At 44.2% G+C, this 72089-nt stretch overlaps 2 protein-coding genes and 1 non-coding gene across 3 annotated transcripts; 1 reads left to right on the top strand and 2 right to left on the bottom strand.

Annotated features, from left to right (window-relative positions):
* ZNF23 (zinc finger protein 23) lies at window positions 18344-32663 on the bottom strand. Its single transcript, XM_005692224.3, has 6 exons — window positions 32387-32663; window positions 32177-32293; window positions 27225-27289; window positions 23351-23477; window positions 22577-22690; window positions 18344-20633 (listed from the first exon to the last, which is right to left on the bottom strand). Exons 3-6 carry the CDS (start codon window positions 27255-27257, stop codon window positions 18838-18840), a joined length of 2070 nt encoding a protein of 689 aa, XP_005692281.1. The 5' UTR covers window positions 27258-27289; window positions 32177-32293; window positions 32387-32663; the 3' UTR covers window positions 18344-18837.
* On the bottom strand, window positions 47797-58255 carry ZNF19 (zinc finger protein 19). Its single transcript, XM_005692223.3, has 5 exons — window positions 58223-58255; window positions 55829-55892; window positions 53093-53219; window positions 52424-52537; window positions 47797-51316 (listed from the first exon to the last, which is right to left on the bottom strand). Exons 2-5 carry the CDS (start codon window positions 55859-55861, stop codon window positions 50229-50231), a joined length of 1362 nt encoding a protein of 453 aa, XP_005692280.2. The 5' UTR covers window positions 55862-55892; window positions 58223-58255; the 3' UTR covers window positions 47797-50228.
* On the top strand, window positions 64908-64980 carry TRNAG-CCC. Its single transcript has one exon. It is a non-coding gene; the product is annotated as a tRNA-Gly (tRNA).

Here is a 72089-nt window from a genome sequence, read left to right as displayed (position 1 = left end):
CTTTAGCATTTTAAAAAGCTACCAAACTGTTTTTCAAAGTGGCTGCAATGAGTTCTATTAATACAGTCCCACCAGCAAGTTATGGGGATTCCAGTTTCTCCATAACCCCAGCAAATTTGTTACTGTCTGTCCTCTTTATTCTAGCCATCCTGTTCTTGCAACTTTCCTTTGCACTGTGGGTTTGGTTTGTGTTTCTGTGATAACGTTGAACTTATTCCTTTGCTTATTGCCATCTGTGTACCTTCTTTATAAAAACAGCTATTCAAATCTTCTGCCCTTTTTAAAATCGTTTTTTCTTTTGTTGTTGAGTTTTAAGAATTCTTTACATATTTTGGATATAAATCCCATACCAGAAATATCTTCGCAAAGGTTTTTACCCCTTCTGTAGGCTGTCTTCACTTTGTTAATGGTTTTTCTTGAAGCCAACTCCTTTTTGACAAACATTACCCTTATGGCAGAAGGTGAAGAGGAACTAAAAAGCCTCTTGATGAAAGTGAAAGAGGAGAGTGAAAAAGTTGGCTTAAAGCTCAACATTCAGAAAACCAAGATCATGGCATCCGGTCCCATCACTTCATGGCAAATAGATGGGGGAACAGTGGAAACAGTGTCAGACTTTATGTTTTGGGGCTCCAAAATCACTGCAGATGGTGATTGTAGCCATGAAATTAAAAGACACTTACTCCTTGGAAGAAAAGTTATGACCAACCTAGATAGCATATTAAAAAGCAGAGACATTACTTTGCCAACAAAGGTCCATCTAGTCAAGGCTACGGTTTTTCCAGTAGTCATGTATGGACATGAGAGTTGGACTGTGAAGAAAGCCGAGCACCGAAGAATTGATGCTTTTGAACTGTAGTGTTGGAGAAGACTCTTGAGAGTCCCTTGGACTGTAAGGAGATCCAACCAATCCATTCTAAAGGAGATCAGTCCTGGGTGTTCTTTGGAAGGAATGATCCTAAAGCTGAAACTCCAGTACTTTGGCCACCTCATGCGAAGAGCTGACTCACTGGAAAAGACTCTGATGCTGGGAGGGATTGGGGGCAGGAGGAGAAGGGGATGACAGAGGATGAGATGGCTGGATGGCATCACCGACTCGATGGATGTGAGTTGGTTATGGACAGGGAGGCCTGGTGTGCTGCAATTCATGGGGTCACAGAGTCAGACACGACTGAACAACTGAACTGAACTGAACTGACCTGACCTTGAAGAAATAAACAATGCATATAGAGTTGAATCTGTCCTTTTTATCCTTTTATGATCCAGTTTCTCTACTTTAGTCTCCAGAAATTACCCACCTTGTGAATTTGATCTTTAGAATTCCCTAACTTTTAAAAATACTGTGTAAAAAATATATAGACACTTGGAGTCTAATTGTTACTATAGCCCAGGACAGGACTACTGTTGGACCCTACTCTGTATATTTTTCCATGGAAGCTAAATAAATATATTATTGAGAGGCACAATGGCTATAGCAGGAGTCAGCAAACTACAGCCAGCAGACCAAATGTGACCCACTGCTTATTTTTAAAAACAAAGTTTTATTGGCACACAGTCACATTCACATATGTGAATGCTACAGCAGAGCTGAGCAATTGCAAAAAGGCCTAAAATATTTACTATCTGGCCCTTTAAGTAAAAGTTTGTTATTTTCAGAGTTATAGTGACAAATTCATAACATGTATAACAATTCAAATACAAGTTTATTTTTCTCCCCTGAAATATTCCAAAGGGGGAAGCTCTTCTCCATGTTTGATTTGGGGACACAGGATGCTTTCATCTCATTGTTTGGTAATCCCCTTGGACTTTCACGTCACTTGCCTGGAGCTGGTAGAAGGAGACAGAGAGCCTGGAGGGGACATCCCCCTACTCCTTAGGTCTTGGCCCAGAAAGGAGGCACATTCTTCACTCGTTATCTGTCAGCACGAACCAGTACTGGACAGTATCTCAATGCAAAGGATGGTACAATTGGTCCCAGGCTTTGTGCCTCTTCCAGGTGAATTTTAACCTACAAACTTTAGTAGGCTACTACCTGTCTCAGCCCAGAGAAGGCAATGGCACCCCACTCCGGTACTCTTGCCTGGAAAATCCCATGGACGGAGGAGCCTGGTGGGCTGCAGTCCATGGGGTCGCTAAAGAGTCAGACACGACTGAGCGACTTCACTTTCACTTCTCACTTTCGTGCATTGGAGAAGGAAATGGCAACCCACTCCAGTGTTCTTGCCTGGAGAATCCCAGGGACGGGGGAGCCTGGTGGGCTCCCGTCTATGGGGTCGCACAGAGTTGGACACGACTGAAGCGACTTAGCAGCAGCAGCTCTCTCAGCCATGTCAACTCCAAGCAGAGGCTGGAGTAAAGCAGGCCTATATGGCTTGATTCAGGGAGCTGGGTCTTTTTCAGTTTGGTGAAGGCCACCCAAAATATCACATCCACCAACATGAGAAGATGCCCTGAAACAGACAGGCAGCTTCTGACTGGCACCAGATGCCAGATTGAGAATCAAGACCTTGGCTATGGTTAGATCAGCTCCTGGAGTTTTAACCTGCATCAAGAGTTGAGCTTTGTCGGTCTACCAGCATCCTGATACAAACTGAAAGTTTGTACGTGGACATACGTTGCTTCCTGAGCTTTCTTAAGAGTCCAAGAATTCCCTGATACCCCTAAAAAGAGTTATAAACAAAACTAAGTATGGTCTAAAATGTTTCACCCACTCAGGAATTTGCTGAAAGGGGGTATAAGCAATCCATCATGATGAGTTTGTTGTTTAAACAACTGACCATACACCCAAGCCACTTTGGTTTTTGCTTTTCTATTTTATTAATTACAAAGTCCAGAAATCAGTGCTAGAAAAATAACAAAGGAAAAACCCTTAAGCTGTATAATAAAAACCTGGAGGGCAGGCTAGGAATGTGCTGGGCAAGAGGGGAATGGACAGATAACCAACACATGAGGAGAAGGAGGGGGAGTGGCAGGTGTCAGAGTGGCCCAGCGCCCCAAGGTCACCCTCCCAGCATGCTGGCCTTCGTTGGGTCTTCACCAGCGGGAGCTTTAATACAAGAGCTGGTAAACTGTGGCACTATTCTTGGAGCCTGTGACCACATACTGGTTGTCAGAAGATACGTCACAACACAGGATGTGTGCGGACTCCTCTACCTGGAGGGAAAGAGAGGCCACAGAGGAACAACATGCGGGGTGTTTCAGGCGTCATACAGGGCTCTTTTCAAGGCTCCATGTAGACCTGAGGCTTGGTCCAGAGGCCAGGCTAGATTCGGGGCTCAAGGTGGAGCCCAGGAGTTCCCAGGGCCTTGAGCCCTCATCCCCCTTGATGTACTCAATGGCCCTGGGTGCCATCTCAGAGGTCTCTCCAGCACTATCTCTGGGGCCCCACCATCTGGGGTCTGGGGTTTGTGAGCTCCAAGTGCCTGGGTTTGTACACCCCTCCACCCAGTACCTGAAACAATCTATGCAGAGAAGGTGCAGCTATGCAGCGGATCGTCTCATTCATTGTGGCCACAAAATAGCTCCCTGGCAGAGAAAAGACAGATGGAGGGGGCAGAGACCACGCCTGCCTTCCAGCCCCAGCTCTGCTCCCAACGAGACCAGGGAAGGAACCACTCGTTCTCTGCCTCAGCTTCCCCCATCTATAAAACTCAGAGACATGACCCAAACCATTCCATCTTCAGCCTGCTCCCTCCTGCCACACCCAGAGTCCCCGGGGGAGAGTCACTGAACAACAGGCCAATCACATGGGGCTTCGTTCCTCTTGTCTTTGGTTGGTGTCTTTGGGCTGTGGTTCCGTGTAGGAAGCTACCATTACAGACAGAGTCAGAGAAGCAGAGGGAACGAGCAGAGGAAGAAGGGAGGAAAGAGACTTCCCTGGTGGTCCAGGGGCTAAGACTCCGCACTCCCAACGCAGGGGGCCCAGATTCAATCCCAGGTCAAGGAACTAGACAGATCCCACATGCTGCAACTAAGAGCTTGCCTGGCGCAACTAAGGCCTGGTACAGCCAAATAAATCAGTGATAAGAAGAAGAAGAAAGAAGAAAACTTAGCCATACCAGCAGGGGAGAAAAACGGGTGGTGGGAGGAAGCAGAGGCGAAGGCAATGGGAAGGTGGCCGGAGACCTTGGTCCGGCCAGTTCTGGGGCCAAAGAGCGGACAACTAAACAGTCTGAAAGGAAGCCGGGCCCAGACTCCCCAGATGAGCAGACAGCTTGTCAGGCGACGGGGCACCCAGAGGTGTCCCCGGCCTGCTCACTCACCACAGGAGGCAAACTTGAGATTGTGATGGTAGACGTATTTCTGTAGGACAGCCTTAAACTTTTCCTTCCGGTTTGTGTGCACGATTACGATGTCACTCATTCTCAAGCCTACTAACAACCACTCCTCACTAGGGTCATGGGTGATGCTGAGGATCTGTCAAGGGAGGAGGTTGGGGGTCAGCACTCAAAGAGGCCATGCCCATCATTCATCCACCCCACTTCTGCAGGCACCCACAGCTCCCGGGCCCCAGGGACCGCACTCAGACCCACGGTAGCCATGCGGGCACCTCATGCCGTAAATCTTGTTGCTGCAGCCTCTGGTAGCTCCTCAGGTCCCAGGAATATAGTTTGGTATCTTCACCTCCTGTCCAGAGTTTATTGCCCGTGATGTCCACACACTGGGATCCGTATATGGGGACTTCATGCTTCCTGGTGGGAAAACAACTCAGAGGTTCGTGCATTGGTTGAACCCTCAGAAGTCTGGGGCCCAGGAAGTCCCTAGGTACGCAGCCCATATGTGTCCTCCACATGGACTCACCTCGTCCTACTGCAGAGGAGGAAGTGAGGTAGGGCAAGCAGCCCAAGCTTCCCAAAAGCCTCACCGTTGCACCTCACCCCCTGGGGTCATACCTGATCAAGATTTGGTTCTGCAAATCCCAAATTTCAACAAATCCTTTGAAACAAGCCACGCAGATCTGGGCGTTGGAAGAGAGAGCCAAGGAATAGCACACAGGGCCGGTGGAGGCCAGCTGTGCCCTGATACGGGGGGTGGGTGCCAAGTCCCAAAGTGTCAGGCTCTGGGACAGACCCCCCGTGATCAGGCTCCGCTCATCGGGGAACAGCTTGCAGGTGAAGACACAGCTGTCACGGTCCTGTTGGAAGGGCCAACATTCTCAAATGGTCTCTAGGTAGCACGGGCTCTCAGTGTCAGGACAGAGGTCATCCCCAAGCTCCCCCGGCCTTCTGGAGGACCCCTCACCTGGAAGTTGAGCTGGGCCCGGGGCGCCTGGTCCCAGGCATGCAGGGCACTCTCATCCCATACTCTGATGTAGCCGTGGCCACACGTGTACACGTGGTGAGTTGAGCCGCTGACAGCCACTGCATAGACTTTCTTCCCGTGGCGGAGTCGGCCAACCTTCCAGGACTTATGTGGGGCCCTCTGCCTAACCACCACATCATCTGGAACAGGAGGCTGGGGTGGCCCCCAAAGGGTCACAGCCTTGACCTGCTCTCATCGATGGGGGCCAGCCTGTTCCTAAGCCTGAATTCACCAGCTCCTCTCTGATCCTCAGGCAGGACCGTGTCCTCAACTGGGGTCCCCAGACCACTGACATCCTTCTGCACCAGGCCAGGGTGGCCTCCCTGACAAACAGGCCATATCTTAGACACTTCTGAGTTCAGCGATGATGGCAGAGCCTGGCTCAGAGTCCCTCTGAGGATGTCACTCTAAATGCGACCCTGACAGCTGAGGCCCTACACACTGGTGACAGAAGGAGGGGAGCCCGGGTCCAAAGAAGCAGGGACTCCATGCACCCACCACCTATGGGGGAGAGAGTAAGGGTACAGACACACCACACGCCCTCACCCTCTTCCTACTAACTTCTTGTTGGGGCAGGAGAGGGGAATAGGAAGGGAAAGATGCCAGGTTGGGAAAAAAAAAAAAAAAAAAGACACGTACAATTGCTCTGAGGAATGACAAGACTTCTTCAGCAGGACCAGGCGAAGGACAAGGCTGACCTACAGGGAGAGACCAGCGGCCACCCGCTCAGAGAGGTAGGGTCTGGCAGCAACAGCATCACAGGACCCAGGGAGAAGGCTGCTCTCACGCCCCAAGGTACCCCCACTCTGAAGCCCAGCTGCCGGCTGCACCCTGCCTGCTCACACCATCCCAGCTGGGACTTACCAAACTCCGTTCCTGGTGGGGGGCTGTGACACAGAGAGGAAAGAGGGAGGAGACGGACGGGAAGTGAGAAGGGTGGAGACTCCCTCTCCAGAGCAAGTTCACCGCCCCAGGCCAGCCTGGTTCAAGGGAGACTTACCTGAAACCGGAAGCTGCATCTTCGGATTCTGCCTTGGAGAGCCAAGTGGCTGGCAGCTCAGATCCGTCCAGGGCCTGGGGGGCCCACTGCTGGGGACTCACACAGGTCATCTCTTGATAAGCTGGGCCGTGCTGCCTCAGGGAGCCCAGGGGCTGCTCCGGGGGACTGCACACCTTGCCCAGCTGAGACCGTGCATGGTGCTCCAGCTGGGAGGAAGCATCAGGGCTCTCTGGCACGTCCCCCATCTTCTCAGGCTCATCATAAATTGGGAGCACACCGAACGAGGCCTCTTCCTTCTCTTCACTCATGGTTTTCGGTCAATGAAGTGCCTGAGCCACCTGGTTCCAGGGCTTGAGAAATGAATGAGTTTGTCACACAGATCCTGAGTCCCCAATTCGTCCCGATCCCCTGCAGCAAAGGAGAGAAGAGATGCTGACGTGTGGATGCGATCTTTGGGGTCTACTGAGAAGACCGTGAGAACACTCCTCTGAGGGAGAGGATTCGCCATTGGTCACAGACTCACTTTTGATACTAAATGTTGGCAGCGATGGTGCTGAGGGTGAAACGTCACTTGGACACTTTGAGATGTTATAACAGTACCAGGTGTGTCTTTTGTTTTTCCTTCTAGACACACAGACTACACTTCTATCCTCTAAAATCAAACTCACCCTTTAATCTGAACGTACAGATCAGGCCATTGGCCTGATCAGTGGCACTGAGTGCACATACACTGTTGAGCAACGATCATGCTTGCGTGCTCAGTACATTCCAACTCTTTGCAACCCCACGGACTGTAGCCCACCAGGCTCCTCTGTCCATGGGATTCTCCAGGCAAGAATGCTGGAGTGGGTTGCCATTTCCCACTCCAGAGGATCTTCCTGACCCAGGGATCGAACCAGCGTCTCCTGCACTGCAGGCAGATTCTTGACCACTGCATAGCGTTTTCAAATGAGGATTCATCCACCGGGTAAAAGAAACATGAGGCCACAGGAAACCATACACACATCACGGGGTCTCTCTCCCCTAGAGAGGACAGCATGGAAGAACTCTGGTCATGCAACAAGCCTCAGGCGAGGCTGCAGAAGGATAAAGAGGCTGGCTGGTGGGGATTTAATCTTTCCCATCCTAGGAGTTAATTCTGAGAACTGAATGCAAACTTGCATGTGGAATACTCAGAATGATACAAGGCCAGTGGCAAACACTTAATACAAGGAAGATAGTGCGTTTATCTGAGGGCTGTGCCAGGGACTAGAGCTTTGAGGATTGATGACAAACCAAATGCTTTCCTTCAGGCTGCCCAAAAGCCAACCCCAGAAGTCCCAGGCGAGACCCAGCATTCCGCTGACAGGACAGATCAGAAGCTGTAGGGACAAGACAACAGGCACGGCTGAAGACGGGATCTTCCAGTTGGAACCAATGCCTTGAAAACCAGGCTCGGTCCTCAGCTCTCAGATACCATGAGGTACCCAGGTTGCCTGCCCTTGGGAAGCTCCTCCTGACACTTGGTGGTTTCACTGTGCCTGTGGACCCACATAGCTGGTCCCATTTCATCGACACACCTGTGCGGGCCACATGTGACAGGCTTTAAACACGGAGGTTCTGAGTGGGTAGGCAATCAGCTAGAAAGCACAGAGAAGAGTTTCAAATCCTGCTGTGTCTGGCTCTCAACCGTCTCCTTTCTTCCTTCCCATCAGAGGAAGGAGGGTACTATCCACCACTGTCTCGATGTAGTTACCTAATCCCCAGCAGTTCCACTTTTAGGAATTTATCCTCAAGTTACCCTCAAATATAAGCTAAATAATCTACGTCTAAATGGAAGCATTATAGCATTGCTTGTGATAAATGACTGGACGAACCCAAAATCTGTAAGAAAGAGTGGTAAAATAAGTCACAGTAATATGTGTAAAGTGGAATATGACACAACTGTGAAAAAGAATAAGGACGCTGATGTCTGGACGCGGAAAATTCCAAGGGAAGTTAATGGGGAATGAGTAGATTCAATGTGTATAATGCACAGCTTTGGTGTAAAAGGATGGAAATTATAACCTATCTTTGCATATGCTTGTATAGACTTAAGAAATTAGGAAGGGTGCTGCCCTTAGGAATAGAAATTGACAAGTAGGAAAGAGGAATGGCAGGAGGATGTCACTGCAAAACTTGGGATATATTTTGCATGCCTGTGGCTCTTTAGACCTAAATTAAAATTGTTGGACCATGAGCCTTTTTCCTCAACCAGGTCCTTTCTTTGTCATTTCCCCCAACTGGCAATTTGAGGTTCTCATGATTCTTAATTGTTGTTATTACTTAATTGCTAAGTTGTGTCCAACTCTAAGACCGCAAGGACTGTAGCCCCCTGGCTCCTCTGTCCATGGGAGTCTCCAGGCAACAATACTGGAGTGGGTTGCCATTTCCTTCTTCAGGGGATCTTCCCCACCCAGGGATCAAACCCAGGTCTCCTGCGCTGGCAGGCGGATTTCCCACCACTGAGCCACCAGGGAAGCCCAATTCTCAATTACTTGTTTAAATAATTCAGCAAACTTGCCAAGACATGCAACAGTCTCCTTTAACTGGGACACCAGGTCTGGGTTGGCCACGAGGGTGGTGGAAGGGCAGAGCACACACCTTACCAGCCAGGGGGATGGGGATGCACAGAGAGAGACGGGCAAGAGCCCAGGCCCACGTGTGGGTAAAGCTTAAAGGCAGTGAAGCCATTTAGACAGGATTTCATGGGTGAGAAGGATTACATCCTAAGAATAAGACAAGGCTTTCTAAAGTGTCCAAGGAAGAGTCAGCATCACCAATTCCCTTCTCTGCTCCACCCTCAGAACTGGGAATAAAGGCAACTCTCTTTCTCAAGCTTCAACACAAAATGCTAGAGCAGAGATTCACCCTGCCAGCAAGACAAGCACTCACCAGTCCCTCACAGCATGCAACTCACCTCCGTAGGCAGGTAAGACCCTGGAGACAGGAGGTGAGAACTGCACACATCTGGTTAGTAACGGGAATCTCTTCCTCCAGCTTCATCCACCCCTCCCTCATTCAGGCACTGCCCCTTGTGCTGCAGGCTGCTAGTTTAGACTAATTGATAATTAAGCCCTGGGTCAGGTGTAGGGCCCTGGATGGCTCATCAGTTACCGGGCGTGACCTCAGCCACCGCAGAGCTGGGCTGCCTTTAGTGATAAGGCTGGGATAAGAGTCCTGGGATAAGACTGGGATCTGCCCAATAAATTCACGGCAGGAGGCCAGGTGCAGTGAGACATTTTTCAAGGAATGGGTTCGGGGCACCCCATGTGAGCCAGTGTTTGCGCAAAGATGGAGAGCTAGGTGGAGCTACACCTAGAAGCAGTTTCACATTCTCATCTCCAGGTGATGAGACACACCTGGACACAGCGAGGCCAGCCCTGTCACCTCTCATCTCTCACCAGTCTCTCTCAGAAAGTGAGGATCAGGGAACTCTTCTCCACGGAGGCCTCACCAGTGATTCTTACATCGGAGTGCTCAACACCTGGAGGGCTTGTTAAAACCCAGCACTGGGCCCACCCCAGGAGATTCTGATTCTGCGCCCCTGGGGTGGGGTCTGGCTCTAGGTGAGTGATCACACCATCACGATTATCTGGGTCATGAAGATCTTTTCTGTATAGTTCTTCTGTGTATTCTTGACACCTCTTCTTAATATCTTCTGCTTCTATTAGGTCCATATCATTTCTGTCCTTTATTGTTCCCATCTTTGCATGAAATGTTCCCTTGGTATCTCATTTTCTTGAAGACATCTCTAGTCTTTCCCATTCTATTGTTTTCATCTATTTCTTTGCATTGATTGTCGAGGAAGGCTTTCTTATCTAGCCTTGCTATTCTTTGGAACTCTGCATTCAAATGGGTATATCTTTCCTTTTCTCCTTTGCCTTGCGCTTCTCTTCACATCCTAAAGGAAATACATCCTAAAGGAAATCAGTCCTGAATATTCACTGGAAGGACTGATGCTGAAGCTGAAACTCCAATTCTTTGGCCACATGATGCAGCAAAGAAATAACTCTTTTAAAAAGACCTTGATACTGGGAAAGACTGAAGGCAGGAGGAGAAGGGGATGACAGAGGATGAGATAGTTGGATGGCATCACTGACTTAATGGACATGCGTTTGAGTAAGTTCCGGGAGTTGGTGATGGACAGGGAAGCCTGGTGTGCTGCAGTCCGTGGGGTCGCAAAGAGTTGGACACAACTGAGGGACTGAACTGAACTGAACTGGTGTGGGGTCTGAGACTTGATATTTCTAGCAACTTCCCCAGTGAGGGTGATGCTGCTGCTAGTGGTCTGGGGACCCCACTGGAGAGGCACTGCCTAAATCCCTCTGTTTGGTGGTCCTTTTCTGGCAGGAGGGGAAGGGGTGACGAGCCCGGACCTCTCCTGCTCTGCTCCTCTTGTTCACCTCCAGTCATGGCCCACCCCTCCCACTGAACACACTCACTCTGTTCTGCTTTTTCTCACTTGTTGCCTTCCTTCTTTTGAAGTGTAAGTACTGAAATTGCTGCTGCCTTCAAAGAAATATTTTACCACCCCTGACTTCCAATATCCAAAGCTCTCTGTCTCTCCCTTTCTCTCTCCCCACTCATGAACACAGCCCTTGTCTCCAAAACTATTATCGCTGCCTATGGTCTTCTAGATAATGCCTGTATTTAAGGTCTATCCCTAGGTGACTTCCCTAGTGGTTCAGTGGCTAAGACTTGATGCTCCCAGCTCCCAACACAGGGGGCCCAGATTTGATCCCTGGTCAGGGAACAAGATCCCACATGCTGCAACTAAGGCCAGGTGCAGCCAAATAACTAAATATTTTTTAAAAAAAGATGGAGAATTGTCCCTGTCGAGGCTCCATGTTTCCACCCTCATGCTGTTTGTTCTCTCATCTAGGACCTCTGTTTTGAAAAAAAAAAAAAAATTATGAAAAATAAAAAAAAGACCACGTCTGTCACTTTCAGACAGCCTGCCAGCCTGAGAGAGGCCAGTGAGAGGACCCCAGTGGTCAGTGAGGCAGCCCCTGGAGAAGAGGGTTCATAGAAGGGGCCTAGGGTCTGGATCACAATCCAGAACACTGCTGGGCACTAGACGTTCATTTCCTGCATCATCATCATAGCCCACTCTCAGAGCTGACCCAGGAGGGAGGTTACACTGAAGGGAGCTAATGCTTTGAGAGTTTGAATAACTTGCTCAAGATCACACAGCAAGGAAGGGCTAGAGTTAAGAGTTTGAGACCAGGTTTGCACAACCCCACACAGCCTTCTATTGGAGTGCAGGGAGACGGAGGACAATAGGAACAGGGGCTGCTTGGCTGCAGCAGCCTGGAGGGATGCTTCCCGGGGACTCTCAGAACAGACATGAGAACGCTAAGAGCTGAACTGTCAACTTCTGATAAGAATGGGAGTGGGGACTTGCCTGGCGGTAAAGAACCTATCTTCCAAGGCAGGGGATATAGGTTTGATCCTTGTTGGTGAACTAAAATTCCACAGGGCAACTAAGCCCACGCATGCATCACAACTACTGAAGCCCATGCACCCTAGAGCCTGTGCTCTGCAACGAGAGAAGCCACCACAGTGAGAAGCCCACCCACCACAACTAGAGAGTAGCCCCTGCTCACCTCAACCAGAGAAAGCCTGTGCACAGCAAGGAACAGCTGTGCACAGCAAGCAACAGCTGTGCACTGCAACAAAGACCCAGAGCAGCCAAAACCACTCACTTAAACAGAATTACCATATGACCCAGCAATTCCACTCCTACGTATATACCTAAAGAACTGAAAACAGAGGCTCAAACAGATTTTTGTATACCAGTGTTCACAGCAGCATTATTCGCAATAGCCAACAGGTACAAACAAACAACCCAAGAGTCCATCAGCAAACGGATGGATAGGCAAGACGTGCTTTATCCATACACTAGAATATCAGTCGCCAATAAAAATAAAGGAAGGACACATACATGCTACAACTTAGATGAACCTTGAAAACATTACACGACGTAAAAAAACAGACACAATAGCTCCATACTGTATGAGGCCATTTACATGAAATACCCAGAATGAAAATGAAAGTGTTCTTCAGTCAGTCCTGTCCAATTCCTTGTGACTCCATGGACTATAGCCCTCCAGGCTCCTCTGTCCATGGAATTCTCCAGGCAAGAATACTGGAGTGGGTTGCCATTCCCTTCTCCAAGAGATCTTTCTGATACAGAGATCAAACCAGGGTGTCCTGCATTGCAGGCAGATTCTTTACCATCTGAGCCACAACAGAGATCAGAGACCATTTACATGAAATACCCAGAATAGTCAAATCTATATATAGAGAAAACAGATTAGTAGTTTCTAGGGATTGGAAGGTGGGGATGGGGGCACAGGGAGCAACTGCTTAATAGTCATGGGATTCTTTCTGGGGTGATGAAAAGGTCTGAAACTAGATAGTAGTGATCAGCGCACTGTGAAAGTACGAATGCCACTTTAAAATAGTTAAAACGGTAAACTTCATGTTACTGTATCTTACCACAATTAGAAAACCAATGAAAACAGACTTTGTGTCAATGAGTTAGAGGCCGTGCAAGTCCCAATAGGTAGCATTTTCCCCTTCTTCCTCTTCATCCACCAAACCCCAAACAGTTTAGCTGGTAGTTTTCTCACCTTTGCTTTGGTAAGAGAAGAACCAGCAAGATGCAGGTAGGTACCCCTCCGTGCCCAGAGACCCTGGCCAGTGACAGTCTAACGGGCAAGGATTTGTTCGCCCTCTGGTGGGCAATCGAAGAGCAACCCAATTCTAACCACTTAGCATCTCTTCATGGGAAATAGATGGGGAAACAGTGGAAAGAGTGTCAGACTTGATTTTTGGGGGCTCCAAAATCACTGCAGATGGTGACTGCAGCCATGAAATTAAAAGATGCTTACTCCTTGGAAGGAAAGTTATGACCAACCTAGATAGCATATTCAAAAGCAGAGACATTATTTTGCCAACAAAGGCCCGTCTAGTCAAGGCTATGGTTTTTCCAGTAGTCATGTACGGATATGAGAGTTGGACTGTGAAGAAAGCTGAGCGCCGAAGAATTAATGCTTATGAACTGTGGTGTTGGAGAAGACTCTTGAGAGTCCCTTGGACTGCAAGGAGATACAACCAGTCCATTCTAAGATCAGTCCTGGATGTTCTTTGGAAGGAATGATGCTAAAGCTGAAACTCCAGTACTTTGGCCACCTCATGTGAAGAGTTGACTCATTGGAAAAGACTCTGATCCTGGGAGGGATTGGGGGCAGGAGGAGAAGGGGACAACAGAGGATGAGATGGCTGGATGGTATCACCAACTCGATGGATGTGAGTTTGAGTGAACTCCAGGAGATGGTGATGGACAGGGAGGCCTGGAGTGCTGCAATTCATGGGGTCGCAAAGAGTCGGATGACTGAGCGACTGAACTGAACTGAACTGAAGATATTTGTATTCACATCCCAAAGCATTTGATGGTTGTACTCAGGGTGCCACTCCCCCACCCTGGAATTTCTCTTTCTGCAGGAGAGCCTCCAGAGAATTGACTAGGGCTCCTGCTGTGGATGAAAATGTTACAACCATATAAACACAGGCATGAAACACTTCTTCCCTTACTAATTCACTGACATTACCCACTCAACAGAAATTATTCACAGGCAAGTTCCACCCAGCTTGTGAATGTTGGAGGTGGTGTTGGAACTGTGGTGTTGGAGAAGACCCTTGAGAGTCCCTTGGACTGCAAAGAGATCCAACCAGTCATCCTAAAGGAAATCAGTCCTGAATATCACCGGAAGGACTGATGCTGAAGCTGAAACTCCAATACTTTGGCCACATGATATGAAGAACTAATTCATTGGAAAAGACCCTGATGCTGGGAAAGATCGAAGGCAGGAGGAGAAGGGGACGACAGAGGATGAGATGGTTGGATGGCATCACCAACTCAATGGACATGAGTTTAAGTAAGTTCCAGGAGTTGGTGATGGACAGGGAAGCCTGGTGTGCTGCAGTTCATGGGGTCGCAGTCACACATGACTGAGGACTGAATTGACGTTCTGGCCTCGCCCAATGAGTTACCCACAATGAGCTTGCGGTCCGCAAGGTGAGTCAGTAAACCAGCAGCTGCAAGTAGGGAAAGCAGAAAATGATATTAATTAGACGGAGGTGAGGTGAGGACCCAGAACAGGGGACACAGTGCTAACCAACCAAGGAGATCAGGGAGGCCAGCAAAGGGGATGTGGCCTTTGGCTGAGGTGTGTGAAGGGGGAGGGGAAAAGTTCTCCAGGTAAAGGACACTCCTCACAGTTCCCTGGGTCCCTTTGCTTCCTCTCTCTTCCTTCCTTCCTGTCCTGAGGAGCCTCCAACTCACCACTCCTTCCTTTGAGTCCTTCCCAGGAGAGCATGGTGGTGGGTCCCACCTCCCCCATCTTGTAGGTTCTTCCTACCCATCTCACCCCCACAGCCTGGCTACTGAACGCCTGTGTTCTCAATTCTGTATTTCACTTTTCCTGATGGAACGACCTCTTACCTCCCAAGGGATGTTTAGGCAAAGCCCTTTCCCCTTACTCCCAGGGGCCTGGAACTGACCCCTCCTCGAAGTTCCACAGCAGTTCTATTTACCTGCGTTCACCTGGTGGCTCAGTAAAGAACCCACCTGCAACATGGGAGACCCAGGTTCAATCCCAGGGTTGGAGGACAGCATGGCAACCCACTCCAGTATTCTTGCCTAGAGAATCCCCAAGGACGGAGCAGTCTGGCGGGCTACAGTCCATGGGATCGCAGAGAGTCAGACACAACTGAGCAACTAAGCACAGCACGCAGTCCTACAGAAGCTCTATATTGTGTTCACAATATAAGCTTCGAGTCAGATTTCATGGGGGGTAGGAGTGAGGGTGGAAATACCTTGTGCTTCTTTTAAGAAAAGTTTGCAATGCCTTCCATGCATCCTTCTGACTGACCTGCAGAACTCGGGGTCCTGGCCGCACACAGTCCAATTCCGCGGCTTCACGCACCCCAGCATTCCCCCAACCCGACTCCCACCCCCGCGCCCTGGTCTCTAAGATCGTGTCCTCCCCCACCCCCACTCCGCGGATCAACAGGAGACTTACCGTCAAGGGCTCAGACCCGCTGCCCCAGGACTCCGCCCGGGAGACTCCCCAGGACCTGAGCAGGGAGAGCTGGCCCGCGCCAAGGTGACCCCGGCAACCTCGCGCTCCTAGTTCGTTTCTTCCCGCCCTGCAGTGAGCGGACCGGCCGCCGGGGGCAGCAGGGGCCAAGCTGGCGGTCTGTTCGTCTTAATGGCTGGCTCCTCGTGCCCACAGCGCCGGCCTCCGAGCCCTGGACCCACAGGCCCGTCCTCTCCGCTCTCTCTCACTTCGAGGCCAAAACAGAATCCCAGGGCGACAAGGCGCGCGCCCAAGGGCGACGGGAAGGGAGGCAACCACTGGAGGCGGCCACCGGCTGCCGGCGCCGCACGTCTATGGCCCACGACGGATGGGACCGAGAGCCTCAGGCCCCCACCTGCAGCAGGTGGGCCCCGGAGCCCCGGCCAGCACGGCTGGCAGATGCGTCAAACCCTGGGCAGGACGACCCCTTACCTTGGCGAGCCGAGGAGAGGGGCGAGAGAGGTGAATGCGGCCGCGCCGCTGGAAGGGCTTCCTGGAGGCTGGGCTTCGGCTGAGGGTGGGTGGGATTTCAGTGGCCAGGAGCGTGGGGTTGCGGGGGGGGGGGGGGCACGTTTCAGGGGCACTAGAAACACTTGAGCACTGACCTGCGCAGGGCAGGGGCTGGTGAGCGGGGAGAGGAGGGTAGGAAACCAGAGGCGGAGCGGGACCCAGAGTCGGCCCCGGGAAGCCCAGGAGCAGGCGGAGAACGCCGGGTCCCCGCAGAACGGGCTCAGACCTCGGGCGGAAGCCCCAGGAACCCTGTGAGGTGTGGGATTTGCTGAGACCACGTGGTCTGTGGTGCGAATAGGGCCCGAGAGAAGGCGGAAGGGACTGCAGGGAGCTTGCGACGAAGAAAACCGAAGTTCGCTCCTCTCGGATTCCCCAGGCACTTCGGTAACCCTGGCCTGTGGATGGGTCCGCAAATGTTCAATTGAACTGAGTGGACTGTGTAAGGGAAGGGGTGTCCTCAGTTCCTTGTCAGAAGAAAGCACAGCAGAGTGGGGCTATGGTCTGCGAAGAACAGGGATGTCAGAGGTGGAGAGGTCATAGGAACATCTTAGGAGCCTCTTCTCAGAACCCCCGGCCTCACCACAAGGAGAGGGCTGCCACCCAGGGGAGGCTGTGCTGTCTCTTGTCCCCCCCCCCCCCCCCCCCACCCCGACCAGATGTCACAGAAGCCCTGCCTCCACCCATTGCACACACCCTCCCTCCCTGATTGGGCCTCTGCTCACCAGGCTTCTCAGACCTACTGGATGCCCGGAAGCAGCCATGTTTTCTTCTGAACCTCAGTTTTCCCTCCTGATCTGGACAGGGCAGGATCAGGTATTCTCTGAGGTCCCTTCCAGTGTGACAGGCCTGGACAGAAGGGTGCCCTGTGCTGCAGGGATGGAACATGCTTACCTGGACTGAGACAGACACTTGATTTAATCCTGACCCTTCCAGGCTCATGGCTCCTGTTGAGAAAAGAAGTGCTTTTTCGAGGTCTCTAGTGCCATGGCTCTTCTTAGTCTCTGGAAGGCCTCGACTGGACCCAGGCAGCTTCTTCGCTGGAGTAGTCAACATCGAGGCGACAGGTGTCAGGACTTCTGGGCCATAGGGGCCACATGACTTCATGAGACTGCAGTTATCTGCTTTCTTCACCCTTGTATCCTTGGGATCTAAGCAGGGGACCTGCCATGGATAGTAACAAAGCTAGAGGAGAAAACTCTCAGGAGCCATCTGGGTGAAATGGGCCTTACACCCTAGGTCCAGCCCCAACCCTGCAGATCAATAGCCTTGAGACCCAGAGGCCAAGTTCACACAGGATTTGGGGGCAGATCTGGAAGATGGGTTCCATCCTCAGTGATTCTCAGCCTTCCTAGAGTCCCTGCCTTGGTCCTGCCACAGCAGAGACGGTGCTAAGACTCCACCTGGAGCCAGGACTGCAGGACTTCCTGTCCTCATCTCCCCTGTTATATCCAGAGACCAGCTGGAGAATATTCATGACCTAGGAGGGGTGGGGTGAGCCACAGCCTTCTACCCTCTTCTCTCACCTGGGTAAGGGGACACATTAGCTAGCCACTGATTTGCTGTGTGACCAGGGGCAGTGCCATCTGTCTCTGGTTTTCAGTGTTTCTGTAAATAAATGAAGAACTTGGTTCCTATGGCCTGGGGCACTTCTGGGTCTGTGTGGTCTAGAACTGCCCAGGGGAGTAGGCCAAGATGATTGGGTGAAGGACTATGCTCTTCCGTGTCCAGGGGGCCTCCAGGGTCTGCCTCCATCCATGTGCAGCTTCCAGAAGCTGGAGTTGGGTGGGGAGGGGTCACTTACACAGTGGTCCTGGACATTCTGCTGAGGTGCTACACCATGTCATTAGCTTTCTGGCAGGATTGGTTTCTCTGAGGTACACAAAACAGTACTCCCAGAAAACACTGGTCTTCTAAGCTACAGAGAGTACAGGAGCCATGTATGGGTTTGAAAGGGGTGCTGTGGGGCATACTGTGTGTCTGTGTTCATCTTGATGTGGGACAGAGGTTTGAGGGCTTACTATGTGTGACTGTATGCTTTTAATTTTTACTCCTTAGACTAAACATCTTCGTCACTTTTATATCTTTTTAAAAAGCTGCTTGCTATTGTTGTTTGCTGGGTTTTAGAATTTCTCTTAACTGTAAGATCTCTTTGTATATTACATACTACATGTTAATAACACGAATTTTACAAATTTATTTCCACTTTTGGTGCTTTATCTTTTATTTGGAGTTATTCAAAACAAAAGCATAAAGATTCAATTTTGAAAAGTCAATTTATCAGTATTTTCCCTCATGGTTGGTTTCTAGCTTTCATCTGATGCTTAGAAAGGTTTTCTCCATTGCATGAAAATAAAAAGATTTACTCATATTTTTCCCTTAAGGAAAGCTTTATTGTTATACCTCTTTACAAACTGATGCATGCTTGTTGTCAAAAATTAAAGGGCAATAAATTAAATTAGGTAAGTAGTTAAAGTGTTTTTCTATCTAAGAAGAAAGTATTGCTCTCTTCCACTTCACTTCCCTTCTGTGGCCCTCAGTGAAGATCTGTAAGTTCTCCACATAAGTCCTACATAATAAGTTTATACCCAGAAAATTGACTCTTCTTGATGCTATTGGGAATGGAATATTTTCCTTCATTATATTTTCTGTTGGTTGTTGGTATAAACCAAACTATTTATTTTTGGATGTTATTTGAAAACTGGTCATCATTCTTGATTTAAAATTGAGTAAAATGAAAAAGATCTGTTTCCGTATGAAGACTTGGCCATATTAATTTCCCTTTCAGGGTTTTCCACCACGGTGAATCTGAGGACACTTGATCCAGTTCAGCATTAATGCTGACAATTTTCTACATCCCTTTCATTAAGACTTTTCTTTACTGTGGATGCTCTGATGCTGACTAAGTTGGAAGCTAAACCTGAAGGCTTTCCCACACACATTACACACAAAGGGTTTCTTCCAAGTATGTACTGTCTGATGTATAATACAGTCAGAACTATAGCTGAAGCCTTTGCCACACTCCACACATCTGAAGGGTTTCTCTCCAGTGTGGCTTCTTTGATGCCGAATTAAATGAGCATTAACATGGAAGGCTTTTCCACACTCCTTACACTGAAAGGGTTTCTCTCCAGTATGGATTCTCTGATGCACAATATAGTCAGAACTACAGCTGAATGCTTTCTCACATTCCATACACTTGAAAGGTTTCTCCCCAGTGTGTATTCTCTGATGCCTAGTTAGTTTGGCATTGATGCTAAAGGCTTTCCCACATTCCTTACATTGGTAGGGCTTTTCTCCAGTGTGGATTCGGTGATGATCAAGTAGGTTTCTTTTAGAAGTAAAGCATTTCCCACACTCATTACATTCAAAGGGTTTCTCCCCAGTGTGAATCCTCTGATGCTGCATTAACTTTGCATTAACGTTGAAGGCCTTTCCACACTCATTACACTCGTAGGGCTTCTCCCCGGTGTGGATTCTCAGATGCTGCCGAAGCTGGGAGTTACACCTGAAGGTTTTGCCACATTCTTTACACTCATAGGGTTTCTCACCCGTGTGGATTCTCTGGTGCTGGATTAATTTCCCTTTGACGCCAAAGGCTTTTCCACATTCAGTACACTCATAGGGTTTCTCCCCTGTGTGAATTCTTTGATGCTGAATGAGTTTTGCATTACTACTAAAGGCCTTTCCACACTCCTTACACTGAAAGGGCCTCTCTCCAGTGTGGGTGCTCTGATGCTGCCTAAGCTGGGAACTGCACCTGAAGCCTCTCCCACACTCAGTACATTCATAAGGTTTCTCTCCAGTGTGGATCCGCTGATGTTGAATTAATTTTGCATTAACATTGAAAGCTCTCCCACAGTCATTACACTCATAAGGTTTCTCTCCAGTGTGGATTCTCTGATGTATGATATACGCAGAACTGCAGCTAAAGCTGCTCCCACAGTCCTTGCACTGATAGGGCCTCTCTCCTGTATGGATTCTCTGATGCCTACTGAGACTCCCGTTAACACTGAAGGCTTTTCCACACACCTTACACTGATAGGGCTTCTCCCCACTGTGGATTGTCTGATGTGTAATATAATGGGAACTGTAACTGAAGCTTTTACCGCACTCTACACATTTGAAGGGCTTCTCCCCACTGTGAAGTCTTTGATGCCAAATTAATTTTGCACTGATGCTAAAGGCTTTGCCACACTCCTTATACTGATGGGGCTTCTCTCCAGTGTAGCTATCTTGACCCTGATTAAGTTGAGAATTATAGCTAAAGTTTTCCATTAATTCTTCACATTTAAAAGGTCTTTCCCCAGAATTAATTATTTCCTGTTGAATAAGTTTTGTGTCCAAGCTGAAGGCTTTCTCCCGTCCTGTACACTCAGGGGGCTGCTCTCCAGTGGAGATGGTATGACACTGATTCAAATTTGGATTCTGACTAAAGAAACACTCCTCCATTGGGCTAGTACTGTCTTTCACCATCCCGTCAATGACATTGTTTTCTTTCTTCACACTTCCTGCTGAGTGGACCTCCTGCTTTTTCTCTAGGATATAGGTTTCTGAAAAGTCTGTTTCCTGAAAAGAGTTCCTCTGAAGTTCATGTGATATATTATATTTTTCTTCATACATTTCTTCTGTCAAGTTATTGTCAGTCTGGATATCAATATCTAATATAAAAAAACAAAACATAAAATATCATGTAAGAACCATGTTTAAAAAAAGAAACTGTGACAGAATACATGATCAAAGTAATCGAGAGCGCTCTTTAAAAATCACCAGATTGGGCCAAAGAATCTAAAGCTGGAATAATATATACTTACTTAAAAAAATGAAATAAACCCATGTGTGCTGATGTGAAAAGATGTCAGATACATTGTTTACTGGAAAAACAACGTGAGATATGGTATGTAAAATATCTTCCATTTGTGTACAGAAAGTGAAAAGGGCCAACATACGTCTATTTGAACATGGCTAGAAATCTCCTGCAAGAGTACACAAGAAACTGAACAAACCGGCACAGGAATTTCGGGAAACTTCCCACTGCTCCCACTTATGCACTTTTGGTACTGTTTTGAGCAGGTGCAAATATTACAAATAGTAAAGTAATGATTTTTAAAGATCACCAGTCTCTAAACCAATAGCCAATAACAAGAAGGTTAAGAATAACAGCAGTGGGACAAAATTCTAGGTCTTATCTGCCAGATCAACATTCCTTCTATCACATCATATTTTACTACACTTTGCAGTTTCTGTTAATAAAAATAGAAATTGCTTAAGAAGGAAAAGGCACAGAATCCAACATGTGGCAACAAGGGATGGCAAGTATTGACAGCACTAGGAAGCAAATGGGACTCAAGAGTCTTCTCCAACACCACAGTTCAAAAGCATCAATTCTTCGGCGCTCAGCCTTCTTCACAGTCCAACTCTCACATCCATACATGACCACAGGAAAAACCATAGCCTTGACTAGATGGACCTTAGTCGGCAAAGTAATGTCTCTGCTTTTGAATACGCTATCTAGGTTGGTCTAACTTTTCTTCCAAGGAGTAAGCGTCTTTTAATTTCATGGCTGCAATCACCATCTGCAGTGATTTTGGAGCCCAAAAAAATAAAGTCTGACACTGTTTCCACTGTTTCCCCATCTAATTCCCATGAAGTGATGGGACTGGATGCCATGATCTTCATTTTCTGAATGTTGAGCTTTAGGCCAACTTTTTCACTCTCCTCTTTCACTTTCATCAAGAGGCTTTTGAGTTCTTCTTCACTTTCTGCCATAAGGGTGGTGTCATCTGCATATCTGAGGTTATTGATATTTCTCCCGGAAATCTTGATTCCAGCTTGTGTTTCTTCCAGTCCAGCGTTTCTCATGATGTTCTCTGCACATAAGTTAAATAAGCAGGGTGACAATATACAGCCTTGACGTATTCCTTTTCCTATTTGGAACCAGTCTGTTGTTCCATGTCCAGTTCTAACTGCTGCTTCCTGGCTTGCATACAGATTTCTCAAGAGGCAGGTCAGGTGGTCTGGTATTCCCATCTCTTTCAGAATTTTCCACAGTTTATTGTGATCCACACAGACAAAGGCTTTGGCATAGTCAATAAAGCAGAAATAGATGTTTTTCTGGAACTCTCTTGCTTTTTCATGATCCAGCAGATTTAGAGAAGACAAATAACAGACCTGCTCAAAGTCACACAACTATGAAGTAGCACAGTTAGGACTGGATCTGAGAAAGTCTACTCCAAAGCCTAGGTTAAAAGACTTAATTCTGTAGCCTTCATATTAAGTGTATAGTGCATAGAAAATAGCAAGGACCCAAAGAAGTACTGAATCCATTCCTTTAGTTTCAGAAAGGTAGATAACAAAATTAGGATTGAAAAGAATTAGAATGAAGCATTCGAAAAAAGATCTGTTCTTGGAATTATAAAGAAATAGCGAACTACAAAAATAGAAAGGTCTCAAATGTTCCTATCTCTAGAAATCAAAATTTATTTAAATGTTACTCTGTACACCTGGCCAAGAAACATGGCATGCTTCTATGTTGCTGAAGTTGACTTTCTTCCTAAAGGGTTAAACTACTTTCCAGCATAAGGGCAATGTGTGCCTCCCTTACCAGTCCAGAGGCCCTGGGGGCCCGTGCCTGCTCCAGAGGCCAGTGGAGATGGGCCCTCCAGTTCACCTCCTCCCTCCAGTTGTGAGATCACGGCAGGTTTGAGAAGGGGAAATCCTGTTTCAGGGAAAGGAAAAAGGAAAGGCAGGTGAATAATCTCCCACAGCTGATTTCCTAAACCTCTTCTCAGATTGTGTCAATAATGGGGAGAGAAGGAATGAGCCCTAGGGGGGTCCTGTGCCTAAGAACTATGGGAAAGGGGGTGGGGTGGGTGGGTAGGAAGTGTATGTGTAGGGTGGGGTGGGAGGCAGAAGCTTGAGAAGATGTGGGAGGATTTGGGCAGGGCCAGACTGAGACACTTCATGCAGGGCAAATAAAGACATTCTGCCTAAAGGGACAGATACCATTTTTTGACCATGGCCTAAATAATATTCCAAGTACACTGAGATTCCTAGAAAGACTCAAGAGATGCAGGTTGGGTGAGGGGGAACCTGAAGGTAATACCGCAGAACAGGGTTACTTTTTTTCCTCTCTGTATCCAGAACAGCCTATAGGGTGAATCAAGAGTGCATGCCAGTCCCAGCAGAGTCCTATATTGGCCCCAAAAGGGCTTAGGGTTCATCCTTCCCAGCAACCCCTGGGTCTAGGGGATTAGGAATCAGCTCCTGGGTTCCTACTCTGTGAAGGATTACCAGAAGCCCCCTTGCAACCAGTAAAGGGAAAGGAAGCCAGGAAACCCTAATAAGCAGTCTGAGCCCCGGGGGAGAAAGTGCTTACCCAGAGAAGCCACATTCCCATAGTTCTCCAGCATCACATCCCTGTACAGTGCCCTCTGTGCAGTGGACAGGCCATCCCACTCCGTCTGGGTGAAGTACACAGCCACATCCTCGAAGGTCACCGACTTCTGAAACAACAGGTTCCTGCTGCCCTACGGCCAATTCCATGGCTCATGCCCTAGGTGAGGGGCAGAGGGCAGTATGAGGGCTTGAGGAGGCGCTTGTGGAGAGCACAGAGGTAATAGGGGAAAATATTTACAAAATATACCTGGAATGTAAGGCATGGCATATCCGGCTCACAGCAGAGAAACCTCATGCCATATTTCATACTTACAAAAGATGATATTAAGTTGAAATGAAAAAACAAATTCACATGACTGAGTTCTCCTAATGCAATTGCTTTCTTTCAGTTAAGCTACCACGCCCCTCACTGGCTGAAGCAGCATTGGACCCACCCATAGGCTTCGCACTCCTGGCCTTGAGGTCTTGCCTTCTGCGCCCAGCTTACTGCACCTTGCCCTCACCCTCAAGCCAGCTCCAAAGCATATCCATGGTTTCTATCACATCCACCCCCACCTGCCACAGATTTCTATCATGCTCCCTCTATGAGAGGATGCACAGCCTCTGCTCCAGCACCTCCAGCAGAGGAAGCTCAGTGCTGCCCAGATCAGCTGGGCAGCATCGGGGTGGAGAGTAGGGTAAGAGGAGGCTGCCCATTCTGCTTCCAAATGGGTTTCACTGAAAGCCTGTTTTCTGTAACCCTCTCCCATTCAAGCCTCATCTTGTCCAACTTCACCCAAGACTTCACTGTCTCTCCAAGGAGGTTTGGGAAAGAAGAAAGGTCACCATCTTTTCAATTACTCCTTTGCATCACTCCACTCTCAGCACAGACTCCTTCCTCAGCCTTCTGAAACACCTTTGGGACACAGCGGCAGCAATCTGCCTCTCAACTATTCTCTACCAGGATCTGTCTTATTCAATTGTACATGGATCACTCAGTCCTGACTACAGCGCTGGGAGATAGGCACTGTGTTGTGTTCATTCTGCCACAAGAGAAACAAAAGGCAAAGAGGATCGAAGTGACATGTCCACAGTCACCCAGGCATTGCATGACTCTTTACTGTTCAGCCCTGTGTCACAGGTGGGACCATAATGTAGTCAGATTTCTTATGGCTATATAGGGAATAGTTTTGAGGGGAGATTTGAAAGCAGAGTGACCACTTCAGAACAAGTCCCATCAGTCTAGGTGATGTAGGCTTCATTAAGACAAGTGGTTGCTAAAGAGGAGGATGCTTAACATAATTCAGGTAATGCTTAACATAAAAATCTCTAGGACAGCGAGTCAAAGGATTGGGGTGGGGTAAAGGAGGGAGGATCCAGGAATGAATCACCAGGTTTCTTTTTTATGCGGATTATGGGGGGAGACACCAGCTGAGATTTGAATTCAGGAGGAAGTACCGGTTGTCGGTTGTCGGATAAAGTGGGTGGTGGCTGGTGTTGAGGGCATTTCATTTTGTACTGCGAAGTTATTTGACTTATCCAGGTCACACAGTGAGTGACTCACAGAAATGCTCACAGATTGGACTAGAATGGTTGATGGGTTGGCTGCTACTGCTAAGTCGCTTCAGTTGTGTCCTACTCTGTGCGACCCCATAGACGGCAGCCCACCAGGCTCTCCCGTCCCTGGGATTCTCCAGGCAAGAAAGAGAATAGTTGAGAGGCAGATTGTTGCTGGTGTGTCCCAAAGGTGTTTCAGAAGGCTGAGGAAGGAGTCTGTGCTGAGTGTGGAGTGATACAGAGGAGTAACTGAAAAGATGGTGACCTTTCTTCTTTCCCAAACCTCCTTGGAGAGACAGTGAAGTCTTGGGTGAAGTTGGACAAGATGAGGCTTGAATGGGAGAGGGTAACAGAAAACAGGCTTTCAGTGAAACCCATTTGGAAGCAGAATGGGCAGCCTCCTCTTACCCTACTCTCCACCCCGATGCTGCCCAGCTGATCTGGGCAGCACTGAGCTTCCTCTGCTGGAGGTGCTGGAGCAGAGGCTGTGCATCCTCTCATAGAGGGAGCATGATAGAAATCTGCGGCAGGTGGGGGTGGATGTGATAGAAACCATGGATATGCTTTGGAGCTGGCTTGAGGGTGAGGGCAAGGTGCAGTAAGCTGGGCGCAGAAGGCAAGACCTCAAGGCCAGGAGTGCGAAGCCTATGGGTGCGTCCAAAATGGCAACCCACTCCAGTGTTCTTACCTGGAGAATCTCAAGGACAGGGGAGCCCGGTGGGCTGCCGTCTATGGGGTCGCACAGAGTAGGACACAACTGAAGCGACTTAGCAGTAGCAGCCAACCCATCAACCATTCTAGTCCAATCTGTGAGCATTTCTGTGAGTCACTCACTGTGTGACCTGGATAAGTCAAATAACTTTGCAGTACAAAATGAAATGCCCTCAACACCAGCCACCACCCACTTTATCTGACAACCTGTGCTTCCTCCTGAATTCAAATCTCAGCTGGTGTCTCCCCCCATAATCCGCATAAAAAAGAAACCTGGTGATTCATTCCTGGATCCTCCCTCCTTTACCCCACCCCAATCCTTTGACTTACTGTCTTAGAGATTTTTATGTTAAGCATTACCTGAATTATGTTAAGCATCCTCCTCTTTAGCAACCACTTGTCTTAATGAAGCCTACATCACCTAGACTGATGGGACTTTTTCTGAAGTGGTCACTCTGCTTTCAAATCTCCCCTCAAAACTATTCCCTATATAGCCATAAGAAATCTGACTACATTATGGTCCCACCTGTGACACAGGGCTGAACAGTAAAGAGTCATGCAATGCCTGGGTGACTGTGGACATGTCACTTCGATCCTCTTTGCCTTTTGTTTCTCTTGTGGCAGAATGAACACAACACAGTGCCTATCTCCCAGCGCTGTAGTCAGGACTGAGTGATCCATGTAAAGTGCTTAGTATGGTGGCTGCAGTATAGTAAGCTTCAAATGGTATAACTAGAGTCACTGTGACTATGATTATTCCCAAATTATGCGAAGAGTTGACTCACTGGAAAAGACCCTGATGCTGGGAGGGAATGGGGGCAGGAGGAAAAGGGGACGACAGTGGATGAAATGGCTGGATGGCATCACCGCCTTGATGCACATGAGTTTGGGTGAACTCCTGAAGTCGGTGATAGACAGGAAGACCTGGTGTGCTGCGATTCATGAGGTTGCAAAGAGTCAGACACAACTGAGCGACTGAACTGAACTGACAGTCCATGGAGGTCCATGGATGAGCATCAAGGGGCCATGAAATCCCTGAAATTGTATGGAAAATTCTGTTTGCTTGTTATTCTGGGGGAGAGTTTCCACAGCTCTTAACAGAGAACTAAACTTTGACCACTGCACCCCAAGCCCTGAATGCCTCTCCAGGACACAGTGAGACATCCCACCCCACAGTACATCCTTTCTTTTTCCCTTCACTCGACCCCACTCTCATCTTCTGCTGGCCCTGGAATTATAGACATAACCACCTTTATGTGGATCTGGTCCTGCTATCCCTCTTTATCTAGATTCCCCTTCCTGGAATCCTAGTCCTCTGCTACTTTCCTCCATTCACAGGCAGCTTCCACTTCTCTTATTCACCAGAGCCCTCTGCTGGTAGAGCAAGACCAACCACTTTGCAGAACACTATACCTCTGCCTTCCCCTCACTCGTGTCTTTCCTTTCCTGGTCTCTGGACCCCATCCCTCCACATCACCCATCTTTCCACAAGCTCCAGCCCAGCAGGCGGAAGCATGGGCTTTCACAGCAAGGCTCACCGGCTTCCCTTCTCAGTTTTCTTCAATGTGAAACTGCTCAGAGGAAGAGATGAAGGACCCACAGCTCACCTGGGGCCAGGATGTCAGAAGCATGGCTGCCATCACCTGATCTCCCTCTCAGAGGAGGACTGGAGCTGAGGGAAAACAGGGGAACAAGTACAAGAGAAGTCACCCCCATCAGGAACCATATAGCCCCTCACAGAAGGTTTGAGACACAGGCAGCCAGCATCCAGACAGAGGTGCAAGCTGAAGCTACCTGCCATGGTAAGAAAGGAGTGATCTGTTCAACGGTTCTGTGCCCGGGGTCCTCCCAGCCATGACATCGATGCTCACTGCCAGGAACTCCGGGATTTTTACAATTCTGACATATACTGTACACACAAAAGTGTGTACATAAAATGCAGGTAGAGCCTGAAGAATACTAAAACAAAGACTCATGTAGCAACAGTTCAGCTCAGGGGATAGAACATTCCCAAGGTCTTGGGCTTATTTGTCTTTCTCTAAAGGAGCTGCCCCTTCTATTTTACAAGAGAAGCCAAAGATAGAGAGGCTGCAGCCCCCATACAGAGGCCTCAGAGTCAGGCCCCAGGTAGGCAGTTCATAGAGAAAGGTATAGCCGCTCTCTCCCATGTGCCTGTTCCCCCATACAGCTGAGAGCCCTCAGGAGTACTGATATCTCTATACAGATCTTCGAAGTTAGGCTCCTGCCCAGCCCAGCATTACGATGAGGATGCTGGGCTGCAAGTGAGATACCAGGCTGGCTCCTCATACCTTCCAGGCTTCTGATGGCAAAGAAGCCAAGGCCTCAGCTGCCTGAGAGAGGGAGTCACTATACTATCCAGGGTCCCATGGCCTAGCACTCCTTGTTCATTATATTCCAAATGAAAGGAGTGATCTGTTCAATGGTTCTGTGCCCAGGGGTCCTCCCAGCCGTGACATCGATGCTCACTGCCAGGAACTCTGGGATTTTTACAGTTCTGACATATACTGTACACATAAACATGGACTGGTTATTTCCTGATTTTTACTGATTCCAAAGTCAGTCTTGAGATGTTCTATTTTCTTAAAATATTGTCCATGTCTTTCAGAATTTTAACAAGTATAGGATTATGGGAAACACTGGCTTGTGTTTTTGTTTTTTTTTTTTTTTTTTTCATTTTCTTCCATACCTGAAGCTTCTCTGCTTTTCCTACTTCTTTTGATGTATGTGTTCTCGAGACCTTTTAGCTTTAGTTAATGTTATGGACTGAGTGTCTCCCCTCAAGATTTGAATGTTGAAGCCGTAATTTCCAATGTGACTATATTTGGAGACAGGACTCATGAAGACATAATGAAGTCACACAAGGTCATAATCTGATACAGCCAGTGCCCTAAGAAAAGGAAGAGACTCCAGAGCTCTCTGTCTCTGCCATGTGAGGACACAAGTGAGAAGCAGCCATCTGTAATGAAAAAGAATCCTTACCAAGAATCAAATTATCTTGTACCTTGATTCTGGACTTCTAGCCTTCAAAATTAAGAGAAATCACTTTCTGTTGTTTAAGTAAACAGTGTATGGTGTTTTGTTATGGCAACCCAGGCAGACTAAAAACATTAGGCTGAATTGTGGTTTATCTATGTTAACTCTGTTTTATTTTTAAACAACCAGCTTTTTAATTTTGAACACCACTTCCTTTTCTACTTTTTAATTAAGCTCTGCTTTTTAAAAATTAATTAATTCATTTTAATTGCAGGATAATTACAATACTGTGTTGGTTTTTGCCATGTATCGACATGAATGCATGAGTACACGTGTCCCCCTAAGCTCTGCTTTGTAAAATTTGTTTCTCTAGCTCTGTAAGAGATATCTTATGCACCTTACCAAATCCTCTTGTCCACTCTTAGTCCAGTTTCAGAGGCTTTGACCAGCTTTGCACAAGTACAACCTACCAATGCTTCCTCAAAGGTCTATACCACACATGGTCGTGGCTCCTGCCCTGGGGCTTCTCTGCCCTGTGTAGGACATCTGCACACATCCACTGGGTCCTGAAGGACAGGGGAGTTAAAGTCTGTGATGCCACCCTTGACCAACAGCAGATAGAGGTCAGTGGATAAACACTTTCCCCTTTAGTCTCCCAGGTGGGCAGCCATGAGACTCCAAGGCTCTTCAAAGACCCTGTAGTCAGAGCACCACTCTCCCATTGAGAGACCAGCCTGGCAACGCATCCTTGTGTTGGTCCCTCCTTCTCCATTTCACTCCCCTTGTCTTCACCTCTGTCCCAGGACTAAATTTCCAAATAAACAGCCCGTCCACAAGCCTCTGTCCAATGTTCTGCTTTTAAGGAATGCTAAACTACAAAAGGTTCTACCAATTTTATTACATAACGTTTCCTCCATAATTGTTTACAGACCCAGTAAAGAGTGAACTCTCACAAAACTCTGAGTCCTTATATATCATGGGCAAATCCTTTCAAATCTTTGAGAAATGAATAACTCTAACACTATTTAAACAGTAGCAGATACCAGCAAAATAAGTTAGTACTAGTTTATAAATGGGACGTCATGACTAAGAGGGAACATCCCATGAACACAAGTAAAGTTCAATATTGGCATACAGGTTATACTTTTCACATTAATAAAGAAATAAAAACATACTCTCCATCTTAGTGGATGTCAAACATGTTTGATAAAATTCAACATTCACGCCTAAATTTTAAAACTAATACCCTAGGGAACCTCTCATATGTAGGTGATATACATACAAAATTATTCATTATCAGCAGTATTTTAGTAACAAAATAATTGGAAACACCTTACCTGTCCACTGAGAATACATGAACAAGCAGTGTTACGGAAATTAAATACATAGTCTTGTTTAGGCTTCAGAGACAAAGCAGAGCAGGCCTCTGACCTTGCTTCTGACCCACCTGCACACTGCCCTGACTACTGCTGTGGGTGCCAGCCACACCTGCTCTGAGTGTCAGAAGAGAAACACAATAGACAGATAGGGAGCAGATCTTGGAAACTGTTAAGATCCTGGAGGAGGTCTGGCCAAACACTCCCAGACTTAGCAACATTCCAAGATTTGCAGAACAAAGCAAACAGCATTGCAAAAAAAATTAACATACTACCAGTGCTGCAGTTTTGCTCAGATTGACAATGATATCAGTTTGCTTCCTGGATCATAAAGGAGAACCCAAACTGCAATCTTTGAAGTCTCACCCATGGAGAGGATGCCCTGCCTGGGACCTTTTCCCAAATGGGACTCCAGATGTGCTGTGACACGGGACTTCCCAGTGCTGTTTGAGTCTGGATGTTGGTCAAAACCCAATTTGGTGATGTATCCTCTGCTGTTTCTCTTTTCTTTTAATGTTAGTATATTAAAAGTAAGTTATATAATTCTCTAATAAATATTGCTATTGTTTACTTGTATGTAACAAGGGGCTTATTTTGTTAACAAATCCTTTGACCCTGAGATGAAATGAAGACTTTCAGTAAAACAAGCTGTCATACATTTTTACAATGGAACATCACCCAGTAGCAAAAATGAATGACTCAGCAACATATACAATCTGGATGAATTTAGGATCATAATACTGAGTTAGGCAAGTCTCAGAAGACTTGCCCAGAAGACTTACAGACACCATGACACTACCTTCATAAAACTCAAAACCAAACAGAATTAATCACATTATTTACAGAAACAAGTATACGTGATAAAATTATTTTTTAAAATAGGTAAGGGAATGATGGATTTCCCTAGTGGCTCAGTGGTAAAGAATCTGCCTGCAATGCAGGATCAGATTCGATCCCTATGTCAGGAAGATCCCTCGAAGAAGGTAATGGCAACCCACTCCAGTATTCTTGCCTGGGAAATACTATGTACAGAGAAGCCTGAAGGGCTACTGTCCTTGGGGCTGCAAAAGAGTCAGACATGATTCTTACCAACTAAACAACAACAGCAAAGGCTATGAGTAACACAAAATTCAAGAGAGTACCTCTAGGGGACAGAAAGTGGGAGCTGGGGTGGGGAGGAGCATACAAACACATGCAGCCATACTGGCAATATTCTCCTTTTTATTGGAGTGTTTCATGGGTGCTCACATCACTACTATGCTTCAAAGATGCCATGCTAGATCAATCTTCTGAATACATGAATTACATTGAAAATATATACTTATCTATATGATATGAAATACTTTTCAACATGCAAAAGCTATTGTGCTATCTTTTGTATAAAACAAAAAGGAACTATAAGATAATATATGTATATCTGGTGATTTGTGCAAAAAGAAATAAAAGGAAAAACCAGAAACTAAGGAGAAAAGGTGCCTCAGGTGTGGATGGGAAGTCGGTGAAAGCAACTCAGGGAATGAAAACAGGGTGGAAGGAAACCTGGGGTGTAGAAGGGGTGACAGGAAATGGCACCTCACTCAGTGTGTCTTTTTGTTCTTTCTAACCATAGTACTTCTTTGCATATCAAAATACACACACACATATACACACATACATATATATATAAAAAAAAATCAGCGAGCCAGGATGGAATGGGGGTGACAATCTCCAAAAACTATAAACAACAGCAAGTGAGCCTAACCATACCACAACATTACTGCATTGAAGCAGTAATGGGAAGTGATGGCTCTGAAAAATAATATTTTAACTAAATACTGTAAGGCTAAAAAGACCTGTACCCAAAGCCTTCTTGAGGTTGTATGATTTTTAAATTTATTTCCATTCTTCCCTATTTGGCAGTTAACACCTAAGACCACAAATTTTCCTTTGAACACACTACAAACCACATTCCAAAAGCTTTTCAAATATATACACACACACACACACACCACACACACACACACACACATATATGTCTTCATCACTGCTTTACATTTTTAGTAAACTTGCTTTCCTGAGGGTATAAATGAGCAATTCAATAACTATTTTATGGGTATTCTAGGACTGAGAAAATCAGTATATTCCACATTGTAAAAATCATTCCAGGTCATCGTCATCCCACAGCCCCAGAGACGGTGGGGCCAGGTTACCTTATGGAACTAACATCGCTCCAGAAGACAGTGCCCTCCAAAATCTGGGCTTCTTTCGCTCTCGGGTGCCCTGGAGGGGCTTGGCTTTTTCTGTTCCCCCACTGACCTCGATTCACCCTGTTAGGAAGTAATGCACATGAAGCTTATACTTGAAACACATACAGATAAAAGCCCCTGGACTAACCCAACACGTATCTTAGGCCTCTTCACCTCTGCAAATATTCCACCCTCTGGCCGCTCCAACACAAGCTCCCAAAAGGCCAGTAGCATCTTCTCCAAAGTGCTAACTGCTCGCGGCTTCGCGGTTGTGACAATAACCCAGGCTTCGCCTTCTATCCGACGGAACGTAATCGGCTACTAAATCTAAAATAGGCGCGAAGAGGAGCGGAAGAAGCCCACAGACACGGGAGATCCACCTCAACGGAGACTGGAGCATCACAACCGCAACCAGAGGTTTTGACCAGGCACCGCCCCCGCCTTCCGCAGCCCACACTCACCTCCGAAGCTGGCCGCTCCGCGGCGCGGCCGGAAGTACGTCACCAGACCGCTGCCGAGTCTCTCTAGCAGCAGCATCTCTCCTTCTCGGATGTGCTCTGGCCCCGCCCCCTGCAGCGGTATCCCGGGTAGTCTAGCCTGACTTCTCCCGGCTGCGGATCCATCTAATAAAGAAAGCAGTGCTCCTCGAGGTGGGATAGGGAAGGCAAGAATGAGGCGAGCGGTGGACCCAAACCAGGGGCCGGCGTCGGAAATCTTTATCGTAGTAAAGCTGCAGGTATAACCAGATTTGGGAGTTTCCGGACTGGACCCCTGATCACACGATGTCAAACCTAAGGCCCCCTTTTTAAAACAAATATTTCCTAATGACCACCATAAGCCCCTGTCATGAAACTCATAGGTAATAGCTTAGAAGATCATAGACAGTATAAACAACCTATTCTTTAAAAAGAAATGTTATGTAATAAAGGAGAAATAATTTATAATTTAAAGTGTATGTATTTCAGTAGGTAAATGTTTGGTAAGTCTGCTGTAGACCTAATAGTGAAATTGCTCAGTCGTGTCCGACTCTTTGGATCCCATGGACTGTAGCCTACCAGGCTCCTCCTTCCGTGGAATTTTCCAGGTTAGAGTACTAGAGTGGGTTGCCATTTCCTTCTCTAGGGGATCTTCCCCACCCAGGGATTGAACCGAGGTCTCCCGCATTGCGGGCAGATTCTTTACCATCTGAGCGACCAGGGAAGCCCGTAGGCCTATTAAGTCCTCAGAAAACTTGCCTCTACATATAGAACATGTGGGGTCCACAGCCATAATGCTGTATCTTATATTGGTATTTCAAAAAACTACAAGGTGTGATCCAAAATGGTTGATCACAGAATCTCCTGATTACACATACACAGTAGTTTCATTTCTGGAGAATCAACTATGTCAAAACTGCAAAAATACACTGTGTTTATCCTGATTTTAAAAAAAAAGCTCTAGATTCAGGTCATCTGTAAGCAGTTTTTACCTATGTGAATGTCCATCAAGACGTACGAAAGCCTGTGAAAACTTTTCATAGGCAGGTATGTGTTGTGCACTGCAGGATTTGTTACTCCTGGCTCCCAATCAACACCGCCAAATCTTGTGACAAAAATAGCCCTGTTAAACTCCAAAATGATCATTAAAATGTAAATTTTACTTTTAATTTTGTTGAACGTAAATGGTAGGTTGAGGTAGGTGGCTGTCTATATAAGCCTTATATATGTAAATAACTCAATGGTGTAGTTAGGAGGCAAGTTTGGAGTTCAACTAACTTTGGGTTGGTGAATTGAGGGCAGTACATTTGTTAGGTGAGTTAGCAGAATCTTATAGTTACATGCTTTGACTTATTTTGGGGATTTGGCACGGTGATAATGGTATATAAAGTATGAGAATTAGTGGGAGGATGGTAGGGGTTTGGTTAGGCAAGCTATTTATCAGATATAAGTGTGCATGTAGATATAAGTGTGCATGTATGGTATGTGTAAAACTGCTCTGTATCCTGTGACCACTGACATAGTAACATATTATGATAGATGATATTGGAAAATAATACTCAATTTAAGCTCAGCTACTTCTTGTACTAGGGCTTCCCTTGTAGCTCAGCTGGTAAAGAATCCGTCTGCAATGCCGGAGATCCTGGTTCAATTCCTAGGTCAGGAAGATCCACTGGAGGAAGGATAGGCTACCCACTCCAGTATTCTTGGGCTGCCCTGGTGGCTCAGCTTCCCTGGTAAAGAATCCGCCTGCAGTGTGGGAGACCTGGATTCAATCCCTGGGTTAGGAAGATCCCATGGAGAAGGAATACTTCACTCTGGTATTCTGGCCTGGAGAATTCCATGGACTGTATATCCATGGGGTTCGTAAAGAGTTGGACAATACTGATCGACTTTCACCTTCACTCTCAAAGCTCAGCTACAAGATTCTTGACTGTGTTAAGGCTTCTGATGGCCATAGCTGAGTCCCAGCATCCCCCTCAACTTAAAAATACCAGAAGCATGAAACGAGTGAGCATGGCTGATTAATCATTAATCTATTGAGGTGTATTACTGAAGGGGAAAGAGTGGGTGATTTTAAGTGAGATAATCTTGAAGTAAGAACCAGATGCCAGATATAGTTCATTTATAGAAATCCTCATGGTTCATTGGCCTAGTACAAGGAAAGAGGCACATCTGTGGGTGAGCTGATGATTTATCATGGCTTGATAATTATGCTCTGCCTATTAATTATGATAAGCATGATGACTGGGAATGATTAGCTTTATGTGATATGCATGATTTAAAAAATATGTCCTGTGCAATATTAATCACTTCAATTACTCCTGTGAATGTTTGTGGGGACTGGAACCTAATGTGAGTTGAAATGTTAATGTGTATGTAATATCAACAGGCTGATGTACATACTTATATATATAGGATACATAAATGATTCATGATTATACATATCATATACTATGCATGAGAAGACATATATATTTATTTACATTAGTGGAAGGGCACAAATGCACAAAGCACACCATAATATTAGTTTTTAGATGTCATTTTTAAATACTCACACAGTACTTAAAGATAGTGTAAAATGTTCCATAAGCAAGTTGTTCAGGGAATCGTTGAAGTAGAGTTCAGCTTTGGGTGTTGATGGAGGGCTGGAGCATCTTCCTTGAGTCTTAGGGAAAAATGTTATTTTCCTTTTCTGTTTTAGAAGAACAAACTAATAAATATACAAAGACTCTTCATTTTAGGAGGTTCTCTATAATAATGCTTGTTAGTGGTATAAGGACTACAATTATAGGAAAATACAGAACAGATCCTCTTTGTCAAATGATAATAAATGAGTAATCGACAGTTTGTCTTCCAATTCATGTCACTGTTAAGAGGTCCCTACAAGTATGCTGTTAATAGATCCCCTACAAATACTTTGGCCACCTGATGCAAAGAACTAACTCACTGGAAAAGACCCTGATGCTAGGAAATATTGAAGGCAGAAAGAAAAGGGGATGACAGACGATGAGATGGTTGGATGGCAATCACCGATGAGATGGACGAGTTTGAGCAAGCTCCAGGAATTGATGATGGACAGGGAAGCCTGGCGGAGAAGGCAATAACAACCCACTCTAGTTCTCTTGCCTGGAAAATCCCAAGGGCGGAGGAGCCTGGTGGGCTGCAGAGTTGGAGTTGGACATGACTGAGTGACTTCACTTTCACTTTTCACTTTCATGCATTGGAGAAGGAAATGACAACCCACTCCAGTGTTCTTGCCTGGAGAATCCCAGGGACCGGGGAGCTTGGTGGGCTGCCGTCTATGCGGTCGCAGAGTCGGACACAACTGAAGCAACTTAGCAGCAGCAGCAGCAGGGAAGCCTGGTGTGCTGCAGTCCATGGGGTCGTGAAGAGTCGGACACGACTGAGCAACTGAACTCAGGATAAACAACAAGTTTAAACTTGTTTAAACTCAGGATAAAGCAACAAGTACTCAGGATAAACACTGGCTAAGAGGTTATAATGTTATACTTCATTGTTTTACTATATGAAGTATTGGGACCACTGATAAAATTAGGAATGAGAGGGTTAATGCTAGTACATCTCCTATTTGTTGTAAATGGATCACAGAATTGCATATGAAAATAAAAAATATCATTCTTATTTGATGTGAGGGAGAGCACTGAGGAGATTAGGTTGAGTATAACTCTCTGGGTACCCTAGACGGTCAGGTGAGACTAGTATTAGTAAGATTAAGATTAGAAATAGGAACAAGGTACTCAAGGTATCTTTAATTGTGTAGTATAGTATAGATGAAATGTGATATTGTTCATTCAGGATGAGGTCCATTTTGGACTATTAGAGCCTGTTTCATGAAGGAATAATAGGTGAAAAACTGCTAAAGCTGCAATAATGAAACACTGGGCTGGATGAAGCATAAGCTGGAATCAAGATTGCTGGGAGAAATATCAATCACCTCAGATATGCAGATGACACCACCCCTATGGCAAAGAGTGAGGAAGAACTAAAGAGCCTCTTGATGAAAGTGAAAGAGGAGAGTGAAAAAGTTGGGTTAAAGCTAACATTCAGAAAATAAAGATCATGGCATCTGGTCCCATCACTTCATGGCAAATAGATGGAGAAACAGTGGAAACAGTGGCAAACTTTATTTTGGGGGGCTCCAAAATCACTGCAGATGGTGATTGCAGCCATGAATTAAAGGATGCTTGCTTCTTGGAAGAAAAGCTATGGCCAACCTAGACAGCATATTAAAAAAGCAGACATTACTTTGCCAACAAAGGTCCGTCTAGTCAATGCTATGTTTTTTCTAGTAGTCAGGTGTGGATGTGAGAGTTGGACTATAAAGAAAGCTGAATGCCGAAGAATTGATGCTTTTGAACTGTGGTGTTGGAGAAGACTCTTGAGAGTCCCTTGGACTGCAAGGAGATCCACCTTTGGATCTCTTTGCAGGACTGCAAAGGAAATCAGTCCTGAATGTTCATTGGAAAGACTGATGTTGAAGCTGAAACTCCAGTACTTTGGCCACCTGATGCGTAGAGCTGACTCATTTGAAAAGACCCTGATGCTGAGAAAGATTGAAGGCAGGAGGAGAAGGGGATGACAGAGGATGAGATGGTTGGATGGCATCACCGACTCAATAGAGATGAATTTGAGTAAACTCTGGGAGTTGGTGATGGACAGGGAGGCCTGGCGTGCTGCAGTCCATGGGGTCACAAAGAGTTGGACATGACTGAGTGACTGATCTGACTGACTCAGCAATTTGATAGGGCTAGTAGATCAGTAAATGCATTGTTAACAATTTTGATTAATGGGTGGGATTTAATTAATGTTGGTCATTAGTGTTACTACAGTTGGGACACGATTTTTCAAGTCATTGGCTATGATTACATTGCATGTAAGACTAGTGATGACACACATTATATTTGCTTTAAGTATTATTTTGGTAGTTTTGTAGGTTTTTCTTCAAACCCTTCACAAATGTATTGTGGGCTTGGGTATTTTAGATTGAAAAATTCCATGGACACAGGAGCCTGGCGGGCTACAATCCATGAAGTTGCAAAGAACCAGACACAACTGAGCATGCACTTCTATGGGTTAGTAAAGTGGTTGTGTACTGTAATAAATTTTGGTGTAGTGTTTTGTGCTTAATGATTTTTAAAATTTGTTTAAGGGGAATATGTTTAACATTTTTAAGGGGAATGTTTAATACTGTTTGGTTATACAACAGCTGTGTCTACTGAGCAGTATCCTGAGGTTTGAGATTCTAATAAAACCTTCTTACGTATACTTCTTTCATGTTATGATAGAAATGCAAATTAAAACCACAAAGTGACATCCATTCACATACAATAAATGGTCATAATCAAGAACAAACAAAGATGTTTGGCAACAATGTAGAGAAAATGGAACCTTTACACATTTTTTGTGAAAGTGTAAAATGGTGTGGACAATATGTACACTAGTTTGGCATTTCTTCAAAAAAGGTAAAATACAATTTGAGTTTGGTTTAAGAACTCCATGCCTAGGTATATGACACAAAGAACTGAAAACAATTGTTCAAATAAAAACTTATAGATGAACATTCATAGCAGCATTGTTGACATTGGCCTAATGGTAGAAATAATTCAAATAACCCATCAGTGGATGAATAGATAAGTAACATAGGGTGGATCTATAAAGTTCCATATTATTCCGCCATACACAGAAATAGAGTAAAATGGTGCATCTGCTGTGGAAAAGAATACAGTACGGTGGTTCATCAAAAACATAAATTAATGTATGATTTGTCATGCCACTTCAGGATATACATCCAAAAGGTTTGAAGGATGGAGTGAAACAGATATTTGTACAACCGTATTCATAGCAGCATTACACTGTCCAAAAGGTGGAAGCAACCCGTGTCCATGATACATGAACTGATAAGCAAAATGTGATATATACACAAAGGTATATTATTTAGCCTTAAAAACTAAGGAAATTCAAACACATGCTACATCATGTATAAGCCTTAGTCATTATGCTAAGTGAAATAACCTGGGCATAAAAGGATGAATATTATATAATTCTACTTCTATGAAGTATTCAGAGAAGTAAAATTCAGAGACAGTAGAATGCAGCTGTCAAGGGTTAAATGGAGTTAATGTTTAATGGATGCAGTTTCACTTGGAAAAACTTAAAAAGTATGGGAGATGAATGGTGAAGACACATTTGAACAATGAAAATGTAGTGAATGTCATAGAACTATATACTTTAAATGGTTTAACTGGTTAATGTTATGTTCAATAGATTTAATCACAATGGAAAATGTGACTGAAGTATTGACACAAGTTACAACATGCATGAACACTGAAAATACCCTAGAAAGAAACCATATAGAAAAGGCCACCGAGGTCATACTCGTCTTGTGTGCTTTAAATCCATCAAGGTTGTGAAAATGGAAGTCTCAAGATCACTTCCAGAAAAAGAAAACTGGATCAGAATGGAAAAAGACATTTTCATACTTTGGGACAAGTGATAGAAGTGGGCCTGTAGATTTTATCAGAAGGTAAAAATCATAATGATTTCTCATACTGGGGTTATAGGGGTGTTCCCTGGGACAGTGTCCCTTTTGGGGGTAAAACACAAAGGAAATTATCATTTAAACTGGCATATGTGGCAAATCAGTGATGACTGGGAAATGTGAAGTGAAAGTCGCTCAGTCATGTCCAAGTCTTTGCAACCCCATGGACTATACACTCCATGGAATTCTCCAGACCAGAATACTGAAGTGGGTAGCTCTTCCCTTCTCCAGGGGATCTTCCCAACCTGGGGATAGAACCCAGGTCTCCCACATTGCAGGTGGATTCTTTACCAACTGAGCCACAAGGGAAGCCCAAAAATACTGAAGTGGGTAGCCTATCCCTGATATCCTGAGCTACCAGGGAAGCCCGGGGAATGTGAACCTACAGATAAAGAATACATTATACTACTACTTCAAGTTTTCTATATGTTTGAAGTTAGCAGAAAGTAAATAACTTTTCAAAACAAACACGTCATCTACTTTTCTGACACTGTATTAAGACATCAAACTTCATGATAGGTGCCAAGCCCTACCCACATTCAGCTCTCCTAAAATGGTTAAGTTGATTACTCTTACAGGAACCCAAATGTTATTAAGAGGTACTGTGGAAAGATTATATTAGTAGCCACTATGTCTTGGGTATTGAGGATGACTTAGAATGTGGTAGAAATAATGAGATTTTTGAATTAACAATTTTCCACATCAAACTTTCAAAATTTACAAGTAATACATAAATTTAGTAAAGTTGTATGCTACAAAAGTAATACACAAAAGTCAGTTGAGTTTTTAACACACTAATAAAGAAGTATCAGAAAGAAAAATTAAGAAAACAATCACATTTACAACTGCATCAAAAATAAAATTTTGATGTAAATTTTGGTGTAAATTTAACCAATGATGTGAATGAAACACTTGCACAATGATAACTGCAAGACAGTAATAAAGAAGCTGAAGAAGAAATAAACAAAATATTCCATGATTGAGCAATGGAAGATTATTGTTAAAACGTTCCTCCAGCCAAAGCAGTGTATACATTCAATTCAAACACAATTAAAATGGCATTTTTCACAGAAACAGAGTTAACAATTCTACCATGTGTGTAGAACCAAAAAAGGCCTGAAAGAGCCAAAGTGATTCTAAAGAAGCACAGCTGGAGTCGACTTACTCCCTGACTTCACATTACACCACAAAGCTTCAGGAACCAAAACAGTGTGGAACTGGCACAAAAACGGCACACCCACCAGAGGAACAGAACAGAGAACCCAGAAGTAAACTCAAGGGCATACATTAGGATCAAGTCCCCTCAATAAACTGATGCCCAGGAAACTAGATACTACCCACCAAAGAAAGACACTGGAAACTGTCCACGCCACACACAAAATTACCTAAAAGCCACAATTTTCCACATCAAGTCCTTTTCTGGCTCCTCTGAGAATGGATCACTGCCCCCTACCCAGGAGTCAGCCACATACAGGAAGCTTCACCCCACTTTTTCTTTGCCTTTTACTCCTACAGCAGTGCCTCCCAGCAGGTCTTGAAAACACTGAACTCCTGTCTGCACATGTGAGTGTGTCCTGAGGAAACTGAACTTCTGTCTGAGTTAACTCAGCCAGGCACAGTCTGGAAGTCAAAGCCCTGGCGAATCCTGAGACAACCAAGCTCCTGTCAGCTGCATGGAATCAAGTCCTCCAGATGAACATGCAGGTACCTCAAAAGTCAGAGAGCTAGACTTGGCTCTGCCTGCTGGGAAGTGCAGGCTTCAACCACTCAAACCTGTCAGTTGAGGCCCTGTGCCCATCTGAGAGATCTGATGAATCCACTAAGTTTCAAAACTCAAATGGAGCCAAAAATTCCATGACAAGCCACAAATGGAAAGAAAACATATTTCAAAACACCTGATAAAGAATTTGTACTCAAATTATACCAACAACTATAGAACAAACAGCCCCATTAGAAATGGCTTTATATCTGACCAGGAGGGAGACCTACTTGGCCAATGAAGATAGTAAACAAGCATATAAAAATATGTTCAGTATCACATACCATTAGGGAATTACAAATTAAAACAATGAGGAAGTACTGTACAATTATTAAAACTGCTGAACTAAAAAAAATAATAATACTACCAATTGATGCAAGTGTGAGGAACAACAAGCTATCCTTCACTGCTGGTGAAATGGATATACAGCTACTTTGCAAGACATTTGGGAAGATTTTTGCAAAGCTATACAAATCTCACTGTGGAAAACAATACGGTAGTTCCTTAAAAACTTAAAGTTAATATATCAATTTCACTCCAGTATAAATACCCAAAATATTTGAAAGCAGAAACTGAAACAGATATTTGTACAACCATTTCACAGCAGCATTATTCACAAGAGACAAAGGTGGAAGGAATTCAACTACCCACTGACAGATGAATGAAAAACAAGATACGGTACAAATGAATAAACACAATGGGATATGATTCAGCCTTTAAAACTAAAGTAATTCTCAAACATGCCACAACGTGGATGAAGCTTGAAGTCACCACACTAAGTGAAATTAATCAGTCACAGAAATACAAATATTGTACAATTCCACTTACACAGATATCCAGAGAAGACAAAAATAATGTCGTTTCCAGGGGCTGAGGGTACCATGTTAATAGATAAAGAGTTTCACTTGAGAAAGATAAAGTTCTGGAATGGAGGGTGAGGATATTTGTACAACAGCATAAAGGCAGATAATGCCACAGAACTGTACACTTAAAATGTTTAAATGGTAACTGTCATGTTATATATTTTTAATCACTATAGAGAAAAGTGAATTAAGTACTGATAATTGTTACAATATGGAAGAACACTGAAAACGTTCTCAGTGGAAAAAAAAGCCATATAGAGAAGGCCACCCCAGATCACATGTTCATCTTGTAGGCTTTAAATTCCAAAAAAAGAAAACTGGATCAGAACAGAAAAAGTTATTTGCACACATTTGGACAACTGTTAAAAGTTGAAGTGGGCTTGTGGATTAAATTATAATGTGGGAACCAGAGAATTTCTTGATTGGAGGGTTATGTGTCATCCTGAGGAGAGAATCTCTGTTGTGGGTAAAACATACTAGAGTATTCTGTGTGAAGTGGCAAATGTGAATACTTTTTACTGCTGTGAAATTTTGTTTGAAATTATTAGAAGGTAATTTACTTTTCAAAACAACCATGTCAGTACCATGCCAGAAAAACAGAAGACCTTAACTCTGTTATAAATGAGACTTACCTAGATCCAGTTGAACCAAAGTTGTGATATTAACTGGCCTTGTAGGGACCACGTGTTAGTAAGACATATCATAAGAAGATTACATTAGGAGTCACCATGTCTTTGGTATTATGGATGACCTGAAATACAGTAGAAACAATGGGATTTTATTTTTTTAATAATTTAAAAAATAATTTATTTGGAGGCATCAGATCTTAATTGTGGCATGTGGGATCTACTTCCTTGACCAGGGAACAAGCCTAGACTCCCTGCATTGGGAGCAGGGTTTTAGCCACTGAACCACCAGGAAAGCCAAACAGTGGGATTTTAGAATTACAATTTTCCACTTCACTCCACATTAAAAAAAATTGCTGGAATAAAATTCAATAAAGTTGCAAAATATAAAATTATATAAAAATCAGCTAAGTTTCTATGCACTAATAACGAACCACAAGAAGGATAAATTTAAAAAGCAATCCTACTTATAACTTCATACAAAAGAAAAAAACTATCTAGGATAATTTGAACCAAGGATATGAGACTCCTACTTGTACTTGGAAAACTATAAAGCCCTGATTTAAAAAATGAAAGAAGACACAAATAAATAGAAAAATATTCTGAGCTCATGTACTGAATTACTATTACTAAAATGTCCATTCTACCCAAAGCCATCTGTAGATTCAATGCATTCTTGATCAGATTTTCAAAGGCTTTTTTCATAAAACTAGAAATAATCATCTTAATATTTGTATGGAACCACAAAGGACCCTGAACAGCCAAAGAAATCCTGAGAAAAAAGAAAACAGCTGGGAGTCAGAAGTCTCCCTCCAACTTCAAACTATACCATGGAGCTAAGGTAACAAAAACAGTGTGGAACTGTCACAAACACAGATGTGCAATAAAGGAAAAGAATACAGAGCAAGCCCAGCAAAAAAACTCACATGCAGATACTTAATTCATGAGAATAGGGCCAAGAACATACAACATGGACAGTCCCCTGAAAAAAAAATGGTGTTAGGGAAACTAGACATTATACACCAAGTAATTAATTAGAAAACACATGCAATGAAATGAATATAGACAAACTTTACAACTTACACCCAAGCTTACCCCAAATTGTTCACAAACTTAAATTAGGAAACTATAAAAATTCTGAAAGAAAACATAAAAAAAAGAATCTATATGACCTTGGATCTGGGGATGACTTGAACACACACCACCAAAAGCCTATCAACAAAAAAATTAATAATGTGGATTTCATAAAATTAGAAACTTCTATTCTGTGAAAGATCTTATTCAGAAAGCCAAAGACAAACCACAAATAGAAAGATGTTTGCAAAACACATATCTAGTAAAGGATTTGTTCTCATTTTGTCCTAAGAACTCTAGAACAAAAAACCTCACTAAAAATGGGCAAAGATCAGAACAGACTCCTGGCCAAAGAAGATATGCAGAGCAGAAATAGGCACACAAGAATACACTCAACATCACAAAAACTGTTGTTGTTCAGCTGGTAAGTCGTGTCTGATTCTCTGCAACCCTGGGACTGTATGTAGCCCATCAGGCTCCTCTGTCCATGAGGCTCTCCAGGCTAGAATACTGGAATGGGTTGCCATTTCCTTCCCTATCACACACCATTAAGTTCAGTTCAGTTCAGTCACGTCCGACTCTTTGCGACTCCATGAATCGCAGCACGCCAGGCCTCCCTGTCCATTACCAACTCCCGGAGTTCACTCAGACTCACGTCCATCGAGTCGGTGATGCCATCCAGCCATCTCATCCTCTGTTGTCCCCTTCTCTTCCTGCCCCCAATCCCTCCCAGCATCAGAGTCTTTTCCAATGAGTCAACTCTTAGCATGAGGTGGCCAAAGTACTGGAGCTTCAGCTTTAGCATCATTCCTTCCAAAGAAATCCCAGGGCTGATCTCCTTGCAGTCCAAGGGACTCTCAAGAGTCTTCTCCAACACCACAGTTCAAAAGCATCAATTCTTCGGCACTCTGCCTTCTTCATAGCCCAATTCTCACATCTATACATGACCACAGGAAAAACCATAGCCTTGACTAGACGGACCTTAGTCGGCAAAGTAATGTCTCTGCTTTTGAATATGCTGTCTAGGTTGGTCATAACTTTTCTTCCAAGGAGTAAGTGTCTTTTAATTTCATGGCTGCAATCACCATCTGCAGTGATTTTGGAGCCCCCAAAAATAAAGTCTGACCCTGTTTCCACTGTTTCCCCATCTATTTCCCATGAAGTGATGGACCAGATGCCATGATCTTGGTTTTCTGAATGTTGAGCTTTAAGCCAACTTTTTCACTCTCCTCTTTCACTTTCATCAAGAGGCTTTTTAGTTCCTCTTCACTTTCTGCCATAAGGGTGGTGTCATCTGCATATCTGTTATTGATATTTCTCCCGGCAATCTTGATTCCAGCTTGTGTTTCTTCCAGTCCAGCATTTCTCATGATGTACTCTGCATAGAAGTTAAATAAGCAGGGTGACAATATACAGCCTTGACGTACTCCTTTTCCTATTCCATGTCCAGTTCTAACTGTTGCTTCCTAACCTGCATACAGATTTCTCAAGAGGCAGGTCAGGTAGTCTGGTATTCCCATCTCTATCAGAATCTTCAAAAGTTTATTGTGATCCACACAGTCAAAGGCTTTGGCATAGTCAATAAAGCAGAAATAGATGTTTTTCTGGAACTCTCTTGCTTTTTCCATGATCCAGCGGATGTTGGCAATTTGATCTCTGGTTCCTCTGCCTTTTCTAAAACCAGCTTGAACATCTGGAAGTTCATGGTTCACGTATTGCTGAAGCCTGGCTTGGAAAATTTTGAGCATTATGTTACTAGCATGTGAGATGAGTGCAACTGTGCAGTAGTTTGAGCATTCTTTGGCATTGGCTTTCTTTGGAATTGGAATGAAAACTGACCTTTTCGAGTCCTGTGGCCACTGCTGAGTTTTCCAAATTTGCTGGCATATTGAGTGCAGCACTTTCACAGCATCATCTTCCAGGATTTGAAACAGCTCAACTAGAATTCCATCACCTCCACTAGCTTTGTTCATTGTGATGCTTTCTACAGCCCACTTGACTTCACATTCCAGGACGTCTGGCTCTAGATTAGTAATCACACCATCATGATTATCTGGGTCATGAAGATCTTTTTTGTAGTTTTTCTGTGTATTCTTGCCACGTCTTCTTAATATCTTCTGCTCTGTTAAGTCCATACCATTTCTGTCCTTTATCAAGCCCATCTTTGCATGAAATGTTCCCTTGGTATCTCTAATTTTCTTGAAGAGATCTCGAGTCTTTCCCATTCTGTTCTTTTCCTCTATTTCTTTGCATTGATTGCTGAAGAAGGCTTTCTTATCTCTTCTTGCTATTCTCTGGAACTCTGCATTCAGATGCTTATATCTTTCCTTTTCTCCTTTGCTTTTCACCTCTCTTTTCACAGCTATTTGTAAGACCTCCCCAGACAGCCATTTTGCTTTTTTGCATGCTTATTTAACTTATATGCAGAGTATATCATGAGAAACACTGGACTGGAAGAAACACAAGCTGGAATCAAGATTGCCGGGAGAAATATCAATCACCTCAGATATGCAGATGACACCACCCTTATGGCAGAAAGTGAAGAGGAACTAAAAAGCCTCTTGATGAAAGTGAGAGGAGAGTGAAAAAGTTGGCTTAAAGCTCAACATTCAGAAAACGAAGATCATGGCATCCGGTCCCATCACTTCATGGGAAATAGATGGGGAAACAGTGGAAACAGTGTCAGACTTTATTTTGGGGGGCTCCAAAATCACTGCAGATGGTGACTGAAGCCATGAAATTAAAAGACACTTACTCCTTGGAAGAAAAGTTATGACCAACCTAGACAGCATATTCAAAAGCAGAGACATTACTTTGTCGACTAAGGTCCGTCTAGTCAAGGCTATGGTTTTTCCTGTGGTCATGTATAGATGTGAGAATTGGACTGTGAAGAAGGCTGAGCGCTGAAGAATTGATGCTTTTGAACTGTGGTGTTGGAGAAGACTCTTGAGAGTCCCTTGGACTGCAAGGAGATCCAACCAGTCCATTCTGAAGGAGATCAGCCCTGGGATTTGTTTGGAAGGAATGATGCTAAAGCTGAAACTCCAGTACTTTGGCCACCTCATGTGAAGAGTTGACTCATTGGAAAAGACTCTGATGCTGGGAGGGATTGGGGGCAGGAGGAGAAGGGGACGACCGAGGATGAGATGGCTGGATGGCATCACTGACTCGATGGACGTGAGTCTGAGGGAACTCCGGGAGTTGGTAATGGACAGGGAGGCCTGGCGTGCTGCGATTCATGGGGTCGCAAAGAGTCGGACAAGACTGAGCAACTGAACTGAACTGTACTGAACTGAGGGAAATACAAATCAGAATGTGACAGTACTGCACATCTATTAGAACTGCTAACCTTCAAAACATGACAATATCTGTCGCTGGAGGGGGGAAGAACAGGACCTCTACTTCTCTGCTGGTGGAGTACAGGTACAATCATTTTGTAAGACAGTTTGGAAGTTTTTCCTTTAACTAAACAAGTCTTACCATGCATATAAAAATCAGACCTCTAGTATTTAGACAATTTTTTGAAAAACTGTGTTCAAACAAAATTGCCACAAATTATATACCTCAGCTCTATTCATAATGGCTAAAAGCTTAAAGATATTAGGATGTTCTTCTGTAGGTGAACATATTAGCATATTGGGGCACTGACATGTGAAGGGCAAGAGCATATGCACCCCAAATATGCCTGTTTAATCTAAGAATTATTTTAGGCTGATTAAGTTTTTAAACTGCAAACCCATATCTATAAATCCATCAGAAGTTACCTTTTTATGAGGTCATTACAGAGGGGGCCTCAGCCAAGAATGAAGAAAAGCATAGGGAAAATCATTTTTCCCATCCTACATAGGCAATGGAATAGTTTAGCTATTGAAAGAAATGAACCACAAACCCAAGCAGAGACAAAGATGACTCTACATATATATTGCTAAGTGTTAAAACATAAAATAATATAATGCAGGAGACAACAAACAAAATAATTTATTTTGGGTTTTAAGAATTGCTATTCCGAAGACAGACTGAGGTAACCCTGAAAGTGTTCTTGGTGAAGGGTTCTTGTTTTATCCCAGAAATATTCAGAGATGAGACAGAGAAATCAAGACAGAGAAAGCAAGGATTTATTTAAATTAAAGTACACTCTCAGTGGGAAGAGCAGACAGGCTCAGGTGAATAGCTGCCCTGAGTTTTTCTGGCAAGCCAGGTATGTGGAACATAATATTCACTGGGTTTGGGGGTCATGTTCTCTGATTTTTATTGCAGCACCATCTTCCTGGAGGGAAGGACTTTTGTCCTTATTTAGCATTGATCAGAAATGTCATGGCATCACTGCAGGATGGCCACTTATCTGCAAGGCTTATTTTATTGTAATGAAAGCATAATGAGTGAAAGGTTACATTCAGACACCAGATATTCCTGCATTTTCCCACATTTCTTTGTTCTGCCTCCAGGACACTTATCTCCAAATGTATGGTTTCCAGTATGGAGGTTCCAAGGATCCCCCTCTCCTCTGCACAAGATGCATAGCTTCCTGCCATCTGGCCCATGCTCCCCTTTCTCTGCTCATGTCTAGCTTTTGTTGTTGTTTAGCTGCTCAGTCATGTTCGCCTCTTTGTGACCCCATGGACTATAGCCCCATCGGGCTCCTCTGACCATGGAATTTCACAGGCAAGAATAATGGAGTAGGTTGCCATATCTAGCTACCTTCCTGTTTTAACAAAAAGATTCTAGAGGGAGAGAGACAGGGACTTTTAAAAACAAAAGGCAATGAGGCTGATAAAAGTGGCCTGGAGACAGTCATGACTGACTCTGTTGGAAGTCTGGAAATGTTTGTCCTTAAAGAATTACCAGTTATTTCATGGTAGAGGTAAAAAAAAAATTTTATAGATTTTCATGAATTACAGTATAAGAAGCCAATAAGTAAATAGGCTGTCATGAGTTTCTGGCAGATGTGCTGAAAGACTTCAACGGGTGAAAAACACAAACAAAATAAACCCTAAAATATGGAAAATACAAACAGACCAACTGACCATCCCCTGGCCCTTTCTCCCTGCTAGTCCTCCTCTCTGTGTTCTGGGACGTCAAGAAATTAGGAAGAGTTGTCTGGCAGCTCCCCTTAGACCTGACTGCACCTAGTGTCTTCACCTCCCCTAAACATGCCCCATCCATCAGAGACACCATGCCAGAGGGAGCCTCAACAACCAATGATCCAATGTGTCAACCAACAACCAATAATCCAATGTGTCAACCAACAACCAATAATCCAATGTGTCAACCAACAACCAATAATCCAATGTGTCAACCAACAATGTGTCAGGGCTTTTTTGATTACAAGGGACTAGACACACTCAAGTGAAATAAATATATTATAGATGATAGAAAGCAATCTTTACAAGAGACAAGTTGAAGAGTGGGTTCAGAGGTGTCAGATCCAAGGGATCATATAGCGTGCGACCTGGCCCCTCTCTGTCAGTCCTGCTGATTGCCTTACGGTGACTCCACTCAGGCAGTCTCTCACCCAGCACCTCCAGGATGACACAAGCTCAAAGCCCATTCTACTGGGAATGGTTTCTCCTTCACTAGGGTTCAATGAAACTCATGATTTGGAATGCCTTTGGTCTGGCTTGGATAACATTCTCGCCCTCATAGCAATCATAGCAATCAGAGGAGAGAAAATGGAACTGGCTAGACATGCATCATATACCCATCTTCCAGATGGGTGGAGTGTGGGATCAGCCCTCTGATACTGTCTAGACTGGAAGCACGTGAGATGTAGCTCCCTAAGGAAAGCTGGGGTGCTGTACTTGGACATGTGGACAGATTCTGGCTCGGTGAAAGCAGCATATCCCACTGCACAGCACAGAATCTGAAGCAGAAGGTAAAAAGGGATTTATTTAGAGTCAGTGGCTATAGCTACCTGTCAAATGCTCTTGCTATCCAGCCACAGCAAGTTCTTCCATTTGCTGAAGAGCAAGGATGATGATGGTGGTAAACTCCAGGCTCCAGCCTTGAACATCAGGTTCTTGGATCTCAAGAGACTGGCTCAGAACAGGTCTTGTGCCCTTGCAAGGCCCACAGACCTGTCTTGTTCCTGGGGGGTGGGAGCTCAGGATTCAAGCCTACTCTGGGCCGCATTAATCAACCACTCCCCCAAACAGCTCATTTTTCCAGCCTCTTCTCCCTGTGCTACAAAGAACAGACACCAAATGCTAAGGGTGTAAGGAAATCCTTGCTCAATGAAGTACTGGGAGTTTCAAGAGTTGTTCAATACCATGGAATTCATAACTGGCAGGCTTTCCAAAGTCCACATGGGTGCACATGGTTCTCCAAACACCAAGAAGCCTTTGAAACCATCATTAGGAGGCCGCATTGTTCACATATCTTTGATTCTTAACAAGTACGAATGTCAAAAGTTTGCAACAACTGGAAGGTGAAAGAATTACAGGGCCACAGTCTGCTGTCTGGTTGCTGTGGCCAGGGCCACGCTCAACATTAGGAGGGTTATTAACTCAGTTTGGGATTCTAACTGGACTATCCTGGGTCATCTACTGACACATGAACCAACAGCTATAGCTTGAGGGGAAGAATCTGCAGCTAAGCGGGGCCTGTGTCACACATTCTGCCCGAGTGGAAGATAGAAGGAAAGGAGATATACTGTACTGTTACCAGTAAAAGGGGGTAAAGAATTCTGGGAGCCCAAAACAACCAACATCCAGCACAGGCTTCTCTCCAGGGTGGACACAGTCTAGCTGGGAAGATGTCCTAAAGGTTTTTTCATACTTGACATATTCACAGGGTTTCTTTCTAGTATGGACTCTTTGATGCTGAAGCAGATTTCTTTTGCTAGTGAAGACTTTTCCACACTCATCACAGGAGGTCTCCTGAATATGGATTCTTAGATGCCTTTTCAACTGAGCCTGAGTACTAAACACTTTTTCACAACATATACAGTCAAAAGGTTTCACCTCACTGTGGACTCGCTGGTGCCGAGTCAGTTTTGTATGGAAATTGAAGGCTTGCCCACATATTTTACAAGAGTAAGGCTTTTCCCCTGTGTGAATACGCTGATGCTGACTAAGATGAGAAGTCCTTCCAAAGCTTTTGCCACACTCATTACACTCATATGGTTTCTCTCCAGTGTGGATTTTCTGATGTCGCAGAAGTGGTGAATTACCAACAAAAGCTTTTCCACACTCATTACACTCATAAGGTTTCTCTCCAGTGTGAATTCTCTGGTGTATAACAAACTCAGAACTACTGGTGAAACCATTTCCACACTCCCTACAGAGATAGGGTCTGTCCCCACTGTGGATTCTCTGATGCCTGACCAGATTTGCATTATCATTAAAGGCTCTCCCACACTCTTCACACTGATAGGGTTTCTCACCGGTGTGGATTCTCTGATGTCGAATTAATGAAGAATTGCCATTAAAGGCTTTTCCACACTCATTACACTCAAAGGGTTTCTCCCCAGTGTGGATTCTCTGATGTCTAACATAGTAAGAAAAATAGCTGAAGCATTTCCCACACTCCTCACATCTGAAGGGCTTCCTATCATAGTGGATTCTTAGAACCTTTCGTCTAATATTTTTCACTGTGGGGATTTCCTGGTGTTGCTCCAGTTCACATGTTTCTAGGAAGCTGCTTTTGTTAAGAACATTCTTCTGTGGCCCATGTGACATCATCATGTCTCTTTCTTCAGAAATTCCCCATGTTGGTGTTAACTCACTGTCCATGTGGGTCCTGGCATCTGACATAACAAACAGAAAACAAAAATGCCACCTGAGAATTATAGCAAAAACAAAAGAATATTGAAAATTATAGTGGTTACCCCTTATCTGCAGTCCCTCTTTCCATAGTTTCAGTTTCCATGTCAACCACAATCCAAAAATATTAAACGTAAAGTTCCAGAAATAAATAATCCTTAAGTTTTAAATTGTGCACTGTTCTGAACAGCATAATGAAACCTAGCAGCAACCCACTCCAACCAGATGTAACTCATTCTTTTGTATATGCTACCTGCCTATTAATAATTCAGTTATCAGATAGACCTTTGCAGGATTTCAGTACTTGTGTTCAAGTAACCCTTATTTTACTTCATAATGGCTCCAACATGCAAGAGGAGTGACACTGGCAACATGGGTATTCTCTTACTGTGTCTAATTTATCACAGGTATGCATATATTAAAAAAAGACATGATACATAGCTGATTTTCTGTACCCAAGAAAGCAGACCCCACAGTTACAAAGGTCCTGGAGTCAATCCCCTGTGGATACCCAGGGATAACTCCATAGGGTTTGATACTACCTGCAGTTTCAGGCATCCATTGGGGATCTGAAAACATATACCCCATATTTAACTATCCCTGGTGGCTCAGTCAGTAACGAATTTGCCTGCAATGCAGGAAACCTGGGTTTAGTCCTTGGGTTGGGAAGATCCCCTGGAGAAGGAAATGGCTACCTACTCCAGTACTCTTGCCTGGAGAATTCCATGGACAGAGGAGCCTGGTGGGCTATAGTCCATGGGGTTACAAAGAGTTGGACATAACTGAGTGACTAACACTTTCACTTTCACAACAGAGATTTTAGAGATTACTAAACTCCCAACATCAGCCTGCTGTTCAGTAAGGCTAATAAAATGAAAGTGTCAAATATTTACAGGTAGAGAACAGTTGACAAGGAAATAGATTTGAGAATTATGAGATGCATTAATCGGGAATATGTGGAAAAGAGTTATGGTTGGTGGAAATGGTTTTGTATTTGCCTATTTTGAGAAATCATCTATTTAAATCCTTCACAGCATGGTTCATTTAAAACATACTGCTCTGTAAAGCTCTATAGTCACCGCCTCACTTACTTTTATAGATGTCTCTGGTCCCCTGTGCAGGAGGATTATCCTGTGTCTCCAGGCCTACAGGCAAATCCCCTCTCTCTAGAAGTGAGACTAACGCAGGTTTGGGAACTGGGTATCCTGAAAAGGGTAGAAAATGGCACCTGTCAGTCCCGTGTATGCTGTGTCAAAAGAACGAAAAGCTCAAGAGTCTCAGTGAGACTAGAACAGATCCACAGTAAAGGGCTCAGGACTGGGGAAAGCCAAGATTTTTGCTCAAGTGGAAAATGAGCATTTGTGATCACTTCCTAAAACCAGACCCACGAGTAAGTTAGTGATCCTGAGGGACATATGCAAACAAAGGGAAGGGGTCATACCCTTCCCTAGACTACAGGGAGACAAAAGTAAGGTGAAAACTTATCTAACAACAGACAGTACTTACCCTGCAGAGGCCCTGGGAGGATGGAGCATACTCATACCAAGTGAAAACAATTCCTTACATTGGGACCAAACTGACCCAAGACGTGTCCCTACCCAATAACCTCTCAAGTGGGTCATTTGGTCTCAGTCCCAGGACCGTGGAGGGTACAAGAGATAACTCCCCGCTTTCCACACCACACCCCTGGCTGATAAGGAGGGGAAAAGGAAGGAAACAGGAAAGCACAGATCTGAGCACCAGGAGAAAAGTGGCCTTACCCAGGGATGTCAAGTTCCCATAGATCTCCAGCATCACACTTCTGTACAGGGCCCTCTGTGCAGGAGAAAGGCCAGCCCATTCTGTCCGGGTGAAGTAAACAGCCACATCCTCAAAGGTCACCACCTCCTAAAACAAGAGGTTCCTGCTATGCCAGAGCCAATTCTCTGGCTCAGAGTGTGGGGCACAAGGGACAGGGATAGTGAGCTGATTGTTAAATGACTGTTGCTACAACAAAATTCTGGAACTTCTCTCACTAAAAGTTAGAACTTCCATTTGGACACAAAATTTAGTCTCATGAAACGTACCATCATGTTTTGAAAACCCTGGAAAGTCTCCCATGAATTTAAATCCCTAGAGCAAAATCTCTTTGATTCTATAAAACTTTCAATCTTTTATTGTTGCACCTACAAGTAAACAGTTAGCTTTATCTCTTCAGACACCCACTCAGAAGTGACACTGCAGGACCAACCTGTTCCCCCTTCATTGCCCCAAGTGCCCAATCAATCCATGTTCCCCACGCATGCTCATTCTACCCCAGACCTCAAGTTCAAATGACAGGAACAGAGTCATGGTTTGCCCTGATGACTGGCCTCATCTGACCCTCATCTCCTGCTTGAAGAAGGGGTTGTGTAGCCTGTGCTCAAGAATGTCCAGCAGAGAGAACTCAGTGCTGCATGGGACAGTGTATTCTGCTTCCTGATGGGTTTTCCTGGGAGAATATGCTTCTGGAATCAAATTGCTGCTGGGTAGTTCTTTTAACTGCTTTTCTTCATACACCTCCAAAACAATCTGTAAATGTTTCTGTCAACTAAGTATCATGCTTTTTCAATAGCCACCCTTTCCCATCCCTGATGGCCCTACTCTACCTTGCCAGAAAGCTCAAGATATGGCTTAGAATTTTTATTTATTCCCCAGACTTTGGTATCAAACTTGGTTACCTGAATATGCAGGGAATGTCCTCCCACCTTTCAATACCTCAATTGACTCTGCAGATCTCGTCAGCACTGTCACCATCTAACACCAAATGCATCCACTCTATCTGCCTCCTGCCAAACTGGCTCTATCTTCAATTCATGTAACTAACCAGCACAGTGAGTGAAAGTGTTGTTTCTCAACACAGAAATAGTACGAATTTCATCCCAGTCTCCTAAGTTAGAAATCTGAAATTCATCCTGGAATAACTTGCCCTATTCACTGCTCATTTCCAATAAGCAGTCAGTAATCAAATCCTGCCAATTTTATTTTCTAAATATTTCTGGAATCTGATTCCTCTTCACTATCATACAATCAGTTCACTAATACCTGCTAGAGATACTTAACTCCAATTCTAGGCCTGTCCTGCATTGAATCCTTCCTCAGCCAGCTATACAATCATGGACTTATGACAACAAACTGACTTAGTCAACTGAATGACTTCCTTGAATGAGTCATCATGAACTACAACAATGGTTCTCAAGGCGTGGTACCCCACCGCACTAGCAGGATCACCTAGGAACTTGCCAGAAAGGCAAATTCACAGGCCCTATCCGAGATCAATCTGTGGTTTCATAAGCCCTCCAGGTGATTCTTATGCACAGTAAAGTCCAAGAACCCTGGACTACAGAATAAAATCTGAGCTCAAGAAACCAAGCTCTATCAGGTAACAAATGATGAGGGGAAAGCACAAGACTGTACAGAGAAACTAGCTGGGAAGCTCTGCAAACAAAATCTAAGAAAAGGAATGATGAACCCTGAAGGAGGTCAATATAAAAGATGGGACAAATGGAAGAGAGAGTAGCCAGAAAGAGTCAGACTCTGAAAATGGCAACAAGGGAGAACAAAGTCAACAACTACTCAGCAGCCTAGAAACTGAGTGGTCAGGATTGTGACCCGGTGATACCAGTAACTGACAACTTATGTAAGACCAGAAGATGGGAGCAGCAGGGTAGACGATGTCAGGCAGAGGGACAAGCCAGACATCAGAAATCCAGGACAGGAACCTGGGATATGGTTCATAGATGCTGAGTTAGTAGATAAATATGTCCCAGGAATAAGGAAATAGTTAAGGAACACCCAGCAATTCATCAGTCTCAAAAAGTGAAATCAACTCAAGAAATCAATTTCCTTATCCCATATATGTATTTAATGTTCACTTCACAGATGAAGTTAAGGTGCAAAGAAGCTAAGTGACTGGCTCAAGGCCACAAAGTCACAGAGGCTTTACAGGATCCCTAACTTGAGGTATTTTGTCCTAGTGCAGATTTTTCCTGTCATAGCCCCCTGCCTTGATTAGCCAAGCCAACTTCTGAATAAATGGTACAAGCTCCCTTTTTCTTGTATTCTTCCTGCTATCGCTCTGCCCCTGCTTCCCAAGAACCTTGTGGTCTCCCTGATCTTGGTTACTCCCACTGTGTAATGGACACCTATAATGCCAATCTGAGCCCCTCATTCTCACAGGGCCCTCCGCAGGAGGAACCACTAAACCTGGAAACCCACTAGCTCAACAGAGATCCTCAGAGTACAGGAGACTATCCTTCTGCCTCCCTGGACCATCTATGCAGCCACTGTTGCTGGACTTCTGGCTGCTCATTCCCGCGTCATCAGCTTTCCCCCAGCATCCAGTCCTACTGAAGAGAGTCAACAAGGGTCTTCCAACTGCTTTGGCTCTAAGACTTCTTGCCAGAATCATCTCTCTCATCTCCCTCTTTCTTCACATCAGATCTCTCCAAGGCTGACCTGAGGGAACCACAGCTCACCTGGTGCCAGACTTTCAGGGGCATGACAGCCATTATTGGGCTCTCTCTCAATGAAGGGCAGGGGCTGAGGGAAGAAGCAAAGAGAAACAAGAGTGAGCCGATCCAGACAAAGGCTCTTTTTTAAAACAAATCTGCCAATAACAGCAACAACCATTCACTAAATGCCACTGAGTAAATGGTATACGAATATTTCCCCACAATATGCCATGCGGTTTGAATTCTTAGGAAATTAAGATTTTGAAAGGTAAGTAACTTGACCTTGGGTACCAGAGCTTGTACTCACCAACATCGTGCAACACTGTCTGTCCTAAGACATGAGAGCAAGGGAAGACGAATGCACAAAGAGCAAACAAGCAATACATCAGAAAACTCAAAACAAACCCTATAAGAAGGGACCTAGACCTTTATTTTTAAAAATAAAATTTTACTGAGAAACATAAATGGTTAAAAAAAAGAAATATGTTTTTGGATGATAGATATATATCCACTCATTCAATCACCTCAATAATTCTTTAAACCTTTTTTTTTCCCCAAATAAGAAAACAGTCTAAGAAAATAATTTTCTCTATGAAGGTCACTCAGCCAGTGGATGGATGAACTTGGATCCCAAACCAGATGGGCCTGATTTCCAGAGGCCAAGCTTTTAATAACTACATCAAATTGCTTCCAACAGTAATCCCAACAGGATTTTTTCTTTTAGAACTCAATTAAGGGATTCTAAGGCTAAAAAGCAGATAAAGGTAGTGCCCCAAATCAGAAAAATCATCTTAGAGTAAGGTTTCCTTTTCTTGATCTTGGGGCACACATCTTTTTTTGTTCATCACCCTCTTCTAGGACCCAGTGATAACCAGAAACCAATTAGCAAAAGACCATGAAAAGACCACTTCATCAGGCAAAAATGTCTGGGTCACTACTTTAATTATATCATCCCCTATAGACACTTTGTATTCTTGTTACTCAGTCATATCCTATCAAAAAGCCAGGACTTTCCCAAATGAAATTCACTGGTGTGGCCATCTCCTGTTAGCCTCATCTCTGTGCCACCCTCTTTTCTTTTAGTTTAGCCACACTGGTCTTCTTTCAGCTTCTCTATTATGCTAATTCAGGACCTTTGTACCTGCTGTTTCCTCTGCATGAACCACTCTTCTCCAACCTTTAGAATCTTTGTAACTGATAGACTGTGTGCAATACTTTTCAGAAGTCGGCCCTCTGTTCATATAGGTAACTGCCAGCTCACCAAAACCTGTCTCTACAGACCAGACGGGGTCCCAGGTTACACACTCCACTAGCACTGGATTCTCTTTCTTGTATACCACCTCTCTCAGTTTAAGACGATGTGTTTTCTTTATCCAACATTTATCTCAAACTTATTTCATTCCAGGCCAAGTGCGAGACACAGGACAAACAGTCGAGAAAGAAGGGTGTGATCCCTTCCTTCATGGGGCTTAAACTAAATGAAACAAATAAGAATCAAAGATCCTCAGAATTATCTTTAAAACCACAATCGTGACTAGTAACAGGGATACTTTATCCTAGATGCGGAGGCTTAAGAATAGGAACTACTTAAGTTGAAAGGAAAATCTTCCCAAAGTTAAACAGTATGTGCAAAAGTATGTTCTTGAAGTGAAAGTCCAAAGAGTCAAGGGAATGTGCTTAAGACAAAGGTGAAGAAGTTGTAAGAGGTCAAGTCCTATAAGGCCTTGTGCACGTCAAGAATGATCGCACTTGATTAACAGAGGACTTTTAATTAAACTGAAAGGTCCCTGGGAGAGGGGCCCACGGCCCTCTCATTCGCAGCTGCATCTTGGGAACCTAGAACAGCAACCAGCATTTAGCGGCTCAGTTAGTAGTTGCTAGGAGAAGGCAATGGCAACCCACTCCAGCACTCTTGCCTCGAAAATCCCATGGATGGAGGAGTCTGGTAGGCTGCGGTCCATGGGATCACTAAGAGTCGGACACGACTGAGCGACTTCACTTTCACTTTTCACTTTCATGCACTGGAGAAGGAAATGGCAACCCACTCCAGTGTTCTTGCCTGGAGAATCCCAGGGACGGGGGAGCCTGGTGGCTGCCGTCCATGCGGTCGCACAGAGTCGGACACGACTGAAGCGACTTAGCAGCAGCAGCAGCCCAGGGAGCAGGGGAGGCTGTGGCTGTGTGAGATCAAACGGCGTCTCCTTTTCATCCACAGCCTTACACAAGGCGGCCGCTAAGGACTGGGGCGAAGGCACCAAGCGCCGGTCTGACTGGCCGGCGGGCGCGTTAGCTCCCCGGACCAGGTGGCGCCGCCGGACTCCCTCCACCTGGACACGACGGAATAAGCGGACATCCTTCTCCAGGGTGAAAGGTGTGCTCCCAGCAGGCTCGCTGAGACGACAAGACCCAGAAACTCACCTCAGGAAAAGTGCAATATGCGGTGTGACCGGAAGTGCGTCACTACGTCGGCCGTGGCACCCAAGTATCGCGAACTTCCTCTCTAGGAAGCCAGAGCGCACGTCTCTGTGGTCCATGCCTTTCCTCTCCAGGCTCGCGATTTTAACCGGCGACATCAAATACAAAAAGCTTATCGTTAAGCTAATCTCTAGCTGAAATTTAGAATTTCCTTCAATTTTGTGTTGGCGAGGACCACAACATTATCAGCAGTGCCTTGTGACTTTGTCAGCAATAGGAATCCCACATTTTCATATCCCATTACAATTGCAGTTATAGGGGAACTTCGATTTCATGCACGATCATTTTTGCCTTAGCCGACCAAAAAGTACTTAAACTGTTTTGTTGCAGCGTGTATATTGATATGATTTGACGTGATTGTGTCCTTGCAGCTGAAAACAATGATCAGAGACAGAATGCCTTCCCTCTAAGGTTGGCAACAAGGCAGGTATGACCGCTCTTCCCATTATATTATTCAACATCGCACTGGAGTCCTAGCAAGTGCAGAAAGGTCAGAAGAGGAAATAAAAGGCATAGAGATTAGAAATAAAACTGTTCAGATTTGCAGATGACATTATTATCTACATTAAAAAAAATCCAAAGAAAGAAACAAAACTGCTAGAACTAACAAGTGAGTTTAGCAAGATCACAGAGTTAGAGGTGCAAAAAGATAAACTGTTGGAAACTGAAATATGCAGCAATAAAATTTCCTGTAATACAACTTCAATAAAAATTTTAAAGTAGTACCATTTACAACAGCACAGAAAACATGAAATATGTATAAATCTAACAAAATATGTGTAAGATACAAATGATGAAAATTATAATGACAGAAGAGATGAAAGAATACCTAATAAATTGAGAGAGATACTCTGTTAACTGATTGAAAAACCCAATACTAAGATGTCAATTATCCCCAAATTTCTCTATATATTTAAAGCAATCCAATCAAAATCCCAGCAAGACCCTTTAATAGAAATCAACAAGCTGATTCAATTCAATTGTATGTCAATCATTTGATAGAGCTGAAAAAAAGCAGTGGAGAAAGGAGGGGTTTCTTAGTAAATTATGCTGGAACATTTGGATATCACAATAGGAAAAGAAAATAAGATTCTTACTTCACACCATACTACAATAAATTCTAACAAGAGTGCCCACTTTCACCACTATTATTCAACATAGTTCTGGAAGTCCTAGCTACAGCAATCAGAGAAGGAAAAGAAATAAAAGGAATCCAGATTGGAAAAGAAGAAGTAAAGCTCTCACTGTTTGCAGATGACATGATATTGTACATAGAAAACCCTAAAGATGGTATCAGAAAATTACTAGAGCTAATCAGTGAATTTAGCAAAGTTGCAGGATACAAAATCAATACACATAAATCACTTGCATTTCTATATCTAACAATGAAAAATCAGAGAAATTAAGGAATCAATCCCATTCACCATTGCAACAAACAGAATTAAATATTTAGGAATAAACTTACCTAAGGAGACAAAAGAACTGTACACAGAAAATTATAAAATACCGATGAAAGAAATCAAAGATGACATAAACAGATGGAGAGATATTCCATGTTCCTGGGTAGGAAGAATCAATATTGTGAAAATGACTATACTGCCAAATGCAATCTACAGATTCAATGTGATCCCTATCAAATTACCAATGGCATTTTTTTTCACATAACTAGAACAAAAATTTCACAATTCATATGGAAACACAAAAGACCCCAAATAGCCAAAGCAGTCTTGAGAAAGAAGAATGGAGCTGGAGGAATCAACCTTCCCGACCTCAGATTATACTACAAAGCTAATCATCAAGACAGTATGGTACTGACACAAAAACAGAAATATAGACCAATGGAACAAGATAGAAAGCCCAGAAATAAACCCATGCACCTATGGGTACCTTATTTTTGACAAAGGAGGAAACAATGGGGCAAAGACAGCCTCTTCAATAAACAGGGCTGGGAAAACTAGACAGCTACATGTAAAAGAATGAAATTAGATCACTTCCTAACACCATACACAAAGATAAACTCCAAATGGATTAAAGGCCTATATGTAAGACCAGAAAGTATAAAACTCTCAGAGGAATACTAATAGGCAGAACACTCGATGACATAAATCAAAGCAAGATCCTCTATGACCCACATCCTAGAGTAACGGAAATAAAAACAAAAGTAAACAAGTGGGACCTGATTAAACGTAAAAGCTTTTGCTCAGCAAAGGAAACTATAAGCAAGATGAAAAGACAACCCTTGGAATGGGAGAAAATAATAGCAAATGAAACAACTGACAAAGGATTCATTTCCAAAATATACAAGCAGCTCATACAACTCAATGCCAGAAAAACAAACAACCCAATCAAAAAGTGGGAAAAAGACCTAAACAGACATTTCTCCAAAGAAGACATACAGATGGCTAACAAACACATGAAAAGATGCTCAACATCACTCATTATTAGAGAAATGCAAATCAAAACCACAATGAGATATCACCTCACACCGGTCAGAATGGCCATCATCAAATAGTCTACAAACAATAAATGCTGGAGAGGGTGTGGAGAAAAGGGAATGTTTTTGCACTGTTGGGGGGAATGTGAATTATACAGCCACTATGGAAGACGGTATGGAGATTCCTTTAAAAACTAGGACTAAAACCACCATATGACCCAGCAATCCCACTCCTAGGCATATACCCTGAGGAAACCAAAATTGAAAAAGACACATGTATCTCATTGCAGCATTATTTACAGTATAGCTACAACATGGAAGCAACCTAGATGTTCACTGACAGACACATGAATGGATAAAGAAGTTGTGGTACATATATACAATGGTATAATACGTAGCCATAAAAAGGAACACATCTGAGTCAGTTCTGATGAGATGGGTGAACCTAGAACCTATTATACAGAGTGAAGTGAGTCAGAAAGAGAAATATCGTATTCTAATGCATATATACGGAATCTAGAAAAATGGTACCAAATAATTTATTTACAGGGAAGCAATGGAGAAACAGACATAGAGAATAGACTTATGGACATGGGGAGAGGGGAGGAGAGGGTGAGATGTATGGAAGGAGTAAAATGGAAACTTAATTACCGTATGTAAAATAGATAGCCAATAGGAATTTGCTTTATGGCTCAGGGAACTCAAACAGGGGCTCTGTAATGACCTAGAGGGGTGGGGTGGGGTGGGATATGGGGAGGGAGGTTCAAAAGGGAGAGGATATATGTATATCTGTGGCTGATTCATGTTGAGGTTTGACAGAAAACAACAAAATTCTGTAAAGCAAGTATCCTTCAATAAAAAGTTTAAAAATAAGTTCTAGTTTGGAGAAAAATCTGATTGTGACAAATCTACATCTTTAATGAGAAAGCAATGGCAGAATCCCAGGTGGTAGAGAGGATAGGAACCCACCTGCCAATGCAGGGGACACAGGTTCAGTCCCTGGTCAGGGAAGATTCCACACGTGGAGGGGCAACTAAGCCTGTGCACACAGCTACTGAAGCCCAAGCACCCTAGAGTCTGTGCTCTGCCACGAGAAGCCACTGTAATAAGGAGCTCACACACACAGAGTAGGCCCCTCTCGCCACAACTCAAGAAAGCCCGCACGCAACAAAAGACCAAGCACAGCCAAGATAAAATAAATAACATTTAAAAAAAAGAAAGCATGGGCAGTATGATTTCTACAATGTGCTGTATCTTGTCTGTTCCCTCATGTAATTTCTGAACCCCGTAATGGATACCTCAACACAGGGCTGCTCAAGCTACACTCCAGCACTGCTGGCAGATGGACATGTGCATTCAGAGGCATCTCACATGGCCTCCCTGTACATGCTTGTACCCATTTGCTGCCTACTGTGCCATAATAATACCCAGTGGGACTGATAACCTCTTCGTGGTCTGGGTTGTTTCCTATGACTGCCCCTCTTGCCCTTCTGCAAGCCAAGGAGAGAAGCCTCAGGAGAAATCAAGCCTGATAACACCTTGATTTTGAACTTCCAGCCTGCACAACTGTGAGAACATAAATTTCTGTTATGTAAGCCTCACGGTCTGTGCTGTTTTGTCATGGCGGCACATGCAAACTACTTTAGACGTATGAAGTTAAGACATACTGGTAGTGTCAGAGGCTGCTGGTTGCCTACACGAACATCCATTCATCCGTCTTGTTTAGTAACAGAAAACTGAATTAGGGATTGGTACCTTGCCTCTCAGCCAAGGACATTTCTTGCCACCTTTGTAAGTCTGTGGGTCTCCCAGGACCAAGGTCCACACAATGAAGTGGAAGAATTTTCAGTACTCATAGAATATTCCCTTGAAAGGAAGGTGACATAATCTTCTTCCTCCCCTCCATCCCACATCCTGGAATGGCTAGAACTCCAGTTGTTGCTTTAGACGATGAGAATATGGCCACGTCTGATGGATGGCAGTGTGGTGAACCTGAAGGAACCAGGATTCCTGCTGATGGAGTGCAGCTGCCTATCTCCATATCTCTTTTTTTAAAAAGGAAAAAGTCAACTCCAGTCTTATTTTAAGCTCTATTATTTTGGATTTTCAGTTATATGCATGTGAACCTAACCAAGTCTGAGCCAAAGATAGCAAATCAGTTGGAGAGGGTCTCCAGCAGTGGCACCTAGGTCACATATCATGGATAATCTGCTAAATGCTCAAGTTCCAGGAAGATGGAGCTACTCCAGTGCCTCAGAAATGAAAGGCACCTCGGGGGTCCAGCTCTCTCTGGCTCAGACACTTACTATGAAGGCACTATTTTCGAATAGTGTAGCAACAAAAATGCCAGTGCCACACTGCCACTAAGCCTTAATGGGGAATCTAGGAACTGGGTCCATTGCCTCCTAGAGCTGTATTTTCTTCCGCATGCACCTGGTCTTCTTGGAGCCTAGCCCATGAGGTGATCCTCCTATCTCCTCGCAAGGTCTCCTATGGTTTTGGCATCACCACATGGCTAACTCAGATGCCCTAGCAACTGTAAAGAAATAACGTTGCCTGCCATTTCAGTTCTACAAGGATCAAGACACTAGCCACTGCAGTCTCCTACCCATAATGCACCCGAGGGCAATTTAGGGTGGAGAAAAGTAGGAAGCATTCTGTGCTTTGGGTAGAACCCCTGATTACATAGATACATATTCAAGGAAAATTTTCAGTGAACCCAAATTCTTAAATCTTTCCAAACAAAGAAAAGCATTAAAATCATTGACTTGAGGTGCCTGTGCTTTGTGTTTAGCAGTAATCTTTTAATGTTTGATATGGGTTTTTTGTTATTGTTGTCCCCTACCCCCAGCAGAAGTTTATATATATATACTGGCTCCTCCTTCCTTATCTCTTCAGAGTAGCAGAGGATCCCCAGAAAAAGTAAACTCCTCTATAGATAAGCACACAAACTTAAAAAGAAAAAAGCAATTTTGATTGAGGTTAAGTAGATGAAACAAAAAGCAAGGTCCAAGACCTAGGGTTAATAAGAAAACAGAATATAAGATAAGTCTGAACATAAATAAAGACATAAAAGAAGAAATCAAAACCTTGAGGAAAGTGATGTTTTATAAACAGACGTGAAAATGAACTAAATAGAACTTTACAAGTGAATATAGACACTGAATTTAAATCCTCAGTGGATGGGTTGGACAGCAGAGTGCAGTCAATGAGAAAGTGAAACTGAATATAGACCTAGACTATAGCACAGCTAGACAGAGATGGAAAATATAAAACCACGATGCTAAGCATCAGTGAAAAGGAATGAACTTGAGCTATGTGGTTAAATATCAACTCTATAAAGTAGAATTTAAAAAGCAAGTGGTGCTCTAGTGGTTAAGAATCCACCTTGCAGTGCAGGGGACACCGGTTCAATCCCTGGTCCAGGAAGATCCCACATGCCGCAAGGCAACTAAAGCCTGTATGCCACAACTACTGAGCCTGTGCTCTGGAGCCCTCAAGCTGCAACTACTGAGTCCGCGCATTTAGAACCTGTGCTCCACAACTACTGCAGTGAGCAGCCTGTACGCTGCAACTGGAGAAGAGCCCCTGCTTGTCACAACTAGAGAAAACCCACAAGAAGCAGTGAAGACCCAGAGCAGCCAGAAATTAAACGTGATATTTTTTAAAAAGTAAGCTGCAGAAGAAAACATCAAGTTTGCTACTTATGGTGATTCAAAACATGTAAAATAGTATTATGATGCTTATGGAAAAACCATATATAAAAGTGTAAAAGCATCTTTGGGCATAACACCAAATTCATATGGTAACTACCTCTGGAATCAGAGAGTGGGAAAGCAATTCAAAAGAGGTACACAGGGGACTTCAATTCCATCTGCAATGGTTTAGTTCTAAAAACATACGTTAAGAGCCATGACAAAATGGTCAGAAACAATAAAGCTGAGGGCAGGTACACAGGCGTTTGTTATTCTATTTTCCTACACCTGCAATATTTTAAAGAATTTTTTTTAAACCTCAACAGTTTCACTAGTAGAATAAAACCAGGAGAAACATCTTTTTTTGTTTAACTGACGAAAGAGCAAAAGAAAAAGCAAAAGGGACACAAAACAGGATAAAAGTAATCATTACAAACTAAAGGCATTCAAGATGACAGACATCAGACCAAAATTTATCACAAGTTTAAGTTGGGGGACTTCCCTGATGGTCCAGTGGTTAAGACTCTGTGCTCCCAATGCAGGGGGCCTAGGTTTGATCCCTGGTTAGGGAATTAGATCCCGAACGCCACAACTAAAGATCCCACACGCTGCAACAAAGATCCTGAGTGCCACAACTAAGACTGGGCACAGTCAAACAAATTTTTTAAAAACTGGGTTAAAAATTCTTAGATGCATCAACACAGAAAACAGATGAAACATACTTTGCCTAGATGACTGGGGCTACTTTCCTTAAATCCAAAGGTAAATAAGCCTGTGAATAAGCCTTTACCAAGGCATCCCTCCCAAGCCAGAGCAGTTCTAATACCTGGAGAGCCCTTACTCTTTTCACTGAAGGCAAGACCCTATACACTCATGAACTACACTATCCTAAACATAAATTTCTAAATTACTAATGCAACAAATTAAATGTGAGGTCTCATGAACCATTTCCCTATCTTTCATATGCAATATGTGCTTCCTGATATTTCTTGCCAAAGCCCAGGAATCATTAAAAACTTTGGGGACAATAAGTTCTGTGTTACACGTGGATTCTTGTACCAAACTGGTGGGTTTGGATGCTCCAAGACCACTGGACACTTCAACAACTGCGGTTAAAGCCTTAGCTTTTGGTAACAAAACCCAGGGGACCTGTTCATCCCAGGGCTGAGGCAGAGACTCCAAGGTGGGAACCACTGTACCGGAGAGGCCCTCCACTAGGAGCACTGAGGCCAGTGCCCTCCCTGGTCTCTTCCTTCCAGCATGGATCGCCTCAAGCATTACCTGGCTCAAGGGATATAGAATGAATCATATACAAGAGACAGTCAGGGTTCATGGAGTTTTAATAAGGCCACAGCAATCACATCCTGGGATCAGGAGAGGGGAGAAATGGAACAATTTCAAACACTGGAAGGCCTCCCTTGGTTCAGTTCAGTTCAGTCACTCAGTCTGTCTGACTCTTTGCAACCCCAAGGACTGTAGCACGTCAGGCCTCCCTGTCCATCACAAACTCCCAGAGTTCATGTCCATTGAGTTAGTGATGCCACCAACCATCTCATCCTCTGTTGTCCCCTTCTCCTCTCCCCTTCAAACTTTCCCAGCATCAGGGTCTTTTCAAATGAGTCACCTCTTCACATCGGTGGTCAAAGTATTGGAGCTTCACCTTCAGTATCAGTCCTTCCAAGGAACACCCAGGACTGATTTCCTTTAGAATGGACTGGCTGGATCTCCTTGCAGTCCAAGGGACTCTCAAGAGTCTTCTCCAACACCACAGTTCAAAAGCATCAATTCTTCTGTGCTCAGCTTTTTTCACAGTCTAACTCTCACGTCCACACATGACTACTGGAAAAATCATAGCCTTGACCACATGGACATTTGTTGGCAGAGTAACGTCTCTACTTTTCAATATGCTGTCTAGGTTGGTCATAACTTTTCTTCCAAGGAGTAAGCGTCTTTTAATTTCATGGCTGCAGTCACCATCTGCAGTGATTTTGAAGCCCACAAAAATAAAGTCTGCCACTGTTTCCACTGTTTCTCCATCTATTTGCTATGAAGTGATGGGACCAGATGCCATGATCTTTGTTTTCTGAATGTTAGCTTTAAGCCAACATTTTCACTCTCCTCTTTCACTTTCATCAAGAGGCTCTTTAGTTCTTCCTCACTTTCTGCCATAAGGGTGGTATCATCTGCATATCTGAGGTCATGGATATTTCTCCCAGCAATCTTGATTCCAGCTTGTGCTTCTTCCAGCCCAGCGTTTCTCATGATGTACTCTGCATAGAGGTTAAATAAGCAGGGTGACAATATACAGCCTTGACGTACTCCTTTTCCTATTTGGAACCAGTCTGTTGTTCCATGTCCAGTTCTAACTGTTGCTTCCTGACCGGCATACAGGTTTCTCAAGAGGCAGGTCAGGTGATCTGGTATTCCCATCTCTTTCAGAATTTTCCACAATTTGTTGTGATCCACACAGTCAAAGGCTTTGGCATAGTCAATAAAGCAGAAGTAGATGTTTTTCTGGAACTCTCTTGCTTTTTCCATGATCCAGCGGATGTTGGCAATTTGATCTCTGGTTCCTCTGCCTTTTCTAAAACCAGCTTAAACTTCTGGAAGTTCACGGTTCATATATTGTTAAAGCCTGGCTTGGAGAATTTTGAGCATTACTTTAATAGTGTGTGCTGCTGCTGCTGCTGCTAAGTCGCTTCAGTCGTGTGCAACCTCAAAGATGGCAGCTCACCAGTCTCCCCCATCCCTGGGATTGTCCAGGCAAGAACACTGGAGTGGGGTGCCATTTCCTTCTCCAATGCATGAAAGTGAAAAGTGACAGTGAAGTCGCTCAGTCGTGTCCGACTCTCCGCGACCCCATGGACTGCAGCCCACCAGGCTCCTCCATCCATGGGACTTTCCAGGCAAGAGTACTGGAGTGGGGGGACATTGACTTCTCCATACTAGTGTGTGAGATGAGTGCAATTGTGCAGTAGTTTGAGCATTCTTTGGCATTGCCTTTCTTAGAGATTGGAATGAAAACCGACCTTTTCCAGTCCTGTGGCCACTGCTGAGTTTTCCAAATTTGCTGGCATATTGAGTGCAGCACTTTCACAGCATCATCTTTTAGGATTTTAGGACCTCCCTTGGTCATAAAGCCTAGAGCCAGACATCCTGGAATGTGAAGTCAAGTGGACCTTAGAAAGCATCACTACAAACAAAGCTAGTGGAGGTGACGGAATTCCATTTGAGCTATTCCAAATCCTGAAAGATGATGCTGTGAAAGTGCTGCACTCAATACGCCAGCAAATTTGGGAAACTTAGCAGTGGCCACAGGACTGGAAAATGTCAGTTTTCATTCCAATCCCTAAGAAAGGCAATGCCAAAGAATGCTCAAACTACCGCACAATTGCACTCATCTCACACGCTAGTAAAGTAATGCTCAAAATTCTACAAGCCAGGCTTCAGTAATACATGAACCATGAACTTCCAGATGTTCAAGCTGGTTTTAGAAAAGGGAGAGGAACCAGAGATCAAATTGCCAACATCCCCTGGATCATGGAAAAAGCAAGAGAGTTCCAGAAAAACATCTACTTCTGCTTTATTGACTATGCCAAAGCCTTTGACTGTGTGGATCACAATAAACTGTGGAAAATTCTGAAAGAGATGGGAATACCAGACCACCTAACCTGCCTCTTGAGAAACCTATATGCAGGTCAGGAGGCAACAGTTAGAACTGGACATGGAACAACAGACTGGTTCCAAATAGGAAAAGAAGGACGTCAAGGCTGTATATTGTCACCCTGCTTATTTAACTTATATGCAGAGTACATCATGAGAAATGCTGGACTGGAAGAAGCACAAGCTGGAATCAAAATTGCTGGGAGAAATATCAATAACCTCAGAAATGCAGATGACACCACCCTTATGGCAGAAAGTGAGGAAGAACTAAAGAGCCTCTTGATGAAAGTGAAAGAGGAGAGTGAAAATGTTGGCTTAAAGCTCAACATTCAGAAAACAAAGATCATGGCATCTGGTCCATCACTTTATGGCAAATAGATGGGGAAACAGTGGAAACAGTGTCAGACTTTATTTTGGGGGGCTCCAAAATCACTGCAGATGGTGATTGCAGCCATGAAATTAAAAGACGCTTACTCCTTGGAAGAAAAGTTATGACCAACCTAGATAGCATATTCAAAAACAGAGACGTTACTTTGCCAACAAAGGTCTGTCTAGCCAAGGCTATTGTTTTTTCAGTAGTCATGTATGGATGTGAGAGTTGGACTGTGAAAAAAGCTGAGCGTGGAAGAATTGATGCTTTGAACTTGGTGTTGGAGAAGACTCTTGAGAGTCCCTTGGACTGCAAGGAGATCCAACCAGTGCATTCTAAAGGAGATCAGCCCTGGGTGTTCTTTGGAAGCAATGATGCTAAACCTGAAACTCCAGTACTTTAGCCACCTCATGTGGAGAGTTGACTCATTGGAGAAGACTCTGATGCTGGGAGGGTTTGGGGGCAGAAGAAGGGGATGACAGAGGATGAGATGGCTGGATGGTATCACCGACTCGATGGACGTGAGTTTGAGTGAACTCTGGGAGTTGGTGATGGACAGGGAGGCCTGGCGTGCTGTAATTCATGGGGTCACAAAGAGTCAGACAGGACTGAGCAACTGATCTGAACTGAACTTGGTACTAAATATTAAATAGCACACATGAGCATCAGCATTTTTTTTTTAAAAAAAAAAAGCACAATGGTGCCACCTAGTGTTAGCTAGATAAATCTCAGCTAGCCTTGGAAGTGACTTGAAATTCAGAGAAACGGTCTCGATGCCTCCTTTCCTTTCAGGATTCTCACTTCAGCTTCCTGTAGGGCTGAGAAATTTGTTTCTGTCTTTTTCCATTTTCTAATTTGCCTTTTATTTTTCTTAACAACTGTTCTTTTTCCACTTTGTTGAAATAAAATTGATATACAATAGACTGAACATTTAAATTTTTAAAACTGAAATATACTTGACACAACACTGTGTAAACTTAATGGCAACCCACTGCAGTAATCTTGCCTGGAGGATCCCAGGGATGGGAGAGCCTGGTGGGCTGCCGTCTATGGGGTCGCACAGAGTCGAACATGACTGAAGCGACTTAGCAGCAGCAGCAGCAGCATGGTACTTTGGGACATTTATATATTGTCATATGATTGCTATTATAGTGATAATTAGCACTGTTCCAGATTACATAATTATTCTTTCTTTTTAGTGGTTGGAATTTTTAAGTTCTAGTCTCTCAGAAAGTTTGATGGTTATAGTATATTTTTATATTCACTATGCGTGCAATGCTAAGTTGCTTCAGTCCTGTCAGACTCTTTGCAACATTATGGACTATAGCCCACCAGGCTCCTCTGTCATGAGATTCTCCAAGCAAGAATACTAGAGTGTGTTGCCATGCCCTCTTCCAGAGGATCTTTCTGACCCAGGGATTGAACTCACGTCTCTTATATCTCCTGCATTGGCAGAAGTGTTCTTTACCACTAGTACCACCTGGGAAGCCCTATATTCATTATTCATTCATTTGTTTAGTTGCTAAGAGAAGGCAATGGCACCCCACTCCAGTACTCTTGCCTGGAAAATCCCATGGATAGAGGAACCTGGTAGGCTGCAGTCCATGGGGTCGCTAAGAGTCGGACACGACTGAGCGACTTCACTTTCACTTTTCACTTTAATGCATTGAAGGAAATGGCAACCCACTCCAGTATTCTTACCTAGAGAATCCCAGGGATGGGGGAGCCTGGTGGGCTGCCGTCTATGGGGTCGCACGGAGTCGGACACAACTGAAGCGATTTAGCAGCAGCATTGTCTGACTCTGTGACCCTGTGGACTGCAGCACACCAGGCTTCCCTGTCCTTCACTATCTTCTGGAGTTTGCTCAAACTCATGTCCATTGTGTCAATGATGCCATCCAACCATCTCATCCTCTGTCAACCCCTTCTCCTCCTGTCCTCAGTCTTTCCCCAGAATCAGGGTCTTTTCCAATGAATCATCTCTTCACATCAGGTGGTCAAAGGATCAGAACTTCAGCATCAGTCCTTTCAGTGAGTATTTGCTTTAGGATTGACTGATTTGATCTCCTTGCTGTCCAAGGGACTTTCAAGTGTCTTCTCCAGCACAATTAGAAAGCATCAATTCTTTAGCACTCAGCATTCTTTATGGTCCAACTCTCACATCTGTATATGACTACTGGAAAAACCATAGCTTCCCCGGTGGCTCAGACAGTAAAAAATCTGCCTGCAATGCAGGAGACATGGGTTCCTGGGTTGGGAAGACTTCCCTGCTGAAGGGAATGACTACCCACTCCAGTATTCTTGCCTGGAGAATTTAATGGACAGAGGAGCCTGGCAGGCTACAGTCCATGTGCAAAGATTGCACACAACTGAGTGACTAACACTTTCAAATTCACTATGTGTGCGTTAAATCTCTGGGACCTACTTACTACTTGTTGCAAATCTGTAGCTTTAAACATCTGTCATCCTCCCACCAAACTGGACATTTTTTGGATGTACAATTTGATGAGTTTTGACCAGCAGAGAACGAAAGAGATAAAAATCCCTGCCATCATAGTCTTGCATTCTTAACAGCCAAAATTATGTCACATGGCTTCTTCCAACAGAAGAGGAATTAGGAAGGCAAGATTTTAGCTTTTTGGCTTCCGTAACAGAAAGAAAATGGAAAGGGTTTGGTTTGAGCCAACCTACAGTTCCCGCCACAGTAGAAGCACACTTGAAATGTATAAATGCTTATGTACACCAGTTAGGTTTAAAGTATGTTTCAAAAGTATTAACATACCTACTCCTTCAGTCAGTCTCTTTCATTATGATTATTATTAACTTAGATTTCTTATTTGATGACATGTAAATAGAGTTCCCTGGACTTCCCAATGGCTCAGCAATATAGAATCCACCTGTAGTGCAGGAGAAACAGGAGATAAAGGGTTCTATCCCCGGGTCGGGAAGATCCCCTGGAGGTGGGTATGGCAATCCACTCCAGTATTCTTGCCTGGGAAGTTCCATAGACAGAGGAATCTGGCAGGCTACGGTCCATGAGGTCTCAAAGAGTTGGACATGACTGACGTGACTAAGCACGCGTACACACACAAATAGATCCCCTAACACACATCCTTGCCCACAGGGTTCCTCCGCTCAGTGCTAAATACTATCTTGGCACCAATAAGGTACACACCCCAGTGGTCCACAAGTGTTGCTCAGGTCCTTTTCATTAGCTCACTGTAAAGATTCCCTGTTAAGTTATAGGCTCAGCTGGCTTTGCTGACATCTCACCATACTCACAGTTTGCTTTCCAAAGTCCCCTTAACGGAAAGAAATGGATGCTTACTACATAGGATGAATGGAACTTCTCATATGACTTAGAATATATCCATCCTTACTGAATCAACATTGAATCAGTTTATTAAAACCCATTCCAAAAGTCCTGGGACTTTCCACCAGGATACACTTCCCAAAGGAAATGCCATCAACACAGCTCTTAAACTGGGATGCACGATGGAATCACCTGGGAAGATTTTTTAAAACTGTGATGCCTGGGTCTTGCCCCCAGTGCAGTGATTTTCCTTCAGCCTGACACAGAAATGTCTCTCCCTTAGCACTCCCACTCAGTCTGTGAGAAGCAGAGTTCACCAGTTGTCATGTCAAACT

Source organism: Capra hircus, chromosome 18 (genome assembly GCF_001704415.2).
Source record: "Capra hircus breed San Clemente chromosome 18, ASM170441v1, whole genome shotgun sequence".
NCBI lineage: Eukaryota > Metazoa > Chordata > Mammalia > Artiodactyla > Bovidae > Capra > Capra hircus.
The sequence above is the reverse complement of the archived record's forward strand: the minus strand, read 5'-3'. Positions and strand labels throughout refer to the sequence as shown.

What these genes read in the sequence shown, in the direction of transcription:
- ZNF19 (XM_005692223.3), bottom strand. Translation starts at nt 55,861, where the DNA reads ATGGCTGTCATGCCCCTGAAAGTCTGGCACCAG. An exon ending in TGGGAACTTGACATCCCTGG is followed by an intron (nt 52,538 to 53,092) that starts GTAAGGCCACTT and finishes TACCCTTTTCAG; the next exon opens with GATACCCAGTTCCCAAACCT. An exon ending in GACCAGAGACATCTATAAAA is followed by an intron (nt 51,317 to 52,423) that starts GTAAGTGAGGCG and finishes TTGTTATGTCAG; the next exon opens with ATGCCAGGACCCACATGGAC.
- ZNF23 (XM_005692224.3), bottom strand. Translation starts at nt 27,257, where the DNA reads ATGGCAGCCATGCTTCTGACATCCTGGCCCCAG. An exon ending in TTCTGACATCCTGGCCCCAG is followed by an intron (nt 23,478 to 27,224) that starts GTGAGCTGTGGG and finishes CTGTTGTTTCAG; the next exon opens with AAGTCGGTGACCTTCGAGGA. An exon ending in TGGGAATGTGGCTTCTCTGG is followed by an intron (nt 22,691 to 23,350) that starts GTAAGCACTTTC and finishes TCCCTGAAACAG; the next exon opens with GATTTCCCCTTCTCAAACCT.